The sequence below is a fragment of the Cucurbita pepo genome, chromosome 16 (genome assembly GCF_057944985.1).
Source record: "Cucurbita pepo subsp. pepo isolate OVF chromosome 16, ASM5794498v1, whole genome shotgun sequence".
NCBI classification, from domain to species: Eukaryota; Viridiplantae; Streptophyta; class Magnoliopsida; order Cucurbitales; family Cucurbitaceae; genus Cucurbita; species Cucurbita pepo.
Genome location: NC_141813.1, coordinates 2,489,798 through 2,561,886, shown reverse-complemented (window position 1 = coordinate 2,561,886; position 72,089 = coordinate 2,489,798). Strand labels below are relative to the sequence as shown.

The 72,089-nt window shown below is 37.4% G+C and overlaps 1 protein-coding gene and 10 non-coding genes across 11 annotated transcripts; 6 read left to right on the top strand and 5 right to left on the bottom strand.

Annotated features, from left to right (window-relative positions):
* The first annotated feature begins 9,828 nt into the window (after window positions 1-9,828).
* TRNAG-GCC (transfer RNA glycine (anticodon GCC)) lies at window positions 9,829-9,899 on the top strand. Its single transcript has one exon. It is a non-coding gene; the product is annotated as a tRNA-Gly (tRNA).
* A 5,080-nt stretch (window positions 9,900-14,979) lies between these two features.
* TRNAS-GCU (transfer RNA serine (anticodon GCU)) lies at window positions 14,980-15,061 on the top strand. Its single transcript has one exon. It is a non-coding gene; the product is annotated as a tRNA-Ser (tRNA).
* A 662-nt stretch (window positions 15,062-15,723) lies between these two features.
* On the top strand, window positions 15,724-15,805 carry TRNAS-GCU (transfer RNA serine (anticodon GCU)). The gene has a single exon. It is a non-coding gene; the product is annotated as a tRNA-Ser (tRNA).
* Window positions 15,806-17,183: 1,378 nt separating this feature from the next.
* On the top strand, window positions 17,184-17,265 carry TRNAS-GCU (transfer RNA serine (anticodon GCU)). Its single transcript has one exon. It is a non-coding gene; the product is annotated as a tRNA-Ser (tRNA).
* A 14,928-nt stretch (window positions 17,266-32,193) lies between these two features.
* On the bottom strand, window positions 32,194-32,275 carry TRNAS-GCU (transfer RNA serine (anticodon GCU)). Its single transcript has one exon. It is a non-coding gene; the product is annotated as a tRNA-Ser (tRNA).
* A 652-nt stretch (window positions 32,276-32,927) lies between these two features.
* Window positions 32,928-33,009, bottom strand: TRNAS-GCU (transfer RNA serine (anticodon GCU)). Its single transcript has one exon. It is a non-coding gene; the product is annotated as a tRNA-Ser (tRNA).
* Window positions 33,010-33,659: 650 nt separating this feature from the next.
* Window positions 33,660-33,741, bottom strand: TRNAS-GCU (transfer RNA serine (anticodon GCU)). Its single transcript has one exon. It is a non-coding gene; the product is annotated as a tRNA-Ser (tRNA).
* Window positions 33,742-34,403: 662 nt separating this feature from the next.
* On the bottom strand, window positions 34,404-34,485 carry TRNAS-GCU (transfer RNA serine (anticodon GCU)). The gene has a single exon. It is a non-coding gene; the product is annotated as a tRNA-Ser (tRNA).
* Window positions 34,486-34,993: 508 nt separating this feature from the next.
* On the bottom strand, window positions 34,994-35,075 carry TRNAC-ACA (transfer RNA cysteine (anticodon ACA)). The gene has a single exon. It is a non-coding gene; the product is annotated as a tRNA-Cys (tRNA).
* A 26,905-nt stretch (window positions 35,076-61,980) lies between these two features.
* On the top strand, window positions 61,981-62,496 carry LOC147787749 (uncharacterized). Its single transcript, XM_087118743.1, has one exon. It carries the CDS (start codon window positions 61,981-61,983, stop codon window positions 62,494-62,496), a length of 516 nt encoding a protein of 171 aa, XP_086974869.1.
* Window positions 62,497-70,683: 8,187 nt separating this feature from the next.
* TRNAS-GCU (transfer RNA serine (anticodon GCU)) lies at window positions 70,684-70,765 on the top strand. Its single transcript has one exon. It is a non-coding gene; the product is annotated as a tRNA-Ser (tRNA).
* Window positions 70,766-72,089: the final 1,324 nt, after the last annotated feature.

The window sequence follows — 72,089 nt, the reverse complement described above, 5'->3', positions numbered from 1 at the left end:
TAAAGTTTGGATAACAATTGAAATAGACTGGTCCATTCTCTAAATTGGATTGAACCATTCCCAATAAGGAATTTGAGAAATCTTCATGTCTCTTATCTCGTAAGGAGATAAGAACTGGGATATCTAATCCAAGTCTGAACAATGGTTTTACCGCGACTTGGACAAGACCGACATGGAGATAGTTAAACTCTTCACGATGTTGGAGTATAAGAGATCTTGAAAAAAGATTCAGAGATTCCCTATTGCTATGAATTGGGATGTTCTTCTCTGAGAATTTGATGCATGATCTTTGAGTAAAATTGAAGGTTGAAATTTGGTAGATAGTTTTAGGATCTACCTTTGGAATAGTCCAATTTTGGAGTTGATCTTCTATTCTGGCAATCTGATATTCTTGATTGACAGTGTTTGAGATAGTGAGATTTTCTCCCCTTCTATGTTCATTTGAACTTTCTTCTTCATCAGTAGAGCATTTGAGATGGTTTGATTTTCTGAATTTTCTGAGAAATTCGTTCATAAGAAGATAGATAAGATAAGAGGTAGAGTAGAATGATTTTTCTCTGAATTTTTCAATTGATATTCAAGAGAGAGCTATCGGCCGATCGATGCCCTCTTTACATTGATGAAGTCCTTTTGTAGACTTCGAATTTGAACGTAAATTTGAAAAACGCCACCTAAGAGATAAGATCGAATCTAGCAGGACAGGACCCCTGCAAGATTTGTTTTTCATAAAGTAGACTAATAATTTAAAAGACTAATAATTTACCAACTAATAATATACCGACACTGATAATTCACATGTGAGCCCTCACTGTGTGGCCGACAAGTTGTCAATCTTTGTTTTGTTTCTGATAAAGTTGTCAGAATGTAGATAAGATTTTTCTTCAGAATTTTTCATATGACTAAGCACCAAGCTTGCCAACGGACTTACTGCGCTTCCTGCGTCTTACCACCTGGAACACAAGGGCTATTCGCTCATAATTCAAATCCTTCTGATTTCGCTTATCCTTCTCCTGGTTTCTGTAATATCGATTTTAAAGATCGAGAAACTCCTCTTCCCTCACAAAAATTGAGTGGCTCTGATACCATTCACTTAACTTGCTTAATGACTTGAGCCCTTAACTTTTATATGAGCTCTATCATCCTAGCTTAATTAATACTTAAATACATAATACGTACCGAGGTACAACATGAAAGGATAGAGGATGCCGTCAACACCCTCATATATACCCTCATAGAATTCTTCGTCGGCGACCCTCTAAAATACCAGGAGAGATCTGCCGAAATACTCATGAATCTGAAATGCCCTACCTTAGGTGACTTCAGGTGGTACAAAGACATGTACTTCAGCAAAGTTCTTATTAGAACAGATAGTTCGTTGGAATTCTGGAAAGAAAATTTCGTCAATGGACTACCAAAACACTTCTCAAGAAGGATCAAAGATGGTCTTAAGACAAAGTACAATGGAACAATTCCATGGCAAACTTTGTCATACGGATCCATAGCATCCTTCATCATAGAAGAAGGGCTCAGACTTTGTAATGAGTCAAAGATTCAAAACAAGCTCAATTCTTCGATATCAAACAGAAAAGAGCTTGGTAGATTTTGCGATCAATATGGATGCAAGGGAATAGAAGCTCCCTCAACCTCCAGGCGAAAGAAGGTTAAGACGCATCCAAAACCTTATCATTCATACCGGCCTAGAGAAACATATTGGAATAAACCCGTGCAGTCTCAGAAGCCAACATATTCAAGAAGGAAGTATATTCCTACAAAAACCCATAGAGGAAAGAAAAAGCAAACTTGCTTCAAATGTCGTGAAGAATGACACTATGCTAACAAGTGTCCAATCAGAGGAAAAATCAATGAGTTGGATATAGATCAAGAGCTGAAAAATCAGCTATTGCGACTGACCCTAACCGACTCAGAGCAATCAAGCGAGGGAGAAATCCTTGAACTCCAAGAAGAATCTGATTCATATTCTTGCACTGAATACGAATCAGAACAAGAAGGAAAAAGGACGTGCGAAGGATGCATAAATGTCCTTACCAAAGATCAAGAAATTCTACTCGAAGTAGTAGAAAAGGTTCAAGACCCAGAAATTCAACAGAAGATTGCTCAACGACTTAGGGATGCCATGACAATTTCTAAGCCAACTGAAAAAGAAGAAAGAAATCCCTACAGACTCCAATCTGTTCTCCAAAGATTTGAAAAACCGAGGGAACTCACTACTCAAGATTTACAAAGAGAGATTAATAATCTCAAACAAGAAATACAGGCGCTAAGATCTGAAACCAGGTCAGAATCCTATACGCTTCGTCAAGAAATTCTCAATCTTCAGGAAAGGCTGCCAGCACAAATGGAAACGGTGCAACCGAACCTGGACGAAGAAGATTTTCAAAGTTCCTTCGTTGGAGCCATCACCACCTCTCAATTTCAAAAATGGTACGCTCTCGTTACCTTAAAAATTTATGATTTCAAAATCACACTAAAGGCTCTCATAGATACTGGAGCCGATCAAAATTGCATTCAAGAAGGCCTAATACCTACAAAGTATTTTGAAAAAACTACTGAGGGCCTTAGAGGTGCTAACAATAACAAACTCAAAATTAATTACAAACTATCAAAAGTTCATGTTTGCAATGATGGAATTTGCTTCGTAAATTCCTTCCTTCTAGTAAAAGACTTAGGACAAGAACTAATCTTAGGTACTCCTTTCATTACTCAATTATACCCTTTTAGAATAACTGAAAAAGGGTTGGAATCAAAAGCCTTAGGAAAGAAGATAAAATTTAACTTTCTTTCCCCCATAAGGATTAGCGAAATAAATAACCTTCAAAGGAATACAATTATTCAATCAATAAATGTATTAAATTACAAAGAAAAACAAATTTCCTTTTTGAAAGAAGAAATTTCATTCAAAAGAATAGAAGAGCAAATTCAAAACAAATCTGTCTAGTTTAAAATCAAAACTTTACAAACTCAATTAGAAAAAGAAGTTTGTTCAAATATCCCAAATGCCTTTTGGAAAAGGAAACAACATATAGTTGATCTTCCTTATATCAAAGCTTTCGAGGAGAAAAATATTCCTACGAAAGCCCGACCTATTCAAATGAATAAAGAATTACTAACATTCTGCAAAGCAGAAATTAATGATCTTTTGCAGAAAGGCCTTATTAGACCATCAAAGAGCCCCTGGTCATGTGCGGCTTTTTACGTCAACAACCAGGCAGAAAAGGAACGTGGAGTCCCGCGACTGGTAATTAACTACAAACCCTTAAATAAGGTTTTGGAATGGATTAGATATCCAATTCCAAATAAATCAGATTTAATGCAAAGAATTTCAAATGCAAAAATATTTTCAAAATTTGACATGAAATCAGGATTTTGGCAAATTCAGATTTCAGAAAAAGACAAGTACAAAACGGCTTTTAATGTCCCTTTTGGACAATACGAATGGAACGTTATGCCATTTGGGCTAAAAAAACGCTCCATCCGAATTTCAAAAGATTATGAATGATATTTTCAATCCTTTTCAAGACTTTTCAATTGTTTATATTGACGATGTTCTAATTTTTTCTCAAAACATCGATCAACACTTTAAGCATCTTCAAACATTTTTGACGATAGTCAAAAGAAACGGTTTAGTTGTGTCTAAACCCAAAATTAAACTTTTTCAAACAAAAATCCGTTTTCTGGGATTTGAAATTCATTTGGGTCTAATAAAACCCATTCAAAGGTCCATTGAGTTTGCCTCAAACTTTCCAGATCAAATTACAGATAAGACCCAACTACAAAGATTTTTGGGATGCCTCAATTATGTGTCTGATTTCCTTCAAAATATCAGACCCATCTGCAAGCCATTTTATCTTGCTTCGACTTTCAGATTTTGCCTATAAAAGGGATCGAAAACCCCTTGGCAGATTACCTCTCAAGAGAGTTCTTACTCTCAAAGAAAAATTCTCCCTAACCCATCTCCATCTCTCAGCAATGACCGGAAAGAAAGGGATAGAAAAGGGGAAGAAGCCCAATGCTTCTTCAAGCACACCTGCTCCAATGACATCCGATAGCTATGCAATGGATTCTGGCTTCACATTGGTGACCAGATCTAAAGCAAAGCTTTCTCAAAAACAGGCGGAGGTTATCACTCCGACGAGGCCTTCAGCCTCTTCAACACGGCCATCTGCCGTTACTCCATCGAGACCCACTGTCTCTTCCACTTCAAAGGGACCTTCTGTCCCCTCGACTTATTCGGACGCGGTTGTTCCCGTTCGTTTTTCTCCAGTTCCGGAAATCAAAACCTATTTTCAAAAATCTGTGTCTATACCAGAAGCTCTGGTAGAACCAGAATACGACGACCCGAAAATCGGCGAAGTCGTTAAAAAGGCCTATCCATCGGGATTCTTTTATATCCCAGAAGATCTTCATAAAACCAGAAGGTTTTATGAATTCATTCTAGTCGACACAAAGTCCGTCGAAATTACTCATATTCCGAGTCGCGATGATCCTTCGAAAATCGCGTATTCAAAATTAAAAATTTTTAAAGTCATGAATCCGACGTATTGGAATCAAGACCCATACACGGAAAAGACATTCTCAAAACCTTTTGTTCCTCATTCTTACTCATACAGAGACTATCAGATGGCATGGTTCAATGTCATTTGGTATCAAAATTACGAAAATTCATGGTTCATTCAATTCTGCCAAAATGCTCATAAAATTCATTACCCATTTTGGTTCATCAAATGGTGGAAAATCTTTGGATCAGCCAAAGATATATTTCCAGTTCCAATCCAAGAATCTTTCCACTATTTTGTTCAAAACATATTCAAAATCCCATTTCCATTGACCATGCGCTTTTGCGTATATTTTCAAATTCCTTGGATATTAACCTGGAATTTTCAAATAAAAGAGAACGAAGACCAAATAAAACAGGTCTTCAAAATTATCAAAATCAAATGGTGGGATAAATATACTTATACCCACGCAGACATCAAAGCGGTAAAGGTCTGGCTATCTGAGAATGGCCACCTTCAGGATTTATCTAAGAAGAAGACCTCTGAATTTCTTAATTCAAAGTCGAGGCTACTCGCCGCATTAGCCCAGACAACTTCGGAAGCTGATTTTCAAAAGCTTCTTCATGAAGCCACATCAGTCGGTTCAACATCTTCTCCTTCTATTATAGAGGAAGAAGATGAAGACACGATCTATGATCTCAATGATCCATTTTTGGATTCACAACCACCTTTGTAGATATCATCATCTCAATGACTGAATAGTCGTTAAACTAAAAAAAAAAAAAAAAAAAAAAAAAAAAATCCGTAAATGGAAAATGTTCCCTGACATATTCTATTCAATTCTTCTTTTGGCATCTTTTTTATTCTGAATTTTTCCTATTATTGTACTCTTTCTTTTCTTGTAAATACGTACCTCTATGTAAAAATATGTAAAAATATGTATTGAAAATATGTATGGTATAGTGGTAGAATAGTACCCTGCCACGATACAGACCCGAGTTCGATTCTCGACTAGTGGATCCCGAAGATTAGCTATGATGATATTAGTGCGCATAATTTGAAAACTAGGGTTTGCCACAATATCAGTTAAATTTAAACATGACACGTGTAGCACTATCGAGATTTTCTGTTTTCATATTTTTAAATCGAGAGGTGAACGAAAAGTTAAGGGCTTCGGAAGAACTGCATGACCAAAATACGAGTAAGTTATGGATATGACTAAATTTAGAAGCACAAGTGGTCTAGTGGTATTATAGTACCCTGCCACGGTACAGACCCGAGTTCGATTCTCGACTGGTGGATCCCGAAGATTAGCTATGATGATATTAGTGCGCCTAATTTGAAAACTAGGGTTTGCCACAATATCAGTTAAATTTAAACATGACACGCTTCGGAAGAACTGCATGACCAAAATACTAGTAAGTTATGGATATGACTAAATTTAGAAGCACAAGTGGTCTAGTGGTATTATAGTACCCTGCCACGGTACAGACCCGAGTTCGATTCTCGACTGCTGATCCCGAAGATTAGCTATGATGATATTAGTGCGCCTAATTTGAAAACTAGGGTTTGCCACAATATCATTTAAATTTAAACATGACACGTGTAGCACTATCGAGATTTTCTCTTTTCATTTTTTAAAATCGAGAGGTGAACGAAAAGTTAAGGGCTTCGGAAGAACTCCATGACAAAAATACGAGTAAGTTATGAATATGACTAAATTTAGAAGCACCAGTGGTCTAGTGGTAGAATAGTACCCTGCCACAGTACAGACCCGAGTTCGATTCTCGGCTGGTGCATCCCGAAGATTAGATATGATGATATTAGTGCGTATAATTTTAAAACTAGGGTTGCACTATCGAGATTTTCTGTTTTCATTTTTTTAAATCGAGAGGTGAACGAAAAGTTAAGGGCTTCGGAAGAACTGCATGACCAAAATACGAGTAAGTTATGGATTTGACTAAATTTAGAAGCACTAGTGGTCTAGTGGTAGAATAGTACCCTGCCACGGTACAGACCGGAGGTCGATTCTCAACTGGTGGATCCCGACGATTAGCTATGATGATATTAGTGCGCATAATTTTAAAACTAGGGTTTGCCACAATATCAGTTAAATTTAAACATGACACGTGTAGCACTATCGAGATTTTCTGTTTTCATTTTTTTAAATCGAGAGGTGAACGAAAAGTTAAGGGCTTCGGAAGAACTGCATGACAAAAATACGAGTAAGTTATGGATATGACTAAATTTAGAAGCACCAGTGGTCTAGTTGTAGAATAGTACCCTGCCACGGTACAGACCTGAGTTCGATTCTCGGCTGGTGCATCCCGAAGATTAGCTATGATGATATTAGTGCGCATAATTAGAAACTTAGGGTTGGACACAATATCAGTTAAATTTATAGATGACACGTGTAGCACTATCGAGATTTTCTGTTTTCATATTTTTAAATCGAGAGGTGAACGAAAAGTTAAGGGCTTCGGAAGAACTGCATGACCAAAATACGAGTAAGTTATGGATATGACTAAATTTAGAAGCACCAGTGGTCTAGTGGTAATAGTACCCTGCCACGGTACAGAGTTCGATTCTCGGCTGGTGCATCCCGAAGATTAGCTATGATGATATTAGTGCGCATAATTTGAAACTTAGGGTTTGCCACAATATCAGTTAAATTTATAGATGACACGTGTAGAACTATCGAGATTTTCTGTTTTCATTTTTTTAAATCGACAGGTGAACGAAAAGTTAAGGGATTCGGAAGAACTGCATGACCGAAATACGAGTATGTTATGGATATGCCTAAAGTTAGAAGCACTAGTGGTCTAGTTGTAGAATAGTACCCTGCCACGGTACAGACCCGAGTTCGATTCTCGGCTGGTGCATCCGGAAGATTAGCTATGATGATATTATTGCGCATAATTTCAAACTTAGGGTTTGCCACAATATCAGTTAAATTTATATGTGTACGTTATGGATATGCGTAAAGTTAGAAGCACTAGTGGTCTAGTGGTAGAATAGTACCCTGCCACGGTACAGACCCGAGTTCGATTCTCTGCTGGTGCATCCCGAAGATGAGCTATGATGATATTAGTGCGCATAATTTGAAACTTAGGGTTTGCCACAATATCAGTTAAATTTATAGATGACACATGTAGCACTATCGAGATTTTCTGTTTTCATTTTTTTAAATCGAGAGGTGAACAAAAAGTTAAGGGCTTCGGAAGAACTGCATGACCAAAATATGAGTAAGTTATGGATATGACTAAATTTAGAAGCACAAGTGGTGTAGTGGTAGAATAGTACCCTGCCACTATACAGACTATCGAGATTTTCTGTTTTCATTTTTTTAAATCGAGAGGTGAACAAAAAGTTAAGGGCTTCGGAAGAACTGCATGACCAAAATATGAGTAAGTTATGGATATGACTAAATTTAGAAGCACAAGTGGTGTAGTGGTAGAATAGTACCCTGCCACTATACAGACCCGAGTTCGATTCTCGACTAGTGGATCCCGATGATTAGCTATGATGATATTAGTGCGCATAATTTGAAAACTAGGGTTTGCCACAATATCAGTTAAATTTAAACATGACACGTGTAGCACTATCGAGATTTTCTGTTTTCATTTTTTTAAATCGAGAGGTGAACGAAAAGTTAAGGGCTTCGGAAGAACTGCATGACCAAAATACGAGTAAGTTATGGATATGACTAAATTTAGAAGCACAAGTGGCCTAGTGGTAGAATAGTACCCTGCCACGGTACAGACCGGAGGTCGATTCTCAACTGGTGGATCCCGACGATTAGCTATGATGATATTAGTGCGCATAATTTTAAAACTAGGGTTTGCCACAATATCAGTTAAATTTAAACATGACACGTGTAGCACTATCGAGATTTTCTGTTTTCATTTTTTTAAATCGTGAGGTGAACAAAAACTTAAGGGCTTCGTTAGAACTGCATGACCAAAATACGAGTAAGTTATGGATATGACTAAATTTAGAAGCACAAGTGGTCTAGTGGTAGAATAGTACCCAGCCACGGTAATGACCCGAGTTCGATTCTCGACTTGTGGATCCCGAAGATTAGCTATGATGATAGTAGTGCACTTAATTTGAAACTTAGGGTTTGCCACAATATCAGTTAAATTTATAGATGACACGTGTAGCACTATCGAGATTTTCTGTTTTTATTTTTTTAAATCGAGAGGTGAACGAAAAGTTAAGGGCTTCGGAAGAACTGCATGACCAAAATACGAGTAAGTTATGGATATGACTAAATTTAGAAGCACCAGTGGTCTAGTGGTAGAATAGTACCCTGCCACTATACAGACCCGAGTTCGATTCTCGACTAGTGGATCCCGAAGATTAGCTATGATGATATTAGTGCGCCTAATTTGAAAACTAGGGTTTGCCACAATATCAGTTAAATTTAAACATGACACGTGTAGCACTATCGAGATTTTCTGTTTTCATATTTTTAAATCGAGAGGTGAACGAAAAGTTAAGGGCTTCGGAAGAACTGCATGACCAAAATACGAGTAAGTTATGGATATGACTAAATTTAGAAGCACAAGTGGTCTAGTGGTATTATAGTACCCTGCCACGGTACAGACCCGAGTTCGATTCTCGACTGGTGGATCCCGAAGATTAGCTATGATGATATTAGTGCGCCTAATTTGAAAACTAGGGTTTGCCACAATATCATTTAAATTTAAACATGACACGTGTAGCACTATCGAGATACTACATGACAAATATACGAGTAAGTTATGAATATGACTAAATTTAGAAGCTCCAGTGGTCTAGTGGTAGAATAGTACCCTGCCACAGTACAGACCCGAGTTCGATTCTCGGCTGGTGCATCCCGAAGATTAGCTATGATGATATTAGTGCGCATAATTTTAAAACTAGGGTTGCACTATCGAGATTTTCTGTTTTCATTTTTTTAAATCGAGAGGTGAACGAAAAGTTAAGGGCTTCGGAAGAACTACATGACCAAAATACGAGTAAGTTATGGATATGACTAAATTTAGAAGCACCAGTGGTCTAGTGGTAGAATAGTACCCTGCCACGGTACAGACCCGTGATCGATTCTCGACTGGTGGATCCCGAAGATTAGCTATGATGATATTAGTGCGCATAATTTGAAAACTAGGGTTTGCCACAATATCAGTTAAATTTAAACATGACATGTGTAGCACTATCGAGATTTTCTGTTTTCATTTTTTTAAATCGAGAGGTGAACGAAAAGTTAAGGGCTACGGAAGAACTGCATGACCAAAATACTAGTAAGTTACGAATATGTCTAAATTTAGAAGCACCAGTGGTCTAGTGGTAGAATAGTACCCTGCCACGGTATAGACCCGAGTTCGATTCTCGGCTGGTGCATCCTAAATATCATAATTTGAAAACTAGGGTTTGCCACAATATTAGTTAAATTTAAACATGACATGTGTAGCACTATCGAGATTTTCTGTTTTCATTTTTTTAAATCGAGAGGTGAACGAAAAGTTAAGGGCTTCGGAAGAACTGCATGACCAAAATACGAGTAAGTTATGGATATGACTAAATTTAGAAGCAAAAGTGGTCTAGTGGTAGAATAGTACCCTGCCACCGTACGGACCCGAGTTCGATTCTCGGCTGGTGCATCCCGAAGATTAGCTCTGATGATATAAGTGCGCATAATTTAAAAACTAGGGTTTGCCACAATATCAGTGAAATTTAAACATGACACGTGTAGCACTATCGAGATTTTCTGTTTTCATTTTTTTAAATCGAGAGGTGAACAAAAAGTTAAGGGCTTCGAAAGAACTGCATGACCAAAATACGAGTAAGTTATGGATATGACTAAATTTAGAAGCACAAGTGGTCTAGTGGTAGAATAGTACCCTGCCACTATACAGACCCGAGTTCGATTCTCGACTAGTGGATCCCGATGATTAGCTATGATGATATTAGTGCGCCTAATTTGAAAACTAGGGTTTCCACAATATCAGTTAAATTTAAACATGACACGTGTAGCACTATCGAGATTTTCTGTTTTCATTTTTTTAAATCGAGAGGTGAACGAAAAGTTAAGGGCTTCGGAAGAACTGCATGACCAAAATACGAGTAAGTTATGGATATGACTAAATTTAGAAGCACAAGTGGTCTAGTGGTAGAATAGTACCCTGCCACTATACAGATCCGAGTTCAATTCTCGACTAGTGGATCCCGATGATTAGCTATGATGATATTATTGCGCATAATTTGAAACTTAGGGTTTGCCACAATATCAGTTAAATTTATAGATGACACGTGTAGCACTATCGAGATTTTCTGTTTTCATTTTTTGAAATCGAGAGGTGAACGAAAAGTTAAGGGCTTCGGAAGAACTGCTTGACCGAAATACGAGTACGTTATGGATATGCCTAAAGTTAGAAGCACTAGTGCTCTAGTGGTAGAATAGTACCCTGCCACGGTACAGACCTGAGTTCAATTCTCGACTGGTGCATCCCGAAGTTTAGCTATGATGATATTAGTGCGAATAATTTGAAACTTAGGGTTTGCCACAATATCAGTTAAATTTATACGAGTACGTTATGGATATGCGTAAAGTTAGAAGCACTAGTGGTCTAGTGGTAGAATAGTACCCTGCCACGGTACAGACCTGAGTTCGATTCTCGGCTGGTGCATCCCGAAGATGAGCTATGATGATATTAGTGCGCATAATTTGAAACTTAGGGTTTGCCACAATATCAGTTAAATTTATAGATGACACAAGTAACACTATCGAGATTTTCTGTTTTCATTTTTTTAAATCGAGAGGTGAACGAAAAGTTAAGGGCTTCGGAAGAACTGCATGACCAAAATACGAGTAAGTTATGGATATGACTAAATTTAGAAGCACCAGTGGTCTAGTGGTAGAATAGTACCCTGCCACGGTACAGACCCGAGTTTGATTCTCGGCTGGTGCGTCGCGAAGATTAGATATGATGATATTAGTGCATAATTTGAAAACTAGGGTTTGCCACAATATCAGTTAAATTTATAGATGACACGAGTAACACTATCGAGATTTTCTGTTTTTATTTTTTTAAAAAGAGAGGTGAACGAAAAGTTAAGGGCTTCGGAAGAACTGCATGACCAAAATACGAGTAAGTTATGGATATGACTAAATTTAGAAGCACCGGTGGTCTAGTGGTAGAATAGTACCCTGCCACGGTACAGACCCGAGTTTGATTCTCGGCTGGTGCATCCTGAAGATTAGCTATGATGATATTAGTGCATAATTTGAAAACTTCGGTTTGCCACAATATCAGTTATTAAATTTATAGATGACACGAGTAGTACTATCGTGCTTTTCTTTTTTCTTTTTTATTTTTAAACGTAGAGGTGAACGAAAAGTTAAGGGCTTTGAAAGAAATGCATGACCAAAATACGAATAGGTTATGGATATAACTAAATTTAGAAGCACTAGTGGTCTAGTGGTAGAATAGTACCCTGCCACGGTACAGACCCGAGTCCAATTCTCGACTAGTGCATCCCCGAAGATTAGCTCTGATGATATTAGTGCATAATTTGAAAACTAGGGTTTGCCACAATATCAGTTAAATTTATAGATGACACGAGTAGCACTATCGAGATTTTCTGTTTTTTTTATTTTTAAACTCGGAGGTGAACGAAAAGTTAAGGGCTTTGGATGAGCTGCATGACCAAAATACGAGTAAGTTATGGATATGACTAAATTTAGAAGCACCAGTGGTCTAGTGGTATAATAGTACCCTGCCACGGTACAGACCCGAGTTCAATTCTTGGCTGGTGCATCCCGAAGATTGGCTATGATGATATTAGTGCATAATTTGAAAATTTCGGTTTGCCACAATATCAGTTATTAAATTTATAGATGACACGAGGCACTATTGTGCTTTTCTTTTTTATTTTTTATTTTTAAACTGAGAGGTGAACGAAAAGTTAAGGGCTTCGAAAGATCTGCATGACCAAAATACGAGTACGTTATGGATATGCCTAAAGTTAGAAGCAACAGTGGTCTAATGGTAGAATAGTACCCTACCACGGTACAGACTCGAGTCCAATTCTCGACTAGTGCATCTCCGAAGATTAGCTCTGATGATATTAGTGCATAATTTGAAAACTAGGGTTTGCCAAAATATCAGTTAAGTTTATAGAAGACACGAGTAGCACTATCGAGATTTTCTGTTTTTTGTTTTAAATCGAGAGGTGAACGAAAAGTTAAGGGCTTCGAAAGAACTGCATGACCAAAATACGAGTAAGTTATGGATATGACTAAATTTAGAAGCACAAGTGGTCTAGTGGTAGAATAGTACCCTACCACGGTACAAACCCGAGTCCAATTCTCGACTAGTGCATCCCCGAAGATTAGCTCTGATGATATTAGTGCATAGTTTGAAAACTAGGGTTTGCTACAAGATCAGTTAAATTTATAGATGACACGTGTAGCACTATCGAGATTTTCTGTTTTCATTTTTTTAAATCGAGAGGTGAACGAAAAGTTAAGGGCTTCCGAAGAACTGCATGACCAAAATACGAGTAAGTTATGGATAGGAATAATTTAGAAGCACCAGTGGTCTAGTGGTAGAATAGTACCCTGCCACGGTACAGACCCGAGTTTGATTCTCGGCTGGTGCATCCCGAAGATTAGCTATGATGATATTAGTGCATAATTTGAAAATTTTGGTTTGCCACAATATCAGTTAAGTTTATAGAAGACACGAGTAGCACTATCGAGATTTTCTGTTTTCATTTTTTTAAATCGAGAGGTGAACGAAAAGTTAAGGGCTTCGAAAGAACTGCATGACCAAAATACGAGTAAGTTATGGATATGACTAAATTTAGAAGCACAAGTGGTCTAGTGGTAGAATAGTACCCTACCACGGTACAAACCCGAGTCCAATTCTCGACTAGTGCATCCCCGAAGATTAGCTCTGATGATATTAGTGCATAGTTTGAAAACTAGGGTTTGCCACAATATCAGTTAAATTTATAGATGACACGTGTAGCACTATCGAGATTTTCTGTTTTCATTTTTTTAAATCGAGAGGTGAACGAAAAGTTAAGGGCTTCGCTAGAACTGCATGACCAAAATACGAGTAAGTTATGGATAGGAAAAATTTAGAAGCACCAGTGGTCTAGTGGTAGAATAATACCCTGCCACGGTACAGACCCGAGTTCGATTCTCGGCTGGTGCATCCCGTAGATTAGCTATGATGATATTAGTGCATAATTTGAAAATTTTGGTTTGCCAAAATATCAGTTAAGTTTATAGAAGACACGAGTAGCACTATCCAGATTTTCTGTTTTTTGTTTTAAATCGAGAGGTGAACGAAAAGTTAAGGGCTTCGAAAGAACTGCATGACCAAAATACTAGTAAGTTATGGATATAACTAAATTTAGAAGCACAAGTGGTCTAGTGGTAGAATAGTACCCTGCCACTGTTCAGACCCGAGTCCAATTCTCGACTAGTGCATCCCCGAAGATTAGCTCTGATGATATTAGTGCATAATTTGAAAAATAGGGTTTGCCACAATATCAGTTAAATTTATTGAAGACACGAGTAGCACTAAAGAGATTTTCTGTTTTTTTTTTTTAAAATCGAGAGGTGAACGAAAAGTTAAGGGCTTCGGAAGAACTGCATGTCCAAAATACGAGTAAGTTATGGAAATGACTAAATTTAGAAGCACCAGCGGTCTAGTGGTAGAATAGTATCCTGCCACGGTACAGACCCGAGTTCGATTCTCGGCTGGTGCATCCCGAAGATTAGCTATGATTATATTAGTGCGCATAATTTGAAAACTAGGGTTTGCCATAATATCAATTAAATTTATAATAGATGACACGAGTAGCACTATCGAGATTTTCTGTGTTTTTGTTTTTAAATCGAGAGGTGAACGAAAAGTTAAGGGCTTCGGAAGAACTGCATGACCATACGAGTAAGTTATGGATATGACTAAATTTAGAAGCACCAATGGTCTAGTGGTAGAATAGTACCCTGCTATGATACAGACCCGAGTGCGATTCTCGGCTGGTGCATCCCGAAGGAAGATTAGCCATGATGATATTAGTGCATAATTTGAAAACTAGGGTTTGCCTCAATATCAGTTAAATTTATAGATGACACGAGTAGCACTATCGAGATTTTCTGTTTTTATTTTTTTAAATCGAGAGGTGAACGAAAAGTTAAGGGCTTCGGAAGAACTGCATGACCAAAATACGAGTACGTTATGGATATGCCTAATGGTAGAATAGTAACCAACCTACTTGTAGGCTGCCGTCGCTTCATTCTTCTACTGGGTTTCCACGACTTTCCTTTGGTCTATAAGAAGTTCGGGCTTACCCTTTACTGTGCTCTAACAATTGTGTAGGTCTCGAAGTTCTAACTTATTCCTTATTAAACATCTACCTTTGTTGTCCGTAGTGCCTCTTCGAGATTTGTTCCTAATATAAAAAAGTCGCTTTCGCCGAGTGGTTAAGGCGTGTGCCTGCTAAGTACATGGGGTTTCCCCGCGAGAGTTCGAATCTCTCAAGCGACGTAAGGTTCATATTTTTTTTTGTACTAGCCAAAGGCCACCGCTAAAAGACATTGTCCTCGTTGGCCCGTTACCTCACTAGGTATTCAGGCCCTTATTATAAGAAATGCTTCGTTCCCCTCTCCAACCCATGTTGGATGTGTCATGACCCAATTTTAATTTTTAGAGGTTTCGAGATATCGAACTGCGACAGCAAGATAAATTTTGCACACTTTAAAAGACATACAACACCTTCGTCATAAATTTCAAGTTCTTTACAAACGGAAAAAGGGCATGGGATACAAAAAGAATTCAAAATCAACCTAAAAAATTAAACGACTAATTGATGTCCCAATTCGAATACATCTAACATACACACCATGTCGACACCGTTTTGTGATAGTAGAGCTCCAAAGCATCACCCCACCTTGACCAGTAACTAAACAAGAAAAGGAGAAAGGTGTAAGTATAAAAATCTACTTAGTAACCAACCTACTTGTAGGCTGCCGTCGCTTCATTCTTCTACTGGGTTTCCACGACTTTCCTTTGGTCTATAAGAAGTTCGGGCTTACCCTTTACTGTGCTCTAACAATTGTGTAGGTCTCGAAGTTCTAACTGATTCCTCATTAAACGTCTACCTTTGTTGTCCGTAGTGCCTCTTCGAGATTTGTTCCTAAAATAAAAAAGTCGCTTTGGCCGAGTGGTTATGGCGTGTGCCTGCTAAATACATGGGGATTCCCCGCGAGAGTTCGAATCTCTCAGGCGACGTAAGGTTCATATTTATTTTTGTACTAGCCAAAGGCCATCGCTAAAAGACATTGTCCTTGTTGGCCCGTTACCTCACCAGGTATTCAGGCCCTTATTATAAGGAATGCTTCGTTCCCCTCTCCAACCTATGTTGGATGTGTCATGACCGATAGATATCGAACTGCGACAAAAAGATAAATTTTGCACACTTTAAAAGACATACAACACCTTCGTCACAAATTTCAAGTTCTTTACAAACGGAAAAAGGGCATGGGATACAAAAAGAATTCAAAATCAACCTATAAAATTAAAGTACTAATTGACGTCCCAGGTCGAATACATCTAACATACACACCGTGTCGACACCGTTTTGTGATAGTAGAGCTCCAGAGCATCACCCCACCTTGACCAGTAACTGAACAAGGAAAGGACAAAGTTGTAAGTATAAAAATCTACTTCGTAACAAACCTCCTTGTAGGCTGCCTCGCTTCATTCTTCTACTGGGTTTCCACGACTTTCCTTTGGTCTATAAGAAGTTCGGGCTTACCCTTTACTGTGCTCTAACAATTGTGTAGGTCTCGAAGTTCTAACTGATTCCTCATTAAACATCTACCTTTGTTGTCCGTAGTGCCTCTTCGAGATTTGTTCCCAAAATAAAAAAGTCACTTTGGCCGAGTGGTTATGCCGTGTGCCTGTTAAGTACATGGGGTTTCCCCGCGAGAGTTCGAATCTCTCAGGCGACGTTAAGGTTCATATTTTTTTTTTGTACTAGCCAAAGGCCACCGCTAAAAGACATTGTCCTCGTTGACCCGTTACCTCACCAGGTATTCAGGCCCTTATTATAAGAAATGCTTCGTTTCCCTCTCCAACCCATGTTGGATGTGTCATGACCCAATTTTAATTTTTAGAGGTTTCGAGATATCGAACTGCGACAAAAAGATAAATTTTGCACACTTTAAACGACATACAACACCTTCGTCATAAATTTCAAGTTCTTTATAAACGGAAAAAGGGCATGGGATACAAAAAGAATTCAAAATCAACCTAAAAAATTAAACGACTAATTGATGTCCCAGGTCGAATACATCTAACATACACACCGTGTCGACACCGTTTTGTGATAGTAGAGCTCCAGAGCATCACCCCACCTTGACCAGTAACTGAACATGGAAAGGAGAAAGGTGTAAGTATAAAAATCTACTTAGTAACCAACCTACTTGTAGGCTGTCGTCGCTTCATTCTTCTACTGGGTTTCCACGACTTTCCTTTGGTCTATAAGAAGTTCGGTCTTTGTGCTCTAACAATTGTGTAGGTCTCAAAGTTCTAACTGATTCCCTCAATAAACATCTACCTTTGTTGTCCGTAGTGCCTCTTCTTGATTTGTTCCCAAAACAACAAAGTTGCTTTGGCCGAGTGGTTAAGGTGTGTGCTTGCTAAGTACATGGGGTTTCCCCGCGAGAGATCGAATCTCTCAGGCGACGTAAATTTTTTTTTTTTTTGTACTAGCCAAAGGCCACCGCTAAAAGACATTGTCCTCGTTGGCTCGTTACCTCTATTCAGGTCCTTATTATAAGGAATGCTTCGTTCCCCTCTCCAACCCATGTTGAATGTGTCATGACCCAATTTTAATTTTAGAGGTTTCGAGATATCGAACTGCGACAAAAAGATAAATTTTGCACACTTTAAAAGACATACAACACATTCGTTATAAATTTCAAGTTCTTTACAAACTGAAAAAAGGCATGGGATACAAAAAGAATTCAAAATCAACCTAAAAAATTAAACGACTAATTGATGTCCCAGGTCGAATACATCTATCATACACACCGTGTCGACACCGTTTTGTGATAGTAGAGCTCCAGAGTATCACCCCACCTTGACCAGTAATTGAACAAGGAAAGAAGAAAGGTGTAAGTATAAAAATCTACTTATTTACCAACCTACTTGTAGGCTGTCGTCGCTTCATTCTTCTACTAGGTTTCCTCGACTTTCCTTTGGTCTTTAAGAAGTTCGGGCTTACCCTTTACTGTGCTCTAAATAATTGTGTAGGTCCTTTGTTGTCCGCAGTGCCTCTTCGAGATTTGTTCCTAAAACAAAAAAAGTTGTTGTAAGACCACTGGCCAAAGTGATGAGATATCCTTGTTCGTGTAATCCTCTGATAGTTCTTTTAAGAAATCAGAGCATCGATGTTTGTGTTCTTTAATGTTAAAATTACCTTTATGACGGTATCAGCCAAGTCGAGCTTCAAAACTTCGAATTTTTATTTAGTATATCCTTTTTTTTTCCGCTCTATTCAACAAGGATATTCACTTTGTTCCAATCAAATTAAATGGGATAAATTACCAATCGTGGAGTAAATCATTTAGGTATAAACCAAGAATCAACTCTTCAAGTTCTGAGATACATAAAAAGTAGTCTATTTTGGATTTTGCATCTTTCTCGGGAATTCAATAATTTATTGAAAGTCTAAACAGCAAACCAATCAAACTCCGTCTATTTCTAGGTTTTGCATTTTTTTTTTTTTGGGAAATTCAATAATTTATTGAAAGTCTAAAAAGCAAACCAATGTGTATAGATCATCTCTGTTTTGCATCTTATGGTAAATCAATAAGTCCTTGAAAGTCTAAAAAGCAAACCAATGGGTCCAAATCATTTGGGTTTTGCATCTTATCATTTGGGTTTTGCATCTTATTGGTAAGTTCAATTATTTATTGGAAGTCTAAAAAGCAAACCAATGTTTTCGAAAATTCAATTATTTTTTGGAAGTCTAAAAAAGAAAACCGATGTTTCAACTTTTGTATCTTCCTCTGAAGTTCATTTATTTATTGGAAGTCTCAAAAGCAAACCGATGTGTCTGAGCAAAAATACTGTTTAGAGTTAACTTGACACATATTTTCACTATTGGGAAGACAACAATTTAATTATCTAAAACACAAGTTGGGTGTTATTGACCTACACTCTCCAACTTGAGACACTTAACTTGGGGGAGTAAAGACAAGTTGGGTGCTATTGACCTACACCCTCCAACTTGAGGGTGAGTATTGGAACATATTTTATATAGCCATAATCAGTTAGGACTTTCAATCCCACTTATGTTTCTCATTCTTAACAAGGTATTAGAGCTTTCTCATTCTTAACATAAAGCTAGAATGAGAATTTATTTGCAATCCATTATCTGGTTAAATATTAGTAAATGATCTTCTTCTAATAAAAATTGTTAATAACCTTATGGTGCCTACAATAGAGGAGGAATTAAGATATGAAAAAATTGTTAATAATATTGAGATACCTAAAATAGAGGGGGAATTTGATGAGTAGGATATGAAAAAAAGTTCTTTTGATGGTAGTGCTATAAATTATCTTTATTCTGCACTAATTAACAATGAATTTAATAGAGTATCCATGTGTTCTTGGGCATATGAAATTTGAAAAACTCTTGAAATAACTCATGAGGGAACAAATTTGGAAAACTTTGATCCAATATAGGTGTCATGGTCATGCTTGTCCAAGGCGTGTTGTTTATGGCTGCATGTCGAATGTCCGCGTCATATTTGTTCAGGACGTGTTGTCCATGGTTGCATGCCCATTACAAACCCCTTTTACATGCTTTCATCTTAGATAGACCTTTACCACTTCATGTTCAAAAAAATCATTTCTACACTTGTCAGGGCTAAAATGCCCCAAAATGTACTATGGAGAGATATGACTAATCGTCACTTATTCTTACTCGGGTTATGAGGGCCTACAAGTAGGTTGGTTACTAAGTATATTTTTATACTTACATCTTTCTCATTTTCTAGTTCACGTACTGGTCAAGGTGGGGAGATGCTCGGGAGCTCTACTATCATAGAGGGGTGTCGACCCAAAGTGTATGTTAGTTGTATTCGACCTGGGACATCTATTAGTTGTATAATTTTTTGGGTTGATTTTGAATTCTTTTGTATCACTCATCTATTGGTTGTATAATTTTTTGGGTTGATTTTGAATTCTTTTGTATCCCAAGCCTTTTTTCGGTTTGTAAACAACTTGACTTTGTCAGAAATTTCATCTTTTCATCACAGTTCGATCCCAGATTCAAGAAACGAAGCATTCCACATATAAGGGTGTGAATACCTCTATGAGACTGTGGGGTAACGGGCCCCAAAGTTGACAATATCTTTTAGCGGTGGCCTTTGGCTAGTACAAAAAATTGAACTTTTCGTCACCTGAGAGATTTGAAATCTCGCAGGGAAACCCCATGTACTTTGCAAGCACACATCTTAAACACTCGGCCAAAGCAACTTTTTTTTCTAAGGAATGAATCGCAAAGAGGCACTAGGGATAACAAAGGTAGATGATTAATGAGGAATCAATTAGAACTTCGGAACCTATACGGTAGCTTAGAGAGCAGTAAAGGGTACGCCCGAACTTCCTATAGACCAAAGAAAAGTTGTGGAAGAAGAAGGAAACAATGAAGGCCTACAAGTAGGATGGTTACTAAGTATATTTTTATACTTACCCCTTTCAAATTTTTTAGTTTAGGTACTCGTCAAGGTGGGGAGATATTGGGGGAGATCTACTATCACAAAGGGGTGTCGACCCGGAGTGTATGTTAGTTGTATTCGACCTAGGACATCTATTAGTTGTATAATTTTTTGGTTGATTTTGAATTTTTTTGTATCCGAAACCCTTTTTTCCGTTTGTAAATAACTCGAAATTTCTGACATAGGTGTTCTATGTCGTTTAAAGTGTAAAAAATTTTATCTTTTCATCGCAGTTCGATCCCAGATCAAAGATCGATTTGAGAGGGGAACGAAGCATTCCATATATAAGGGTGTGAATACCACTACGAGATCGTGAGGTAACGGGCCAAAGCTAACATTATCTTTAGCGGTGGCCTGTGGCTAGTACAAAAAAATGAACTTTTCGTCGCCTGAAAAATTCGAACTCTCGCGGAGAAATCCCATGTACTTAACAGGCACACATGTAAACCACTCCGCCATAGCAACTTTTTTTTTTTTTAAGGAATGAATCTTGAAGAGACACTAGGGACAACAAAGGTAAATGATTAATGAGGAATAAATTAGAAATTCGGGACCTACATGGTAGCTTTAGGGCGCAATAAAGGGTAAGCCCGAACATCCTATAGACCAAAGGAAAGTCGTGGAAACCTAGTAGAAGAAAGAAGCGATGAGAGCCTACAAGGAGGTTGGTTACTAAGTATATTTTTATACTTCCACCTTTCTCCTCTTTTAGTTCAAGTACTGGTCAAGGTGTCGACCTGGAGTGTATTTTAGTTTTATTCGACATGGGACATCTATTGGTTGTATAATTTTTTTGGTTGATTTTGAATTCTTTTGTATCCCAAGCCCTTTTTCGTGTTTGTAAATAACTTGAAATTTCGAAAAAAGGTGTTATATATCTTTTAAAGTGTGAAAATTTTATCTTTTCATTGCAGTTGGATCCAAGATTCAACATCAGTTTGAGAGAGGAACGAAGCATTCCAAATATATAAAGGTGTGAATACCCATATGAGACCTCCAACATAGGTTTGAGAGGGGAACGAAGCATTCCAAATATGTAAAGGTGTGAATACCTCTATGAGACCGTGAGGTAACGAGCCCCAAATTGGACAATATCTTTTAGCGGTGGCCTTTGGCTAGTACAAAAATAGAACGTTATGTCGCCTAAGAATTTTGAACTCTCGGAGGGAATCCATATGTACTTAGCAGGCACATGCCTTAATCACTCGACCAAAGTGACTTTTTTTTAAGGAATGAATATCAAAGAGGCACTAGGGACAACAAAGGTAGATATTTAATGAGGAATCAATTAGAACTTCGGGACCTACACAGTAGCTCAGAGCGCAGTAAAGGGTAATCCCAAACTTCCTATAGACCAAAGAAAAGTTGTGGAGACCTAGTAGAAGAAGGAAGCGATGAGGGCCTACAAGTAGGATGGTTACCAAGTATATTTTTATATTTACACCTTTCAAATTTTTTTAGTTCAGGTACTGGTCAAGGTGGGGAGATGCTGGGGAGCTCTACAATCACAAAGGGGTGTCGACCCGGAGTGTATGTTAGTTGTATTCGACCTAGGACATATATTAGTTGTATAATTTTTTGGGTTGATTTTTGAATTCTTTTATATCCCAAGCCCTTTTTCCCGTTTGTAAATAACTTGAAATTTCTAACACAGGTGTTTTATGTCTTTTTAAGTGTAAAAAAATTTATCTTTTCATCGCAGTTCGATCCCAGATCCAACATCGGTTTGAGAGGGGAACGAAGCATCCCATATATAAGGGTGTGAACACCTCTATGAGACCGTAAGGTAACGGGCCAAAGTGGACATTATCTTTTAGGGGTGGCTTGTTCCTAGTAAAAAAAAAAAATACAAAAAAATGAACTTTTCATCGCCTAAGAGATTCAAACTCTCACGAAAAATCTCATTTACTTAGCAAGCACACGCATTAACCACTCAACCAAAGCAACCTTTTTGTTTTTTAAGGAATGAATCTTGAAGAGACACTAGGGACAACAAAGGTGAATGATTACTGAGGAATAAATTAGAAATTTGGGACCTACATGGTAGCTTAGAGCGCAATAAGGGGTAAGCCCGAACTTTCTATAGACCAAAGGAAAGTCGTGGAAACCTAGTAGAAGAAGGAAGCGATGAGGGCCTACTTACACGCATAGACCAAAGGAAAGTCGTGGAAACCTAGTAGAAGAAGGAAGCGGTGGAAACCTAGTAGATGCTTGGGATAATTGTAGATGCTTGGGATAATTTTTTGAGTTGATTTTGAATTCTTTTGTATCCCAAGCCCTTTTTAGTACAAAAAATTGAACTTTTCGTTGCTCAAGATATTTGAACTCTCACGGGGAGACCCCATGTACTAAGCTAGCAAACACCTTAACCACTCAACCAAAGCAACTTTTTTATTTTAGGAATGAACCTCGAAGAGACACTAGGGACAACAAAGGTAGATGATTAATGAGGAATCAATTAGAACTTCTAGACCTAAACGGTAGCTTAGAGCGCAATAAAGACTAAGCCCGAACTTCCAAGATAACAAAAGGAAAGTCGTGGAAACCTAGTAGAAGAAGGAAGCGATGACGGCTTACAAGTAGGATGGTTACTAAGTATATTTTTATACTTACACCTTTCTTCTTTTCTAGTTCAGGTACTGGTCAAGGTGGGGAGATGCTCCAGAGCTCTATTATCATAGAGGGGTGTCGAATCGGAGTGTATGTTAGTTGAATTCGACGTGGGACATCAATAAGTTGTATAATTTTTTGGGTTGATTTTGTTTCCGGTTTGTAAATAACTTGAAATTTTTGACATAGGTGTTGTATGTCTTTTAAAGTGTTAAAATTTATCTTTTCCAATATTTTTTAACGATGACCTTTGGCTAGTACAAAAAAATGAACTTTTCGTCGCCGAAGAGATTCAAACTCTCGCGGGAAAATCCTATGTACTTAGTAGGCACACGCCTTAACCACTTGACTAAAGCGACTTTTTTGTTTTTTGGAACGAATCTTGAAGAGACACTAGGGACAACAAAGGTAGATGATTAATGAGGAATCAATTAGAACTTCAGGACCTACAAGGTAGCCTAGAGCGCAGTAAAGGGTAAGCCCGAACTTCCTATAGATCAAAGGAAAGTGGTGGAAACCTAGTTGAAGAAGCAAGCGATGAGGGCCTACATGTAGGGTTGTTACTAAGTATATTTTTATACTTACACCTTTCTCCTTTTCTAGTTCATGTACTGGTCAAGGTGGGGAGATGCACGGAAGCTCTACTATCACATAGGGTTGTCGACCCAGAGTGTATGTTAGTTGTATTCGACCTGGGACATCAATTAGTTATATAATTTTTTTGGTTGATTTTGTATTCTTTTCTATCCCAAGCCCTTTTTTCCATTTGTAAATATCTTGGAATTTCTGACATAGGTGTTGTATGTCTTTTAAAGTGTGCAAAATGTTTTTCTTTATCCATGGGCAATGAGTTTTGATGTATTAGGGGTATCCGTCTTTTAGAAGCTTTAATTTTCGTGTTTATCCTAATTGTCGGTTTAGTTTATGCATGGCGAAAAGGAGCATTGGAATGGTCTTAGTTATGGAGGGAATTCTTAGAGGGTTTAAATTAATTTTTTCCGAAGAATTAGATGGTCTTCCCGAACAAGGCTTTTATTTGGTAGGTAGCTTCATCTTATTTGGTAGGTAACATCGATGAAGCTACTACGAAGGCTACGAACTTAGAAATGGAGAGCAAAGTTAAGAAATGACCTTAAATCTTAGTGTCCTAACTCCTAACTCCGAATCGAATTATTGGGCTTAGAAGTGAAAGAAATTATTTTAGTTCAATTAGTTGTATAATTTTTTTGGTTGATTGGTGCTGTATGTCTTTTAAAGTGTGCAAAATTTATCTTGTAAGTCTTTTAAAGTGTGCAAAATTTATAAGGTGAACGAAGAAGTCCTTATAACAAGGTGTGAATACTTGGGCACAAGTGGGCAACATCTTTTATTGGTGGCCTTTGGCTAGTACAAAAATATGAACTTTTAGTGGCCTGGCAGATTCGAACTCTCATGAGGAAATCCCATGTACTTACCTTAACCACTCGGCCAAAGCAACTTTTTTTTTTAAGAATGAATCTCGAAGAGGTACTAAGGACAACAAGAGTAGATGATTAGTGAGGAATCAATTTGAACTTCGGGACCTACACGGTAGCTTAGAGCGTAGTAAAGGGTAATCCCAAACTTCCTACAGACCAAAGGAATGTCGTGGAAACCTAGTGGAAGGAAGAAGCAATGAGGGCCTACAAGTAGGTTGGTTACTAAGTATATTTTTATACTTACACCTTTCTCCTTTTCTAGTTCAAGTACTGGTCAAGGTGAGGAGATTCTCGAAAGCTCTACTATCATAGAGGGGTGTCGATTTTTATACTTACACCTTTCTCCTTTTCTAGTTCAGTACTGGTCAAGGTGGGGAGATGCTCGAAAGCTCTACTATCACAGAGGGGTGTCGACCTGGAGTTTCTGTCTGTAAATAACTTGAAATTTGCGACACAGGTTTTCTATGTCTTTTAAAGTGGCTAGTACAGAAAAAATGAACTTTTCGTTGACTAGGAGATTCAAACTCTTGCGAGGAAATTCCATGTACTTAGCATGGCACAAGCCTTAACCACTCATCCAAAGCAACTTTTTTGTTTTACGAACCAATCTCGAAGACGCACGAAGGACAACAAAGGTAGATGATTAATGAGGATTCAATTAGAACTTCGAGACCTACACGGTAGCTTAAAGCGCAGTAAAGGATAAGCCCAAACTTCCTATAGCCCAAAGGAAAGTCATGGAAACCTAGTAGAAGAAGGAAGCAAGGATGGCCTACAAGTAGGTTGTTTACTATTTCAAATACTGGTTAAGGTGAGAAAATTCTCGGGAGCACTACTATCACAAAGGGGTGCGACCTGGAGTGTATGTTAGTTGTATTCGACTTGGGACATCAGTTAGTTGTGTAATTTTTTTCGTTGATTTTAAATTCTTTTGTATGCGAGGCCCACACAGGTGTTGTAAGTCTTTTAAAGTGTGCAAAATTGATCTTTTCGACCGATCCAACATTTGTTGGGAAGGGAAACCAAGCATTCCTTATAATAAGGGTGTGAATCATGAGGTAACCGGCAAAAGCGGTCAATATCTTTTAGCGGTGGCCTTTGGCTACTACAAAAAAAAAAAAAAAAAAAAAGGGACCTTTTCGTGGCCTAAAAGAGTTCAACTCTCGCAATAAAACTCCATATACTTAGCAAGCACACGCCTTAACCACTTAGCCGAAGTCACTTTTTTGTTTTAGGAATGAATCTCGAAGAATCACTAGGTACACCAAAGGTAGATGATTAATGAGGATTCAATTAGAACTTCAAGACCTACACGGTAGCTTAGAGTGCAATAAAGGGTAAGCCCGAACTTCCTATAGGTCAAAGGAAAGTCGTTGAAACCTATTAGAAGAAGGAAGCGATGAGGGCCTACAAGTTATGCTTTTCTAGTTCAAAGACTGGTCAACGTGGGGAGATGCTCGGGAGCTCTACTATCACAGAGGGGTGTCGACCCGGAGTGTATGTTAGTTGTATTCGACGTGGGACATCAATTAGTTGTATAATTTTTTGGTTGATTTTGAATTCTTTTGTATCCGATGCCCTTTTTTCCGTTTGTAAAGAACTTGAAATTTTCAACACAGGTGTTGTATGTCTTTTAAAGCGTGCAAAATTTATCTTTCTGTCGCAGTTCGATTGCTCGAAACCTCTAAAATTGGATCATGACAGATCCAACATCGGTTTGAGAGGGGATCGAAGCATTCCTTATATATAGTGTGAATACCTCTATGAGATCGTGAGGTATTGGGCTAAAGCGGACAATGTCTTTTAGCAGTGGTCTTTGGCTAGTACAAGAAAATTGAACTTTTTGTCACATGAGAGATTCGAATTCTCGAGGGAAACCTCATGTACTTAGCAAGCACATGTCGTAACCACTCGCCCAAAGTGACATTTTTGTGTTAGGAATGAATCTCGAAGAGGCGCTAGGGAAAACAAAAGTAGATGATTAATGAGGAATCAATTAGAACTTCGAGACCTACACGGTAGCTTAGAGCCCAGTAAATGGTAAGGCCAAACTTCCTATAGACAAAAGAAAAGTCGTGAAAACCTAGCAGAAGAAGGAAGTGATAAAGGACTACAAGTAGGTTGGTTACTAAGTACATTTTTATACCTAGCCCTTTCTCCTTTTCTAATTCAGGTACTGGTCAAGGTGGGGAGATGCTCGGGAGCTCTACTATCACAGAGGGGTGTCGACTCGGAGTGTATGTTAGTTGTATTCGACCTGAGACATCAATTAGTTGTATAATTTTTTTGGTTGATTTTGAATTCTTTTGTATCCCATGCCCTTTTTTCCGTTTGTAAATAACTTGAAATTTGCAACACAGGTGTTGTATGTCTTTTAAAGTGTGCTATCCATTCGTCTCTGTTTTATTTCTCAAAACCTCAAGAATTTTATTGTGACAGATCCCTATGTATTATATGTCTTTAAACTGCGCAAAAATTTATGCTTTCGTCGTTGTTTGATTTCTCGAAAACTCAAAAATTTGGTTGTGACAGATCCCTCATCAGTTGTTGAAAGGAATGAAGCATTCCTTATAAAAGTGTGTAAACCTCTACGAGATAGTGAGGTAACGAGCAAAAGTGAGATTCAAACACTCGTGGGGAAACCGCATGTTCATAACAAGCACATACCTTAACCACTCGGTCAAAGCAAATTTTTTTGTTTTAGCAACTAGTCTTAAAGAGGCACTAGGGACTACAAAGGTAGATTATTAGTGAGAAATCAATTAGAACTTTAAGACCTACATGGTAGCTTACAGCGCACTAAAGTGTAAGCCCGAACTTCATATAAATCAAAGAAAATCATGGAAACCTATTAGAAGAAGGAAGCGATAAAAACCTACACATAGGTTGGTTACTAAGTATATTTTTATACTTACCCCTTTCTCCTTTTCCATTTCAGGTACTGGTCAAGGTGGGGAGATGCCCAGGAGCTCTACTATCACAGAGGTGTGTCGACTCGAAGTGTCTGTTAGTTGTATTCGACCTCGGACATCAATTAGTTGTATAATTTTTTGGGTTGATTTTGAATTATTTTTTATCCCATGCCCTTTTTTGTGTTTGTAAATAACTTGAAATTTATTGCACAAGTGATGTATGTCCTTTAAGGTGTGAAAAATTTATCTTCTCGGTTCGATTTCTTGAAACCTTTAAAATTGGGCCATGACATATCCAACATCGTTTGGAGAGGGAACGAAGACTTCCTTATAATAAGGGTGTGGATACCTCTATGAGATCGTGAGGTAATGGGCCAAAGTGGACAATATCTTTTAGCTATGGTCTTTGGCTAGTATAAATAGAGGAACATTTCTTCGTCTGAGAGATTCAAACTCTCGCACGAAAACCCATGTACTTAGCAGGCACATGGCTTAACCACTCGTCCAAGTAACTCTTATTTTATTAGGAACGAGTCTCTAAAAGACACTGTAGCTTAGAGCTCGGTAAGGGTAAGTCGAAACTTCCTATAGACCAAAGGAAAGTCGTGTAGACCTAGTAGAAGAAGGATGCATGAGAGCCTACAAGTAGGTTGGCTACTAAGTATAATTTTATAGTTACCCCTTTATCCCTTTCCTTTTCAAGTACCAGTGAAGTTGGGGAGGTGCTCGGGAGATCTACTATCAAAGAGAGGTGTTGACCTAGAGTGTTTGTTAGTTGTATACGACCTGGGATATCAATTAGTTGTATTTTTTTTAGGTTGATTCTGAATTCTTTTGTATCATGTGCCTTTTTTTTTTTTTTTTTTTTTGTTTCTAAATAACTTGGAATTTTTAACACACTTGTTTTATGTCTTTTAAATTGCGCAAAGTTTATCCTTTCGTCGCGGTTCGATTTCTCGAAACCTCAAAAATTGTGTTGTGCAGATCCAACATCAGTTGGAGAGGGGAACGAAGCATTTCTTATAATAAGTGTGTGGAAACCTTTATGAGATCGTGAGGTAACAAGCCAAAGCTGATAATATCTTTTAGCAGTGGTTTTTGGCTATTACAAAAAAAAAAAAAATCATCTCATGAGAGAATCGGACTCTCACAGGAAAACCCCATGCACTTAGCAGCAACACGTTTTAATCGCTCGCCCAAAGCATCTTTTTTATTTTATGAATACCTCTCAAAGAGACACTAAGGATTAAAAAAGTAGATGGTTAATGAGAATCAATTAGAACTTTAAGACCTACCCAGCAACTTAGAGCACATTAAATTTTTCATTTATAAATAACTTTAAATTTCTTACCATAGGAGTTAGTATGCATTTTAAACTTTGGCAAAATTTATCCTTTTCAGTAGTGGGTGGTCTTTACTTATTTATAGCTTATACATAAAAAGCTATATAGGATAAAACTATATACGGTAAATAGTTATGTAAAGTAAATGATTATATCTGTTAAAATTATATATGATACATAACAAATTATTGTTTAGAACTTGCATGCTAAAGTCATTCAAATGATAGATCAAATCTCTTGTGGAGTGATTCAAAACACGAGTTTAGAAATGAGTTTTCTTTACTCTTGATCTTGATCATCAAGGTAATTTGTTTCAAAACTTTTCCTTGGGTTGATTCCATATCAATACCCAAAGATCGAATTAGCCTAGAGGAGTTAACTTTGAGCATCATGGAAAAGAGAGAGAGATTTAAACTACCTTAATGCCCCTAAGAACCTAGCAGACCTCCACGACACCCAAGTATGACCAAGTTAGCTCTATAGGCTATAAGTAGTGTGAACCGTGTCTTCAGACCCTCCTCTACCTTTTCTACTCCCGTAACAATACTGTTGAGCTATGCTGAGGTCAATTAAGGTAGTTGATGGTGTTAATATAACACATGCGGAAGCAATTTTGATCTTAGGCACTTTTAGAACATCAATTATAGTAAATAGCTAGCATGTTCATAAGTATTAAAACGTAATGAGTTTAGATACTAACCTTTTGTAGTTCAAACTCCTTTTTCCTCACAAACCGGTTTCGAACCACCACTAGTGTCTTCTCCACTATCCTCCAGCCTTAGAACGGGATTGTGACTAAACTTGGGAGGGATTTTGTATATGTGAAGAGAGTGTTTGTGAGAGGTTTTTCACCAAGAAGAAGAAGACCTTCCATGTACCATGATCACAATATTTAAAGAGTCATGTTTGCATGTTCATGTAAATTTGAGATCACCAAATTTTGACACTTAAAATTTTACTAAAATGTTTGGGATTATGTGGCAAGCATGCATGTTTGAGTTAACCAAATTTTGACACTCAAAATTCTACTCGAACTTGTGGGGTTTATTTGGCAAGCATGCAAGTTTGGTTAAACTAAATTTTGACACCTCAAAAATCCATTAACATGGATTTTTCCATTAAATGAAGTCAACATTTTGACTTTCTTCATTTTAATTCAACAATTAATTTGAATAATGAATTTCAAATTAAAGTAACATTAAATGATTAATTAAACTATTTAATTAATATTTAATATTAATTCAAATGCAATCTCAATCAATTCCGACACATAATTGATTAAGATATTTAAATCTTATTTAAATATCTCAGATTCTCTCTTTTTGTTTAATTCGTAAATAAAACAAAAATGCGGTTAAATATATCGTATATATGTAGCGCATATTCCCTAATTTGAATTCGAACACTTCGAACTCACTCGTCACACTGTTCTATGGTTTAGTCCGATATGAGCTAGCAGAGGGACCTAATGGACCTATAGATCATGGGCTCCAACGATCTAAGATTAACCGGTTAAACTCATTAACCTTGTTAACCAACATTCGTTAACTACTAGGACACTCCACTATAGCCTAGTAGTTGCACTCCCCTCACTATAGATATATTTCTGTCCATTTGATATAACCATGATTAGTAAGTCGATCCTTCACAGTTTGTTCGTAACTAGAGCTGGGTCAATTTACAGTTTTACCCCTAAAGTTACTTCTTGTTCCTTATGTCTCACTGATCCTCTAATGAAGAAATTGGTTTGTGGTCCAACCAGTAAACCGAATCCCTCTCAGGCCAATGAGAGGGTGGGGCCCCTTGTTCAAGACTTGGAGTCAGTGCTTAAGGGAACTACCTCTCTTCTATCCCTAAAAGTGGGTAGGAGTGAATTCCATCTTGCACCCCACGTCCCCAGCCATTCACCCAGTCTTACCCCTGAAATGGGAGGCCTATTGAGTCGGCGAACTAGAGTCACTCTCACCCATGCAAATCTAAGGATAATTCCGAATAAACAGGAGTTCATGGTTAGCTCAGGATTAAAACCGAGTTACCTAGGTTATCGAATGAAAAGAAAATCAGTCTCAACAGTAAACGACATTATAAAGTGAGAGTGGTTTTCTTCATGGTCCGATCTTATGCAATACTCATTGCATAGGACGCCCCCACTCACATGTCTCCACATGTACAATTTAGTGATCACATTGTTTATATCATATACAAAAGTGGGCCGCATCCATAGTGTCCCCAGAATAAGGTACCCAGCCTTATCCTTATACTATAGATCATGTTGACTATATACTTGAACTTGATCCACTCTTATGTCTCTACATATAGTTCAAGTAATCATACTATAGCTAGAGTGTTCTTAGTTTATTGGATTTAGATTAATGATCGTAAAGTTCACTTTATTCAATAACAATCTTTACTGAATAAACAACAATAATAACTTTATTGAAAATAGAATATGTTTTTGTTTACAAACTATGAGTTTTAGGACATAAAACCCAACAGTAGTGTGAGTTTTCAACTATGTGGAATATTTAGTGATCTCATGAATAGGGTCATTGTGCTATAAACCCATTCTTAAGACGGAAGGTGGGACCACGTCGGATAGCCTAATAGTTGGTCGGGACACAGGGATCACATCCTCCAAGCTTACGTGTCTCTATGGTACTGATGGATGCACCAACAACCTCCCTTCGATCATGTTCAAACTAGAAATCATCATATTATCTCATCATAATTTTATGAGGTCGCGCCACGACCTAGGTCACCGGTCATTCACTACGGACCGGTGACCTAGATACTTAGCAGGCAAACGCCTTAACCACTCGGCCAAAGCGACTTTTTTATTTTAGGAACAAATCTCGAAGAGGCACTACGGACAACAAAGGTAGATGTTTAATGAGGAATCAGTTAGAACTTTGAGACCTACACAATTGTTAGAGCATAGTAAAGGGTAAGCCCGAACTTCTTATAGACCAAAGGAAAGTCGTGGAAACCCAGTAGAAGAATGAAGCGACGGAAGCCTACAAGTAGGTTGGTTACTAAGTAGATTTTTATACTTACACCTTTCTCCTTTCCTTGTTCAGTTACTGGTCAAGGTGGGGTGATTCTCTGGAGCTCTACTATCACAAAACGGTGTCGACACGGTGTGTATGTTAGATGTATTCGACCTGGGACATCAATTAGTCGTTTAATTTTTTAGGTTGATTTTGAATTCTTTTTGTATCCCATGCCCTTTTTCCGTTTGTAAAGAACTTGAAATTTATGACGAAGGTGTTGTATGTCTTTTAAAGTGTGCAAAATTTATCTTTTTGTCGCAGTTCGATATCTCGAAACCTATGACGAAGGTGTTGTATGTCTTTTAAAGTGTGCAAAATTTATCTTTTTGTCGCAGTTCAATATCTCGAAACCTCTATATTAAAATTGGGTCATGACACATCCAACATGGGTTGGAGAGGGGAACGAAGCATTCCTTATAATAAGGGCCTGAATACCTGGTGAGGTAACGGGCCAACAAGGACAATGTCTTTTAGCGGTGGCCTTTCGCTAGTACAAAAAAAAATATGAACTTTACGTCGCCTGAGAGATACGAACACTCGCGGGGAAACCCCATGTACTTAGCAGGCACACGCCTTAACCACTCGGCCAAAGCGACTTTTTTATTTTAGGATCAAATCTCGAAGAGGCACTACGGACAACAAAGGTAGATGTTTAATGAGGAATCAGTTAGAACTTCGAGACCTACACAATTGTTAGAGCACAGTAAAGGGTAAGCCCGAACTTCTTATAGACCAAAGGAAAGTCGTGGAAACCCAGTAGAAAAATGAAGCGACGGCAGCCTACAAGTAGGTTGGTTATTTTTATACTTACACCTTTCTCCTTTCCTTGTTCAGTTACTGGTCAAGGTGGGGTGATGCTCTGGAGCTCTACTATCACAAAACGGTGTCGACACGGTGTGTATGTTAGATGTATTCGACCTGGGACATCAACAAGTCATTTAATTTTTAGGTTGATTTTGAATTCTTTTTGTATCCCATGCCTTTTTTCCATTTGTAAAGAACTTGAAATTTATGACGAAGGTGATGTATGTCTTTTAAAGTGTGCAAAATTTATCTTTTTATCGCAGTTCGATATCTCGAAACCTCTAAAAATTAAAATTGGGTCATGACACATCCAACATGGGTTGGAGAGGGGAACGAAGCATTTCTTATAATAAGGGCCTGAATACCTGGTGAGGTAACGGGCCAACGAGGACAATGTCTTTTAGCGGTTGCCTTTGGCTAGTACAGAAAAATAAATGAACTTTACATCGCCTGAGAGATTCGAACTCTCGCGGGGAAACCCCATGTACTTAGCAGGCACACGCCTTAACCACTCGGCCAAAGCGACTTTTTTTATTTTAGGAACAAATCTCGAAGAGGCACTACGGACAACAAAGGTAGATTTTTAATGAGGAATCAGTTAGAACTTCGAGACCTACACAATTGTTAGAGCACAGTAAAGGGTAAGCCCGAACTTCTTATAGACAAAAGGAAAGTCGAGGAAACCCAGTAGAAGAATGAAGCGACGGCAGCCTACAAGTAGGTTGGTTACTAAGTAGATTTTTATACTTACACCTTTCTACTTTCCTTGTTCAGTTACTGGTCAAGGTGGGGTGATGCTTTGGAGCTCTACTATCACAAAACGGTGTCGACACGGTGTGTATGTTAGATGTATTCGACCTGGGTCATCAATTAGTCGTTTAATTTTTTAGGTTGATTTTGAATTCTTTTTGTATCCCATGCCCTTTTTCCGTTTGTAAAGAACTTTAATTTATGACGAAGGTGTTGTATGTCTTTTAAAGTGTGCAAAATTTATCTTTTTGTCGCAGTTCGATATCTCGAAACCTCTAAAATTAAAATTGGGTCATGACACATCCAAGCGTTGGAGAGGGAAACGAAGCATTCCTTATAATAAGGGCCTGAATACCTGGTAGACCAACGAGGACAATGTCTTTTAGCGGTGGCCTTTGGCTAGTACAAAAAAATATATGAACTTTACGTCGCCTAAGAGATTCGAACTCTCGCGGGGAAACCCCATGTACTTAGCAGGCACACGCCTTAACCACTCGGCCAAAGCGACTTTTTTATTTTAGGAACAAATCTCGTAGACACACTACGGACAACAAATGTAGATGTTTAATGAGGAATCAGTTAGAACTTTGAGACCTACACAATTGTTAGAGCACAGTAAAGGGTAAGCCCGAACTTCTTATAGACCAAAGGAAAGTCGTGGAAACCCAGTAGAAGAATGAAGCGACGGCAGCCTATAAGTAGGTTGGTTACTAAGTAGATTTTTATACTTACACCTTTCTCCTTTCCTTGTTCAGTTACTGGGCAAGGTGGGGTGATGCTCTAGAGCTCTACTATCACAAAACGGTGTCGACACGGTGTGTATTTTAGATGTATTCGACCTGGGACATCAATTAGTCGTTTAATTTTTTAGGTTGATTTTGAATTCTTTTTGTAAACAATGCCCTTTTTCCGTTTGTAAAGAACTTGAAATTTATGACGAAGGTGTTGTATGTCTTTTAAAGTGTGCAAAATTTATCTTTTTGTCGCAGTTCGATATCTCGAAACCTCTAAAAATTAAAATTGGGTCATGACACATCCAACATGGGTTGGAGAGGGGAACGAAGCATTTCTTATAATAAGGGCCTGAATACCTGGTGAGGTAACGGGCCAACGAGGACATTGTCTTTTAGCGGTGGCCTTTGGCTAGTACAAAAAAAAATATGAACTTTACGTCGCATGAGAGATTCGAACTCTCGCGGGGAAACCCCATGTACTTAGCAGGCACACGCTTTAACCACTCAACCAAAGCTACTTTTTTATTTTAGGAACAAATCTCGAAGAGGCACTACGGACAAAAAAGGTAGATGTTTAATGAGGAATCAGTTAGAACTTCGAGACCTACACAATTGTTAGAGGCACTATGTACGTTAGTTGTATTCGACCTAGGACATCAATTAGTTTTATAATTTTTTGGGTTGATTTTGAATTCTTTTGTATTTCATGCCCTTTTTTCTATTTGTCAAATTTTTTCTTTTCATTTCTCTAAAGTTGGGTCATGACAGATCCAAGATGGGTTGGAGAGGGGAACGAAACATTCCTTATATTTAAAGGTGTGAATACCTCGTGAGGTAACGGGCCAAAGAGGACAATATCCAAAGTCATGACAAATCAAAATGGGTTGTAGAGGGGAACGTAGCATTCCTTATAATTAAGGGTGTGAATACCTCGTGAGGTAACGGGCCAAGGAGGACAATATCCAAAGCAGACAATATCTTTTAGCTGTTGCGTTTGGATAGTAAAAAAAAAAAAAATGAACTTTTCATCACCTAAGAGATTTGAACTCTTGCCGGGAAACCCCATGTACTTTGTAGGCACACACCTTAACCACTCAGCCAAAGCAACTTTGTTGTTTTAGGAACAAATCTCAAAGAGGCACTACGGACAACGAAGGTAGATGTTTAATGAGGAATGAGTTAGAACTTCGAGACCTACACGATAGTTTAGAGTACAATAAAGGGTAAGTCCGAACTTCCTATAGAGCAAAGGAAAATCTCGAAACCTAATAGAAGATGGTTTAAAAAGTTTGAAAGGTACCCACGAAACTATTTAAAGTTTAGAAGTGTTTTTGAAAGTTTTTAAAAAATTAAAAGATATCATTGAAACTTTTATTCTTGAAATAAAGTACAAAAGTTATGGATATTTTTATTAATAAAAAAAATTAATTTGGAAAAAATGGATAAAATAATTATTTCATCTTTTAATATAATAAAATTCTACCGTCAAATGGAGTATGGATTCAAAACATGTGACCTAAGTTTAAATTAATAAAATTCTACCCGTCTTTTAGTTTTAAATTTAGAATGCTCGGTATGAATTTAAGTTTAAATTAATATTAAACAAACACAATAACATATGAAAAGTTTGTTGTAGCGGAAGTAAGATCGATCGCACTCACATACCTACAAATAAAAATAAACAAAGAGACAAAGATGTACGTAAGTTGCAGAGAATAAATTTTCCTACACCTACGAACGACAATCACTATGACCAAAGTTTCTACAAGTTTATGTCTCACACTATCTATAACGGCTTACCATGCTTAGATAAGGTTGGGTGCACACTATAGCATACATCAAAGCACCAACAACAATCGCATAAGGAACATCCTCCATGTGCCCACCTTGCACACGTATTGAGATTGAGCCAAACAAATTATACCTCTGGGTCGATCTCGCTCTATCACCATTCCAAGTATCTTTGCTTCGACTAAATCTTTTATTTCAAATATTATAGAAAACTGATATTTGAGCTGGTCAATCTCCACAGTCAACATGTAATCATTATACAAGAGCAAAATATATAAACGAGCCATCATCAAGACACTGGAAATACACACAATGATCAAATTGGCTATGAGTATACTTATACTCTACATTGAAGTGGTCATACTTCTTATACGGTTGGCAAGGAGATTGTGCCCATACAAAAATTTCTTCAATTTGAATACCAAATGTTGTCATCGAGCTATACAAAAACCATTTATATGTGCCACGTATATTTTTTCATCTAGATCATTAAAAAACAAAAAAAAACAAAAAAACAAAAAAAAGACTATTTTGCAAGCTCAAGATTACATTGGGCAATCAAAGCCAACAAAATTTGAATGGAAGTCTTACGTGAGAAAATCTCATAGTAATTAATCTCTTCCCTCGTAGCCTTTAGCCACAAGTCGAGCCTTATAACAAATGTCAGAAGAGTCTTCCTTACTTTTTTGAAGTTGAACTAACTCCCAAGTTTGATTTATTTCCATGGACTCCATCTCGTTATTGATAGCCTCTTGTCAGTGTAAGCTATCTAAGCTTTGAATAGAAGCTTTGTAATCCGTTGTAAACTCTATCAACTATAGCATATACTATCGTAACATGAAACTTTGCAGGTTTTCGTATTTTTCTTCGTGGTTTATTTCTTGTGATGGACAAAGATTCCTCTACTATTTCATTTTTTAGGCTTTGTTCCTCCTGCTCCAAGTCTTCAAGACTATCCGCTACCTACTTAGTATGTTTTCCAATAGGAGTGTTAAGTATGAGAAGCTCGATCTCACCTATGTTTCTCGGACTTTTGTTTCTCATTCTTAATGTGGTATCAGAGCTTCTCATTCTTAACATGGTATCGAGCCATTATTCTTATCATAGTATCATAGCTTCTCATTCTTAACATGGTATCAGAGTCATTATTCTTAATAAGGAACAACTACTTTGGGAGAGAACACCGCCTTCTCTATAGGTTTCGATGCCTCATCATTATTTTTAATCATCTTCGAAGATATTCTCGACTCATTGAATGTCACATCCCGAATATTGACAATCTTCTTTGACTCTAGGCACTAAAACTTTTGTTTCTCATTCTTAATATTGGGTTTTTTTTTTTTTTTTTCTCTAACTTTGAATCTGTCACATGATAAAAGATAGGACAACCAAATACATGCAAATTATCATAAATTTTTTTTTCCAGAAGCTCGTGACCATACTCAAGCAGAGCTTTTGCTCTTTTTCCTATAACAGGTAAACAATGCACAAGTGAATTATATGCATCAAACTTCTTAAGACAACAAGCATCAAACTTTCTATATGAATGTCTTGGTTCATCCTCTCAGTATCTCCATTTTGTTGTGGCTCATCAGGGACCATAAAGTGTCGAACTACTCATTCATCTCGACATAATTTAAGGAATGGGTCATAAGTGTATTCTTCATCGTTTTTTGATCTGAGCTTTTCAAATTTATTCTCTATTCGATTCTCCACCATTTTTTCCACTCCACAAAGTTCTGGAGAACCTCGTTCTTGTGCCTCATGGGGTGCATCAGAACAATCCTTGAGAAGTCATCTCACATCCTCCAAGCTTACGTGTCTCTATGGTACTGATGGATGCACCAACAACCTCCCTTCGATCATGTTCAAACTAGAATTCACCATATTATCTCATCAGAATTTTATGAGGTCGCACCACAACCTAGGTCACCGGTCATTCACTACATATAGCAAGCTATCAGGGTCAAAAAATAGAAAGGTTTTAGGACCTTTACAGACTCCAATGGGGTAAGACTTAGAAAAGAAACATGCTCGAAACGTCGAGGAACCCCAGATACTCTGATAGCACAAGAGACCATACCCGGACTTCCTAGAGCCAAGAGAAAAGCTCGTGGATACCTACTATGTTAAGGAAGCGATGAAAACCTACAAGTAGGTTGCTTACTGAGTATATTTTTATACTCGCCCCTTTTTCCTTTCTTTTTAAAGTGTTTTTAAGTTGTCGATTGTGGTGGAGCGTTAATTTGTCTTTGTTTTGTAGTATTTTATGATTTGTAATTGTATTGCAAACCTATTTCCCCTTTTATAATAAACTTCTTGAACAAGCCTTGGATTTTATTTTGTATTTAGCTTGAGTGTCGTCTTTATTTCAATTTAAGTTTTATCGGATTTAATCTTTTATTTTTATTTGCTTTTGCTTTTGCTTTTGTTTTTGTTTTCATCTTTTCAATCACAGTCCTAAGTTATGAATCTTTGAAAATTGGTTAATGACAAACCCTCAACATCCATGACCCAAACTGCATGTGCACTTAGTCTAATGTCTTGAGCAGCCATAATCCACGGCACGCATTTGGCCCACCAATCACAATACCTTTAGCCCACAAGGCCCTCCGAAAGCGTACGACTCATTAATGTGCTTCACTTGCAACTTGACTCTAACAACCGTTAAAATAAAAAGTAAAAAAAGAAAGGAAAAGAAAAGAAACCGAAATAAAAGAGTTTTAAGTTTACATAGATTTAATTCCACAAAAAGGAGGAGAGATTTCATTTCGAGAGGTCATTAGACATATGTTACATTTTCCAAATGACATTAATTTAGTTGCAGTTAGTTAGGTTGGATAGGTTGGAGTTAGAAATTAAATGATAACAATTTTCTATTTGTTTTAGAAAATTAGGTCATGATCGGTAGCCATTTTTAGAAAAAAGTACGAATGGATTAAAACGGATCAAAAATATAACTTCAAACAAAATTAAAAAAAATGAAACAATCAAAGATGGAAGATAAGGAAACAATTAAACTGTTAGTCACATATAACAAACATATATAAAGATTCCAACGTTCCAAAACTCAGCTCATGCAAATTCTCTAATGTCAGCATGAAATCTAATACAAGGGTAATTCTAAAATGCAGAGGTAGAAGTTTGAACTTGAAATTGAGGTAATGACTCACATAGGTTCAGTTGGATTTCAAAGGACAAAATCGAACTTTCATGAAGGATTTCGAAGGACCCTACATGCATCATATTATTTATACTATTTGAATGTGTTCTATGTAATGACATATGATGTTAGCCTCTGTATGCATGTGATATCCATTACGCCATATTGTGAATGAAATGAAATACTATGTATGTCATGTTATATCTTGCCAAGTAAAGATATTTGATGTATTATGTGACTACTGCCATGCATACTTGATGTATGTATGTACTATGTCATGGATGAAAGGAGAAATGAAATGATGTTAATGTTATAAGTGTAAATCACGGGTACCTCATGCATGTATGTATGTGAGGTGCATTGGGATACTTCCCCATTATGCTATATTAGTACGGATGCATACCTTCGATATTTATGTTTGCCATGATATCATGCGAGACTTTCTTTTTTGTGGTGTCTGGTGACGCATTAGCATTGTGCCCGACCAAGAAAAGCCCAAGGGGTGCATATACGAGCCCGCCTAGTGGGTCTATGTGTGTGGGAAAATACCACACATCAAACCCTACTCTAAATCAAACCCTACTCTAAATTGGAAAGAGCTCAAGACCATGTGATAGGTTTAAAGGATAAGTCACATCATTATAGGGGTGTAATTGCATTACTAACCCTAACGATGACTTACTGAGTATTTCTTAAAATACTCAAGCACGTGATGCCCTTGTTTTTCAGGTAAAGGTAAAACTTCTCTGCATGGATGACGATGGATGCTGAAATGACCATGGAAGTCAAGATAGGGCAATAGTATGCATTGACTTTTCATTTAGTAGTTGATAGGTGGCTTTTCATTTTCGTATTCAAATATTAAGTTATTTTTATTCTATATTTTTAAATTAAAGTGTAACTGCATGGCTTTGTTTAAAAATATTTTATTTTAAATTTTCGCATATGTTATTAAAGACATGTATGTGGTGACGTCTCTAATTAGACAAGAAAATTAGGGTAGAAATTTAAAGTTATTTATAAATGAAAATTTTAATGTGCTCTGAGTTATTGCGTAGGTCTAAAAGTTCTAATTGATTCTCATTAACCATCTACTTTTTTAATCCCGAGTGTCTCTTTGAGAGATGTTCATAAAATAAAAAAGATGCTTTGGCCGAGCGGTTAAAACGTGTTGCTGCTAAGTGCATGGAGTTTTCTTGTGAGATCCGATTCTCTCGTGAGATGAATTTTTTTTTTTTTTTTTTTTTTTTTTTTTTTTTTTTTTTTTTTTTTTTTTTGTAATAGCCAAAGACCACTGCTAAAAGATATTATCAGCTTTGGCTCGTTACCTCACGATCTCATAAAGGTTTCCACACACTTATTATAAGAAATGCTTCGTTTCCCTCTCCAACTGATGTTGGATCTGTCACAACACAATTTTATAGGTTTCGAGAAATCGAACCGCGACGAAAGGATAAACTTTGCACAATTTAAAAGACATACCACACGTGTGTTAGAAACTCCATGTTATTTAGAAACAAAAAAAAGGCACATGATACAAAAGAATTCAAAATCAACCTAAAAAAAATACAACTAATTGATATCCTAGGTCGTATACAACTAACAGACACTCTGGGTCAACACCCCTCTTTGATAGTAGAGCTCCCGAGCACCTCCCCACCTTCACTGGTACCTGAAAAGGAAAGGGATAAAGGGGTAACTATAAAAATATACTTAGTAACCAACCTACTTGTAGGCTTTCATGCATCCTTCTTCTACTAGGTCTACACGACTTTCCTTTTGTCTATAGGAAGTTTTGACTTACCCTTACCAAGCTCTAAGCTATCATGTAGGGCTCAAAGTTCTAATTGATTCCTCATTAATCATCTACCTTTGTAGTCATTAGTGCCTTTTAGAGACTCGTTCCTAATAAAATAAGAGTTACTTTGGACGAGTGGTTAAGCCATGTGCCTGCTAAGTACATGGGTTTTCGTGCGAGAGTTTAATCTCTCAGATGAAGAAATGTTCCTCTTTTTGTACTAGCCAAAGACCATCGCTAAAAGATATTGTCCACTTTGGCCCATTACCTCACGATCTCATAGAGGTATCCACACCCTTATTATAAGGAAGTCTTGGTTCCCTCTCCAAATGATGTTGGATATGTCGTGACCCAATTTTAAAGGTTTCAAGAAATCGAACCGAGAAGATAAAATTTTTCACACCTTAAAGGACATACATCACTTGTGTAATAAATTTCAAGTTATTTACAAACGCAAAAAAAAGGGCATGGGATAAAAAAGAATTCAAAATCAACCCAAAAAATTATACAACTAATTAATGTCCGAGGTCGAATACAACTAACAGACACTCCGAGTCGACACACCTCTGTGATAATAGAGCTCCCGGGCATCTCCCCACCTTGACCCGTACCTAAAATGGAAAACGAGAAAGGGGTAAGTATAAAAATATACTTAGTAACCAACCTACGTGTAGGTTTTTATCGTTTCCTTCTTCTAATAGGTTTCCACGATTTTCTTTGATTTATATGATTCGGGCTTACACTTTAGTGCGCTGTAAGCTACCGTGTAGGTCTTAAAGTTCTAATTGATTTGTCACTAATAATCTACCTTTGTAGTCCCTAGTGCCTCTTCGAGACTAGTTGCTAAATCAAAAAGTCGCTTTGACCAAGAGGTTAAGGTGTGTGATTGTTATGTACATGGGGTTTCCCCACGAGCGTTTGAATCTCTCAGGCGATGAAAAGTTTATTTTATTTTTTTTGTAATAGCCAAACACAATCGCTAAAAGATATTGTCTACTTTTGCTCGTTACCTCACTATCTCGTAGAGGTTTACACACTTTTATAAGGAATGCTTCATTCCTTTCTCCAACTGATGAGGGATCTATCACAACCAAATTTTTGAGTTTTCAAGAAATCAAACCACGACGAAAGCATAAATTTTTGTGCAGTTTAAAGACATATAACACATAGGAATCTGTCACAATAAAATTTTTTAGGTTTCGAGAAATAAAACAGAGACGAATGGAAAAATTTTGCACACTTTAAAAGACATACAACACATACAACACCTGTGTTGCAAATTTCAAGTTATTTACAAACGGAAAAAAGGGCATGAGATACGAAAGAATTCAAAATCAACCAAAAGAAATTATACAACTAATTGATGTCCCAGGTCGAATACAACTAACATACACTCCGAGTCGACACCCCTCTGTGATAGTAGAGCTCCCGAGCATCTCCCCACCTTGACCAGTACCTGAACTAGAAAAGGAGAAAGGGCTAGGTATAAAAATGTACTTAGTAACCAACCTACTTGTAGTCCTTTATCACTTCCTTCTTCTGCTAGGTTTTCACGACTTTTCTTTTGTCTATAGGAAGTTCGGCCTTACCATTTACTGGGCTCTAAGCTACTGTGTAGGTCTCGAAGTTCTAATTGATTCCTCATTAATCATCTACTTTTGTTTTCCCTAATGCCTCTTCGAGATTCATTCCTAACACAAAGATGTCACTTTGGGCGAGTGGTTACGACATGTGCTTGCTAAGTACATGAGGTTTCCCCTCGAGAATTCGAATCTCTCATGTGACTAAAAGTTCAATTTTCTTGTACTAGCCAAAGACCACTGCTAAAAGATATTGTCCGCTTTCGCCCATTACCTCACGATCTCATAGAGGTATTCACACCCTATATAAGGAATGCTTCGTTCCCCTCTCAAACCGATGTTGGATCTGTCATGACCCAGAGGTTTCGAGCAATCGAACTGCGACAGAAAGATAAATTTTGCACGCTTTAAAAGACATACAACACCTATGTTACAAATTTCAAGTTATTTACAAATGGAAAAAAGGGCATGGGATACAAAAGAATTCAAAATCAACCAAAAAATTATACAACTAATTGATGTCCCACGTCGAATATAACTAACATATACTCCGGGTCGACACCCCTCTGTGATAGTAGAGCTCCTGAGCATCTCCCCACATTGACCAGTCTTTGAACTAGAAAAGGAGAACTTGTAGGCCCTCATCGCTTCCTTTTTCTAATAGGTTTCAATGACTTTCCTTTGGCCTATAGGAAGTTCGGGCTTACCCTTTATTGCACTCTAAGCTACCATGTACTCTGAGCTACCATGTAGGTCTTGAAGTTCTAATTGAATCCTCATTAATCATCTACCTTTGTTGTACCTAGTGATTCTTCGAGATTCATTCCTAAAACAAAAAAGTCACTTTGGTTAAGTGGTTAAGGCGTGTGTTTGTTAATTATATGGGGTTTTATTGCGAGAGTTCAACTCTTTTAGGTGACGAAAAGGTCTTTTTTTTTTACTAGCCAAAGGCCATCGCTAAAAGATATTGACCGCTTTTGCCCGTTACCTCATGATTCACACCCTTATTATAAAGAATGCTTGGTTTCCCTCTACCTCATACCTCATGATTCACACCCTTATTATAAGGAATGCTTGGTTTCCCTCTACTTCATACCTCATGATTCACACCCTTATTATAAGGAATGCTAGGTGTGGGCCGCTTGGTTTCCCTCTACTTCATACCTCATGATTCACACCCTTATTATAAGGAATGCTAGGTGTGGGCCTCGCATACAAAAGAATTTAAAATCAACAAAAAAAAATTATACAACTAATTGATGTCCAAAGTCGAATACAACTAACATACACTCCAGGTCGACACCCCTTTGTGATAGTAGTGCTCCCGAGAATTTTCTCACCTTAACCAGTATCTGAAATAGTAACCAACCTACTTGTAGGCCATCATTGCTTCCTTCTTCTACTAGGTTTCCATGACTTTCCTTTGGTCTATAGGAAGTTTAGGCTTATCCTTTATTGCGCTTTAAGCTACCGTGTAGGTCTCGAAGTTCTAATTGAACCCTCATTAATCATCTACCTTTGTTGTCCTTCGTGCCCCTTCGAGATTGGTTCATAAAACAAAAAAGTTGATTTGGATGAGTGGTTAAGGATTGTGCCATGCTAAGTACATGGAATTTCCTCGCAAGAGTTTGAATCTCCTAGGCAACGAAAAGTTCATTTTTTTTGTACTAGCCACTTTAAAAGACTTACTGTGTCGCAAATTTCAAGTTATTTACATACGGAAACTCCGGGTCGACACCCCTCGGTGATTGTAGAGCTTCCGAGCATCTCCCCAGACCAGTACCTGAACTAGAAAAAGAGAAAGGTGTAAGTATAAAAATATACTTAGTAACCAACCTACTTGTAGGCCCTCATTGCTTCCTCCTTCCACTAGGTTTCCACGACATTCCTTTGGTCTGTAGGAAGTTTGGGATTACCATTTACTGCGCTCTAAGCTACCGTGTGGGTCTCGAAGTTCTAATTGATTCCTCACTAATCATCTACCCTTGTTGTCCTTAGTACCTCTTCGAGATTCGTTCTTAAAAAAAAAGTTGCTTTGGCCGAGTGGTTAAGGCAAGTACATGGGGTTTCCCATGAGAGTTTGAATCTACCAGCTACTAAAAGTTCATTTTTTTGTACTAGTCAACCAATAAAAGATGTTGCCCACTTGGGCCCAGGTATTCACACCTTGTTACAAGGACTGCTTCGTTCACCTCTCAAACCGATGTTGGATCTGTCATGACCCAATTTTAGAGGTTTCGAGAAATCGAACTACGATGAAAAGATAAATTTTGCACACTTTAAAAGACATACAACACCTGTGTCAGAAATTTCAAGATATTTACAAACCGAAAAAAAGGGGCTTGGGATACGAAAGAATTCAAAATCAACCAAAAACATTATACAACTACCTTGTTATAAGGACTGCTTCGTTCACCTCTCAAACCGATGTTGGATCTGTCATGACCCCATTTTAGAGGTTTCGAGAAATCGAACTGCGATGAAAAGATAAATTTTGCACACTTTAAAAGACATACAACACCTGTGTCAAAAATTTCAAGATATTTGCAAGCAGAAAAAAGGGGCTTGGGATACGAAAGAATTCAAAATCAACCAAAAAAATTATACAAACTAATTGAACTAAAATAATTTCTTTCACTTCTGAAGCCCAAATAATTCGATTCGGAGTCAAGACACTGAGATTTAAGGTCATTTCCTCACTTTTCTCTCCATTTCTAAGTTCGTAGCCTTCGCAGTAGCTTCATCGATGTTACTTACCAAATAAAAGGCTTGTTCGGGAAGACCATCTAATTCTCCTAAAAAGATTAATTTAAACCCTCTAAGAATTCCCTCCAACTATTATTGAAAAATAACTAATAAAATTTCGTGGAGTTGAAGGGAAATATCCCAATACATATCTTATTTTTAAATAAGACATATTTGCAGCAAAAACTAAGACCATTCCAATGCTCCTTTTCACCATGCATAAACTAAACCGACAATTAGGATAAGCACGAAAATTAAAGCTTCTATAAAGACGGATACCCCTAATACATCAAAACTCATTGCCCATGGATAAAGAAAAACATTTTGTACACTTTAAAAGACATACAATACCTGTGTCAGAAATTCCAAGATATTTACAAACGGAAAAAAGGGCTTGGGATAGGAAAGAATTCAAAATAAACCAAAAAAATTATACAACTAATTGATGTCCCATGTCCAATACAACTAACATACACTCCGGGTCGATAACCCTATGTGATAGTAGAGCTTCCGTGCATCTCCCCACCTTGACCAGTACATGAACTAGAAAAGGAGAAAGGTGTAAGTATAAAAATATACTTAGTAACAACCCTACATGTAGGCCCTCATCGCTTGCTTCTTCGACTAGGTTTCCACGACTTTCATTTGATCTATAGGAAGTTCGGGCTTACCCTTTACTGCGCTCTAGGCTGCCTTGTAGGTCCTGAAGTTCTAATTGATTCCTCATTAATCATCTACCTTTGTTGTCCCTAGTGTCTTTCGAGATTCGGTCCAAGAAAACAAAAAAGCCGCTTTGGTCAAGTGGTTAAGGCGTGTCCCTACTAAGTACATGGAATTTTCAAGTGAGAGTTTGAATCTCTTAGGCGACAAAAAGTTCATTTTTTTGTACTAGCCAAAGGTCATCGCTAAAAGATATGGAAAAGATAAATTTTAACGCTTTAAAAGACATACAACACCTGTGTTAGAAATTTCAAGTTATATACAAACTGGAAACAAAATCAACCCAAAATATTATACACTTATTGATGTCCCACGTCGAATTCAATTAACATACACTCTGATTCGACATCCCTCTATGATAGTAGAGCTCTCGAGCATCTCCCCACCTTGACCAGTACCTAAACTAGAAAAGAAGAAAGGTGTAAGTATAAAAATATACTTAGTAACCATCCTACTTGTAGGCCGTCATCGCTTCCTTCTTCTACTAGGTTTCCACGACTTTCCTTTTGTTACCTTGGAAGTTCGGGCATAGTCTTTACTGCGCTCTAAGCTACTGTTTAGGTCCAGAAGTTCTAATTGATTCCTCATTAATCATCTACCTTTGTTGTCCCTAGTGTCTCTTCGAGGTTCATTCCTAAAACAAAAAAGTCGCTTTAGTTAAGTTGTTAAGGTGTTTGCTTGCTTAGTACATAGGGTTTCCCTGTAAATGGGAAGTGAGGAGATGGTGTACAAACTCCAAAAGGCTCTCTGTGGATTAAAACAATCACCTAGAACATACGTTTAGTCGAAAAGAATCATACTTTATCAAGAAAGGATTCAAAAGCAGTTCCAATGAGCAGACACTCTTCATCAAGAGGAAGGGAGGTAAAATTCTTATCTTAAGCATTTATGTTGTGATCTTTTATTTTGAAAAATTGGAGTTTAAATGTTCCATGAAGAAAGAGTTTGATATGACTGACTTAGGTCAGATGAGATTTTTCCTTGGAATAGAGGTAATACAAAGATTAGATGATATTTTTATATGTGAAAGAAAGTATGGTGCTGAAGTTTTAAATCGATTTGACATAGAAAATTACAATTCTATTTGTAATCCCATTGTTCCAGGACAGTAAATTGGCAAAGATATAAATGGTGCAAAAGTAGATGTAACTTTGTATAAACAAATAGTGGGAAGTCTGGTGTATCTCACAGTTACTCGTCCTAATCTCATGTTTGTTGTAAGTTTGATTAGTCGTCTTTTTTGCAGTAGCTAAAAGGGTTTTAAGTTACTTGAAAGGTACGGTAGATTATGCTGTATTTTATAGAAAGGGAGGAGTTAGTGATTTAATTGGATTTACTGATAGTGACTATGCCGGAGACACGGAAGATAACAAGAGTACTTTAGGCTATGCGTTTATGATGAGTCTGCAGTAGCTTAGTCTTCACGTAAGTATCCTATAGTCCCCTTATCAATCATAGACACTAAGTTTGTTGCTGCTAGTGCCTGTGCATGTCAAACTGTTTGGATGAGGAGGATACTCAAAGAGATTGGTCACTCTCAAATAGAAGGAACAAAGCTAATGTGCGATAGATAATACTTCAACTATTAAGCTATCCAAAAATTCAGTTCTACGTGGAAGTTCCAAACACATAAGAGTAAGATTTCACTTTCTTGGAGATCTTACAAAAGAAGGAATCGTTAATTTATTATTTTTTGGTCCTCGAAATCAACTTGATGATTAGTTGACAAAACCTCTCAAGTTAGAAGCATCTCAGTGTGAAGAACTTGGTGTGTAGAGTTGACTTGAACTAATTCTTGACCGAGAAGAATAAATTCAAGGAAGAGATTATTAGAAGAATTTGATTATGTCAAATACGTTCAAATAAAGATAGAATATTAGACAAAGATCTATGTCAGGAAGGCTCCAGCAGCGATAGTCAGAGGGTCTAGACTCTAATACTCCTAGACTAAGAACGACTCGAGGAGTCAAAATAGAGCCGCCAGAAGCATGAAGTCTATGATAAGTAACCTAGTTGCCTTAGGAATCTAGTAGACCTCCTCAGCTCTCAGATATGACTAAGTGAAATTAAAAATTATGGGTTATGTGCTTAGGTGATCGATATGAATATCTCCCTAGCAGCGCCTGCATGAGAGTAAAGATTCGGGTGCTACAATTAGTATGGTTTATATGTTGGCCTTGGTTAGTACATTTTCAGTAGTCCTTGCACCCCAGGACCGTGAGCGATCTGAGGTTTAGATTTGTATAAACCTACAGTTTGGTTTAGCTAGAGAAGCTAACCCCAAACGTCCTAGAAACAATAGAAGGGATTCAACTGCCTAGATGCCACAAAATACGATTAAGTTATATTAAAGAACTTCAAAGCCACTTGGGTTACTATTGAGTGTACAGTTAGGACAAGCCTGGCGCCGTGATCCCGTTAAACTAGTCTCAGAGAGTGACTAGGGACCACACGAGTAGTTAATCAAGACACAACTCCTATTGAATGTAGAAACGAGTCAAGTAAGTTTTTTTGTTCTTAATCTCAAATTAATTAATTTTAATTAATTAATTAATGTTTTTATGATAACAAACCTACACTTAATTATTAACAATTATCAATATTTTGAATTGTGTACCGTGTAAAGTTAGGAATAACGATTTCAACCCATTTTTCAATCACTCAAATTAGAGCTAAAACGAAGAAGTTACAGTCGAAACAAAATGCCTGACCAATTAAAGTAGGACACGTAGAACTTTGGAAGAGTGACAGATGGGGGAGTTTTTAATTACTTTAGAAGCCATGTTTTATACCAACATCATATATCATTTGAATTATAAAAATAAAAAAATAGTTACTCACATTATTTTTATATTATATTATTATTATTATATTTAAAATATATATATATATATATATATATATATATATATATATATATAATTTGGAAAAAAACTTTGGTCCACCTTCCATTTCTAGCATGGATGCTCGGCCTTTAATGGTACCATTTTAAGATATGTTTTTTATTCTATTGTGAGGAAATAGTTGTGAGTGATCAAATTGTAAATCTACTCTTTTAGATGGTTATGGTGTTCCTACAAAATCCAGATACTTGTAACAGTTTGATCTTGAGCCATAGAAAGAATTTAGTTTGCTTTAAACTCGTAAAAAGAGAGGAGTGTAGCGGTTGGGCTCTGATCTGAGAAAAGAGACGAGAAAGGTTTATTCAAATTCTCAAGAGGCGCTTGGGGAGTGGAGTAGGTCGAGTTTAATCAAACTACTATAAAACTACGGTGTTATATTTTCTAACTCTTTCCGGTTTAATCTCGAAATTGTTATTGTGATTTATTGCATGTTCTAAGTTTTTCATAATTGCTTATTGTTATTTCTTGAACTATTTTATTGTATTAATTATCATTCCTACTTTTTTTTTTAAATCCTAATAAAAAAATTAATCACCTTAACTACTTTTATTGTTAAAAGTCTATTCACCCCTCTAGGGTTGTTATACCCATCCAACAATTGGTATAAGAGCTGCTCTTATAGATTTTTTATGTAAACTTTATTGTTAGAGCTTATGGTAGAACTACGTGTTAATAATGGTTTTTGTGGAAAACAATTAACCTCTAGGCCTCCAATTAATCTATTCTGGCCACAGGTGCATACACTTACGTATAATCTCTTCATTACTCTTGTGTGAGCCTTTTATCGTCAATCTTGCTTTGTATTTATGAAATTCTCTAGACTCATTTAGCTTGCTCTTATAAATCCATTTCTCTCTTATTTTCTTTGCTCTAGCCGATAGAACCTCCAAGTTTTGTGTCTGATTTTTTTCAATGGATTTGATTTCTTTCGTCATAGCCCATCTCCATTTTGGGTTTTTGACAACTTCCTCCAAATACACAGGATCTAAAATCATTAAGAATGTCTTTTCTTCATCCTCTTCAGATAAGCCTTCACCGAAATTATAATCTGCATACCATACAGGTGAATGTCGATTTCTCCCGTCCCTTATTGACAAATTTTGTGCAATAACTACTGTAAAAGTGTTTTCAGCAACTAGTTCAACTATTTCAGCAACTATTTTGTAACTTCTTACCGAGACCTCGAATCAATTTGATTCCATCACCAAATATGTAGAGTTTTAACACATCTACATATATGTATTTTTCTCTGAATTTCCCAGTCTCCCATAGCAAGAAATAATCAAGTTCAAATTTTTTCAAGAATTCAAAACTTAAAAAACATACCATTACTTGACGTTAATCAGAACATCGTCTTTCGGTCTGAATCAACAACGACATCCTTCATAAAACTTTTGTGACATCGCTCCAATATCAACATACTAAAAGTTCGAAACTTATTCTAAGAAAAGCTCTCCAATTTTAAGAAAAGCTGAAATCAAGAACTTGAAACACTTACCTTCTGTTCTTTCTCGATTCTTATCGGATTTGAACAAATCGAAAGCTAAGAATGGTTTTTCAAACTTACTTGAGCAATTGTTGTAAAGGAAATCCAACAAAATTCCTAATCCAAACAACCATTTGGAGCTGATTTCAACATTCTCTCTAACTCGTTCTCAAGAACACGAAATCCTCATCTTCTTTTCCCTCCCTTTTCCTTTTCTTTCTTTTCTTTTTCTTTTTCTTCATTCTTAGCGGTCTGATTAGGGCTAATCAAGACCTCTAATTATGAATGGGAGGTCAAAATGACAAATTTACCTATCGGAGTGACTTTGACCAGTTTATAGCACCAAAGGTCTTGCTTGGGAGATCCCAAGCCATTTCCACACATGATTGTAGCACTCGGATACCCTCGTCGTGCTACACTATTTGACGTAGACCTAACTCGATAGTAGCTGTACCACTACCCACTACGAAGGGTGCGAACTAAAGATGTACTAGAGAGGATATGAGGCTAAGACTCCAGTGATACCGTCACACTGCTAGTAGGTATGTTAAGCTTTCTAAGTCATCTTTCTCCTCGAAATCTACTAGGTTCTTAAGGGCATCTAGGTATTTTAAATCTCACCTAACCTTTTTAGGACTTTTTGGGGTTAGCTTTTTGGAGCTAATCCAAATTTTTTGAGTGCACACAGATCTAGACCTTTGATTGTTGTTCATGATCTTGAGGTGCACAGCCTACAGGAAACATACTAACCGAGGTTAACTTGTAAATATTTCTGGTTGTAGTGCCCTAATCTTAACTTGGTTCACTCATGCATGCTTGTTAGAGAGATAGAACACATATTCTAAACATCCCCTTGGTCATCTTTGGGCATTGTTGAGGTCCACTAGGTTCATAGGACGACTAGGTAGCTTCATGCGAACATTCACTTTGAGGGTACTTGACTCCTCAAGTTTTCTTAGTTTTGGTTGACCTCCGATCACAATCATAAGGTGCTTAGTCTACTAGAGGCATCCTGACCTAGGTTATCGTCTAATCAACCTAACTCTAGCGCCCTAATCTTATCTCTGAGCAGAAAAGCATGCTCTATAAAGAGAACACACAATCAATCACATGGAGCTAAACATACTATATCATGCACTCATGCAAGCTCAACGGAGAGGTAAAATCCATCAATGGCCCGAAGCACAGGTTACAATAACCCATTCTCCATTCTAGCATAACGAAAAATATTAAAATCGACATGCATCATAAATTCTTATCCGAGGGGTATTTTGGCAATTTTATATAACATACTTGCATTTTCATTTAGAAACGTAAGTCTAAAACATGCATATTCTAACTACCTAAGGTAAGATATGCTTGCATGCTTGCGATCCAGACAAATATTACTTGAGAAAATTATGATGGCTATGCATGTCTTCTTAGACTAGTTTTTTTTTTTGTATGTTAGAAGCTCTAAAATTTCCGAGATTTCTCCAGTAGGTCACAATTCAATTTATAATAGGGTTAGTATCAAAATTAGAGTGAAAAATAATCGAATGGAGGTCAAACACGACAAAAAAAAATTCATGCATTGCTCACTTGCACAGAAGGTCGCACGAGTACATGTGCGCCTCTAGAGAAAACATGCATTGCACTCTTGGCAGGTGGTGCGTTCTCATTGGCATGTAGGGATCAATTCGGGTTGGGGTTGTTGGATCAGGTACATGGTTTCCAGGTATTATTCGAGTTTAATTCAAACGATCAAGTTGTGGTCTCGGGTTCTCCTCATAGTTGTAGAATGTCACAATCCTACATTTTTAATCGTACGACATCATGATCTCCACACACTCATGACAAGTATTTAGGTTTGCCTATGCATATTGAACACAATTTGTGCAGAATCTAAGCTTATTCGAACACACACGCCGCCCGTGTGTGCATGCTCAATCATCTGCGACCTTAACTAACTTGCTTCTATACTAGGCCAAGTCATGCAACACAACCTTGTCTCTACTCAGAGTAAAAGTCATTCATATGTGTTGTTGCATCTTGATTTTGCATCTTGGTTCCTTGCATGAGCTTCATGTCATAATGCCATCCTAAGTCCCATGATGTCATCGACATCGTAGCTAACTCGGACATGTCAATCGTAGCGACCTTAACTAACTTGCTTTATATGTGTTGTTGCATCTTGATTTTGCTCATATTGTCTAGACCACTCAAATATAAATTCATCCAAGCTCTATTGAGGCATTGCACCCTCCCATATCTATGTCATATCATTTATTGACTTCATACCAAATAGCTTGTGCATATACAAACCTCCGACACATGGTGAGGGCGCAATGTCGGTACACTCATGTTGTCCAGCACTGTCCTTGAAAGATGTATTTTAAAGCAAGTCACCCAAGACACTAGTCTTGCAACGCTCCCTCTCACTGTGACACAAGTATATGCTACATGGTAGCTTGCGTAGGCCATATGCTTAGGGGTGGTAAAGAGCTGACACCATACCTCCCTCTAAAGTGCATTTTGAGGCCTTTTTTTCTAGTAGCAGTAAGCATGATTTTGGCGAATAGTCATATGGTCTCATGGAGAGCATGTCTGGTATCCGATTTACACCAAAATTTGGTGACATTTCATATTTGATATGGAAGGATTTCATTCTAGACCCACATGCCCAAACTTCTTTTTGAACCCTCCCAGGGCCCTACCCGACCCTTTATCAAACCTATCATTATTTCTCATGTTGACATCATTGCCTCGGTTTTTCTTATGCCTCAATTTAGCTTTAATGAAGATCTCTTTGGTGTGTTAGATGATGCACCATCCTCCTCGGTCACATCATGACACTCATCTGTCTTGGCACTCTTGTGTCTTGATGGGCACCATTTGAGGGTCACTACTTCGTCTATCATTATATGAGGGTCACAACCTATTCTTTTCGTAGTATTGTTTTGAAATTCTCCTCTACTTAAACTAGTCATCATCCTTGATGATTTTCTCAGAGACACAATCAGTCCATGGATTGTGTCTCTCTCTCTCTCTCGCTTAATCTCAACATCCTTGATGACGATCCAAACTTCGGATTGCATGCGAACGAACCCGTTGGAAATAACATGCTTCAGAATGAATACGGAAACTACGCACTACCTATGAACTATCCCACTTATGGATCTATTCTTGGTCTTCACATCTTGCAACATAAGCACGACAAAACAATTGTCTAATGGTTGTGGACTATCCCACCATTGCCTCCCTCGCCCTTCTCTCGAACTCTAACAGAGACTCACAAGAAAAACCATGATCAAACTAGCTAGTGTTGGCATATCCTTACCTACGCTAGGAGCGCACCCTAGATATGGTCACCTTTGCCTCAACACTCATATTCTTTTAGTCACACAACGGTGCACCCTTGGGGTGAGGCTTACAAGCCAACCATGGCATGAACCCATATGGTAGCAAAGTCTAGACCAATGTGTTACATTCCCATGTTGGCACTACACTTCAACCAACTTCCCACTAACCATCTTTATATGGCAATCTCTTCCTTGTCATTTCTTTGGTCTTCGTGCAACTTCATTTATTGTAGAGTTTTTCAGAGACATTACATTTAACCCATTCATGCTTGCTAATTTCGTTATGCTTAACTTCAAAATAGGTCCCAACCTTATGTGAAACCTTCCTTTTTTTTCTCAAGGAAAATGAAGGAATAATGAACAAGTAATAATTTTACACTGTTAAGTAAAATTCTCTTCTCATAAAAAAATATTTCCTTAGAGAAAGAGAAGTAGCAAAGTCACTTTACCATGAAAGAAGGAAAAGTCGAGCAGCTTCGTCCCAAACATTCTTGAACTCTCACTGGTCTCATAAAATTTTTCAAAGACCCAAAGGTCCCTATAGTCATTACTCCAATAAAGTCATTTCGACACAAACTCACGAAATCAATATTTAACACCTTTTGTAGCATTTGAGAAGGGAGGTTTCTCAGGGTCACCATGGATCCCACTCCTAAGCATAAGGGATATGAGGAAGTTGACCGGGCCTAGGAAATTAGGAAACTAAACTATACAGGAAGAGATAGTAGTGGCTCGCTACTCACTTTGCTTTTGCTTTTAACTCTAGCTTGTACTTTATAAGTATGGAAAGAAAATCGATTAGCTTTGCTTAGAGGCTACTACTTTGTTTCTAGTAGCAGCTATTGACTTTTGGTGATTGAGAGGAAAACGTCGATAGAGAAAAATCCGCCGAAGGAAAACTTATGAGAAGAAAATAACTGAAAACAAAGGAGAGAGAATATTTGATTGAAGACTGATTTCATTTCTCATTGAGCTGGGATATTTAAATAACAAATTATCCTAAATAGGAAAGTAAATGGCAACTTAACTAACGCTATCCACTCGTGTACTTGGGTTTAACGTAAAAATAGTTACCTAACAAAAAATGGTAACCAAAATTTAGGGATCACTCAGTAGGGTTGGCATAGGTGTGCCCGGTGCAGCTGCTGGCGGCAGGGACGATTCGAGAGGTGAAACTAAAAGTTAAGGGCTTCGGAAGAACTGCACGACCAAAATACGAGTACTTTATGGATATGCCTTAAGGTAGAAGCTCTAGTGGTCTAGTAGTAGAATAGTACCCTGTCATGATATAGACTCGAGTTCTATTCTCGGTTGGTGCATCCTGAAGATTAGCTATGATGATAGTAGTGCATAATGTAAAAACTTGGGTTTACACGAGTAGCACTATTGAGTTTTTTTTTTTTTTTTTTTTTTTAATCAAGAGGTGAAACTAAAAGTTAAGGGCTTCGGAAGAACTTCCTGACAAAAATACAAGTACGTTATGGATATGCATAATGGTAGATGCATTAGTAGTCTAGTGGTAGAATACTAACTTGCCACGGTACAGGCCCGAGTTTGATTCTCGGATGGTGCATTCTGAAGGGCTTTAGATGTGAAACTAAAAGTTAAGGGCTTCGTAAGAACTGCATTTCAAAAATACGAGTACGTTATGGATCTGCCTAAAGAAGAAGCACCTGTGGTCTAGTGGTAGAATAGTACCCTGCCACGGTATAGAACTCGAATTTGATTCTCGGCTGATGCATCCTGAAGATTAGCTATGATGATAGTAGTGCATAATGTAAAAACTTGTTTTTGTCACAATATCATTTAAATTTATAGATGACATGAGTAGCACTATCGAGCTTTTTTTTTTTATTCGAGAGGTGAAACTAAAAGTTGAGGGCTTCGAAAGAACTGCATGACAAAAATACAAGTACGTTATGGATATGCCTTAAGGTAGAAGCACTAGTGGTGAGTGATAGAATAGTACCCTGCCATGTTATAGACATGAGTTCGGTTCTCGGCTGGTGCATCCTGAAGATTAGCTATGATGATAGTAGTGCATAATGTAAAAACTTGTTTTTGTCACAATATCATTTAAATTTATAGATGACATGAGTAGCACTATCGAGCTTTTTTTTTTAATTCGAGAGGTGAAACTAAAAGTTGAGGGCTTCGAAAGAACTGCATGACAAAAATACAAGTACGTTATGGATATGCCTTAAGGTAGAAGCACTAGTGGTGAGTGGTAGAATAGTACCCTGCCATGTTATAGACATGAGTTCGGTTCTCGGCTGGTGCATCCTGAAGATTAGCTATGATGATAATAGTGCATAATGTAAAAACTTTTAGATGACACGAGTAGAACTATTGAAACTAAAAGTTAAGGGCTTCGGAAGAACTGCATGACCAAAATACGAGTACATTATGGATATGTTTAAAGGTAGAAGCACCAGTAGTCTAGTGGTCCCTGCAACGGTACAGACCTGAGTTTAATTCTCGATAGGTGCATCCTGAAGATTTGCTATGATGATGATAGTAGTGCATAATGTAAAAACTTATTTTTGTCACAATATCATTTAAATTTCTAGATGACACGAGTAGCACTATCGAGCTTCTTTTTTTTTTTTTTTTTTTATTCCAGAGGTGAAACTAAAAGTGGCTTCGGAAGAACTTCATGACCAAAATACGAGTACGTTATGGATATGCCTAAAGGTAGAAGCACCAGTGGTTAAGTGGTAGAATAGTACCCAGCCACAGTATAGACCAGAGTTTGATTCTCGGCTCGTGCATCCTGAAGATTTGCTTTGTTGATAGTAGTGCATATGTAAAAACTTGGGTTTACATGAGTAGCACTATCTAGCTTTTTTTTTTTTTTTTTAGATCGAGAGGTGAAACTAAAAGTTAAGGGCTTCGGAAGAACTGCGTGACAAAAATACAAGTACGTAATGGATATGATAAATGGTAAAAGCACTTGTGGTCTAGTGGTAGAATAGTACCTTGCCATGGTATAGACCCTAGTTTGATTCTCGGATAGTGCATTTTGAAGAGTTATTATTTTTTTTTAAATCGAGATGTGAAACTAAAAGTTAAGGGCTTCGTAAGAACTGCATTTCTAAAATATGAGTCCGTTGTGGATCTGTCTAAAGAAGAAGCACCAGTGGTCTAGTGGTAGAATAGTACCCTGCCGTGATATAAAACCCGAATTCGATTCTTGGTTGGTGCATCTTCAAGAACATATAGAAAATAAACATGTAACTAAAGAATGCCACACATTTCTTGAAAATGTGTTAAAAAATATATATAATATAAAAGAAAAAAAACAAATATATATATAATATAAAAGAAACAAAAAACATGTATTTGCATGTATATAATTTATGAACATATAATTCTTTGTTAGTAAGGTATTTTTAAAAATATATATATATAAAAGAAAAAAAACGTGTATTTGCCCGGATTCAAACTCAAGCGTGAGTCTTCGTCGAGTAACACTATCGAGTTTTTTTTTTTTTCTTTTTAAATAGAGAGGTGAAACTAAAAGGTAAAGACTTCGGAAGAACTAAGAACTGCATGACCAAAATACGAGTATGTTATGGATATGCCTAAAGGTAGAATCATAAGTGGTTAAGTGGTAGAATAGTACCTAGCCACAGTATAGACCAGAGTTTGATTCTCGGCTCCTGCATCCTGAATATTAGCTATGATGATAGTAGTGCATAATGTAAAAACTTGGGGGTTTGTCAACACACAGTAAGCTAACTTCAACAGTACGGTCACTTGCCTCGATGGCCTTGGCCAACGTTAATTACGTCCTATAATAACTGAAGGGAATGAACTCTTCATCCACGTAGTGTAAGCATTGAGAACCGTTTTGATTTTTATTATGAATTAAAACAAAAGCAATAAACTCGAAGAGTAAGAACTCTACCTTTGTACAAACCCTACAAACCCTAGCTTGTAATACTTGTTGAAGTATTTCAACCATGCAAACGTTCTTCATATTCCACAAGTTCTTCCTTGTTATGACTCGAACAAAAAGCCAAGGCTTGTGGGAGCCTCTTGAAAGAAAATCCCAAAGGGATTGGAGAAGAAGAGTTTCGAGAATTCTATGGAGATGTAATTTCCTTCTCCAGAGAAAGTGAGAGAGATCGTGTGTCTTTGGGTCAACCCGAGAGTCATATTTATAGGAATTCTTGGAGAATATTTGCCAAATAATATATTTGCATATTTAATATATTAGGATATAATATCTTATACAAATCATATTTAGATATAATAAGATATCATAATATATATTTAACTAATTTGAATTCAAATTTCAAATATATTTTCACTTAATATATTAAAATACTTTAATTGATTTAATATTTAATGGTATCAAATACCATAAATATTTTTTTCTTTTAATATATTTAATATATTAAATATTAATTTGAACCCTTCAAATTAATATATTTTTCTCCAGTTATATTTAACCTATCTAATAGGTTAAATATTCCTTTCAACTCTTCAAATTAAATATACTTTTTCTATTTATTTAATATATCTAATATATTAAATATCAATTTGAACCTTTCAAATTTTCTTTCAAATATATTAAACCTTCTAGCGTTGTTGTAGGTAAGAGGACCTTATGGACCTACAGATTATAAGCTCAAATGATATAAAATTAATTAATTAAAGTCTTTAATTAATCAATTTTCAATCATTAACTATAGGTCACTCCACTATAGACTAGAGTTGCACTCTTATGCACTGTAGGACAAGTTATGTCCATTGATATAACTATTACAAGCAAGTCGATGTTTCACGAGTTGTTCATAATTACAGCTGGGTCAAAAGTCCATTTTACCCCTGTAATTACATCTTTCACCTTAAGTATAACTGATTCTCTAGTGAACAATTTGTTTATGATCCAATCATAAATCAAGTCCCTCTCCGACCAATGAGAGGGTGGGGCCCATTGTTCAAGTCCCGAAATCAGTACTTGAGAATAACTAACCTACTTTCATTATATGGAAAGGAGTGAGTTCCATCTCATGATATTATGTTCCCAAACTCCCTATTTGGTTAAGTCCCCAAATGGTAGACATAATGACTCGGCTAAAAGAGCCATTCTTACCCATGAAAATTAAAGGACAAGCCCTCACAGGCAGGAGTTCATAACTCACTCAGGATTAAGATCGAGTCGCATATGATCATCATGTGAAATATTAATCTTCTCAATTAACGGATTTACAAAGAGAGATTATATATTTATTGGACCAGTCTTATACAAACTCATTGTATAGGATACCCCCATTTACATGTCCCCACATGAACGATTTGGATAAAATCATCTGTAACGATTACAAATTGGATCGTATCAATGGTGTTACAAGGATAAGGCACCCAACCTTATCCATATACTATAGACTGCTTAGGTTTATGTCAACCACATACGGTTCAAGATTACATTAATAACCAAGGATTTTCATACATGGATAACAATTAAATTACAAATAAAATAATAAAAGTTACTGTTAAAAAACTAAATAATTAATTAGGAAGATTTAGGGCGCAAATCCCAACATCTGTTAGTTATATTCGAACTGAAACATCAACACTTGTGTGAGAAATTATAAATTATTTACAAACGGGAAAGAGGGCTTGGGATACAAAAGAATTCAAAATCAACCCAAAAAATTATACAACTAATTCATGGCCCAGGACGAATACGACTAATAACACTCCGAGTCGACACCCCTCTGTAATAGTAGAGCTCCCAAGCATCTCCCCACCTTGACCAGTACACTAGAAAAGGAGAAAGGTGTAAGTATAAAAATATATTTAGTAACCAACCTACTTGTAGGCCTTCATCGCTTCCTTCTTCTACTAGGTTTCCACGACTTTCTTTTGGTCTATAGGAAGTTTGAGCTTACCCTTTACTGCGCTCTAAGCTACCGTGTAGGTCCCCAAGTTGTAATCGATTCTTCATTAATCATCTACCTTTGTTGTCCCTAGTGTTAAAATGTCATCACTAGCCCAATAGGGTCAAGCCCAACAATTATTGTAGGAATAATTATATTTATGATTTAGAATTTTAGAAATAAATTTAAGAAAATGATTTAGGGATTTTAGGAATAAATTTATGAAAATGATTTAGGTATTTTAGGGAAAAGGTTAGAAATTTTAGGAATAGATTGACTACTTAGTATAAATACCCCTCCATCCTATTTAGTTCATCATCCCAAGAAATCACAAGCAATACAAGGTAGTAGTTTCTACCGAGTGTTTTGTAAATCTCTTCTCGATTGGTCTTAATAAAGTGTGCGAGTGTTTCCCACAGAGAGTTGTGTTCAACAAGCTGGTACCATTGCGAGGTTAATGTAGGTTATCTGATCTCTTGGAATTCTTAGTATGCTCTGTGGTTGCAGCTCTGTCTAATCTTCCACATCAGAAACGATTTCGTGAGATTAGTAGTGAGTGAGTTTCTTTTGTGTCGTGAGTAGTCTGTGACTCTGCAAGTATGGTGTCGAAAGAGCTTGTTTGGTATTACTGATGCATAACCTGATGGTGTTAATATAACACATGCGGAAGCAATTTGGATCTTAGGCGCTTTTAGAACATCAATTATTGTAAATAACTAGCATGTTCATAAGTATTAAAACTTAATGAGTTTAAATACTAACCTTTTGTAGTTCAAACTCCTTTTGCCTCACGAACCGGTTTCGAACCACCACTAGTGTCTTCTCCACTATCCTCCGACCTTAGAACGGGATTGTGGAATCCGGTGAGTGACTAAACTTGGGAGGGATTTTGTATATGTGAAAGAGAGTGTTTGTGAGAGGTTTTTCTCAAGGTTTTTCATCAAGATCAAGAATCCCTTCCAAGTATCATGATCACTCTATTTAAAGAGTCAAGTTTGCATATTCATGCAAACTTGAGATCACCAAATTTTGACACTTAAAATTCCACTCAAATGTTTGGGATTATGTGGCAAGCATGCATGTTTGAGTTAACCAAATTTTGACACTCAAAATTCCACTCAAACTTGTGGGGTTTATTTGGCAAACATAAGTTTGGTTAAACAAAATTTTGACACCTCAAAATTCCACTAACATGGATTTTTCCATTAGATGAAAGTCAACATTTTGACTTTATTCATTTTAATTCAAACAATTAATTTGAATAATGAATTTCAAATTAAAGTAACATTAAATGATTAATTAAACTATTTAATTAATATTTAATATTAATTCAAATGTCAATCCCAATCAATTCCGACACATAATTGATTAAGATATTTAAATCTTATTTAAATATCTCAGATTCTCTCTTTTCGTTTAATTCATAAATAAAACAAAATTGCGGTTAAATATATCGTATATATGTAACGCATATTCCCTAATTTGAATTCGAACACTTCGAACTCACTCGTCACACTGTTCTATTGTTTAGTCCGATATGAGCTAGCAGAGGGACCTAATGGACCTATAGATCATGGGCTCCAACGATCCAAGATTAACCGATTAAACTCATTAACCTGGTTAACCAACATTCGTTAACTACTAGGACACTCCACTATAGCCTAGTAGTTGCACTCCCCTCACTATAGATATATTTCTGTCCATCTGATATAACCATGATTAGTAAGTCGATCCTTCACAGGTTGTTCGTAACTAGAGCTGGGTCAATTTACCGTTTTACCCCTGAAGTTACTTCGTGTTCCTTATGTCTCACTGATCCTCTAATGAACAATTGGTTTGTGGTCCAACCAGTAAACCGAATCCCTCTCAGGCCAATGAGAGGGTGGGGCCCCTTGTTCAAGACCTGGAGTCAGTGCTTAAGGGAACTACCTTTCTTCTATCCCTAAAAGTGGGTAGGAGTGAATTCCGTCTTGCACCCCACGTCCCCAGCCATTCACCCAGTCTTACCCCTGAAATGGGAGGCCTGTTGAGTCGGCGAACTAGAGCCACTCTCACCCATGCAAATCTAAGGATAATTTTGAATAAATAGGAGTTCATGGTTAGCTTAGGATTAAAACTGAGTTACCTAGGTTATCGAATGAAAAGAAAATCAGTCTCAACAGTAAACGACTTTATAAAGTGAGAGTGGTTTTCTTCATGGTCCGATCTTATGCAATACTCATTGCATAGGACGCCCCCACTCACATGTCTCCACATGCACAATTTAGTGATCACATTGTTTATATCATATACAAAAGTGGGCCGCATCCATAGTGTCCCCAGAATAAGGTACTCAGCCTTATCCTTATACTATATATCATTTTGACTATATACTTGAACTTGATCCACTCTTATGTCTCTACATATAGTTCAAGTAGTCATACTATAGCCATAGTGTTCTTAGTTTATTGGATTTAGATTAATGATCGTAAAGTTCACTTTATTCAATAACAATTTTTACTGAATAAACATCAATAATAACTTTATTGAAAATAGAATATATCTTTGTTTACAAACTATGAGTTTTAGGACATAAAACCCAACATAACCAACACGATGGGTGATTTTCAAATCGTTGGAGAAATCAAGAAACTCAACAACAACAACTACAATACGTGGGCAACATGCATGATGTCCTATTTACAAGGACATGATCTTTGGGAGATCGTTGGCGGGTGCGAAACTACACCGCTAGAGGATGATTCTAACGGCGCCTTGCGCAAATGGAGAATCAAAGCAGGCAAAGCAATGTTTGCCCTGAAGACCACAATCGAAAAAGGGATGTTAGAGCATATTTGGGATGACAAGACACCGAAAGAAGCATGGGACACGTTCGTGATGTTGTTCTCAAAGAAGAACGATACAAGACTACAACTTCTGGAGAACGAGTTGTTGTCAATTTCACAACGTGACATGATGATTGCTCAGTACTTCCACAAGGTCAAGCCGATTTGTCGGGAGATTATTGAACTAGACCCGAAGTCTGCCATTGTAGAATCTCAAATGAAGAGGATCATAATCCACGGATTGCGACCAGACTATCGAAGCTTCATTATTGCTATACAAGGATGACCAACTCAACCATCACTTGTAGAGTTCGAAAATTTGCTAGCCAACCAAGAAGTCATGGCTAAACAAATGGGAGGCATCACATTGAAGGGTGAAGAAGAAGCACTCTACACAAGTGAAAGCCAGAGCAATAATAGGTCATCTACAAAATGCGGATACAATGGTGACAAAAGAAGAAGTCACCAAGAAATTGTACAACCAATGAGAGCTCAGAAGAACGACAACCAAAGTTCTCAAGGAAAAAGATTTGAGGGTATTTGCTACAATTGTGGGAGGAAGGGCCACATGTCCAGAGATTGTTGGTCCAAGAAAAAATCTATCGAGAGCAATGTGGCATCCTCCAACATGGAGATGGAGGAGGAATGGGATGCAGAGGTATTGTATGCCTTAGAAGAAGATGAACAAGCACTCACGGCGATGATGGGAGACCATATCGATTATGAGAATGATTGGATCGTTGATTCATGATGCTCAAATCACATGACTGGCGATTAGAGGAAATTGCAAGACAAGAAAGAGTACAAAGGAAGTCGTATGTTATGCACAGAAAATAACACACAGTTGTCAATTGCTCAGATCGGCAATACGACAATCATGCCTGGCAATAAATCTGATGTAGTGTCACTACATAATGTCTATCATGTAGCAGGAATAAAGAAGAATTTGTTGTCAGTTTCACAACTAACAACATCAGGAAACTATGTCTTGTTTAGGCCAAAAGATGTGAAAGTCTATGAAGATATTAAGATAACAGGAAAGCCGACAATAGAAGAACGAAGAGTGGATTCCATTTACGTTCTATCTGCAGAGTCTGCCTATCTTGACAAGACACGGAAGAATGAGACAACAGATCTATGGCATGCAAGACTGGGACATGTTGGCTACCACAAGTTAAAGCTGATTATGGAAAAATCCATGCTGAAAGGTCTCCCTCAACTTGAAGTCAAAACAGACGTTGTGTGTGTTGGATTCCAATATGGTAAAGCTCATCAATTACCATACAAAGAATCAAGTTTCAAAGCGAAGAAACCATTAGAGTTAATTCACTCTGATTTGTTTGGTCCAGTCAAACAAGCATCGATCAGCGGAATGCGGTATATGGTGACATTCATTGACGATTACTCAAGATATGTGTGGATTTTCTTTATGAAAGAAAAGTCTGACACATTTTCGAAATTTCAAGAATTCAAGATGATGATCAAAGGAGAAATAGGAGAGAAGATCTGTTGTCTACGTTCAGACAATGGTGGAGAATACACGTCAAATGAATTTGATCAATATTTACACGAGTGTGGGATAGGACGTCAGTCTACATGTGCCAACACACCACAACAAAATGGTGTAGCAGAAAGAAAAAATCAACATCTTGCAGAAATCTGTCGAAGCATGTTACATGCAAAGAATGTTCCAGGAAGATTTTGAGTTGAAGCTATGCGAACGGGCTGCCCATGTGATCGACAAACTTCCCCAACCAAGGCTAGGGTTTGTCTCACCATTTGAGATACTATGGGACATGAAACCTACAGTTAGCTACTTCTGAGTATTTGGTTGTGTTTGCTATGTATTTGTGCCTGACCATCTACGTAGCAAGTTTGACAAGAAAGCAGTCAAGTGCATATTTGTTGGATATGACAATCAAAGGAAAGGGTGGAAGTGTTGTGATCCAACAAGTGAAAAATACTATACATCAAGAGATGTAGTTTTCGATGAAGCATCTTCATGGTGGTCCTTAGAGAAGAAAGACTTACTCGATTCAAACAAAATCGAAAAAAATTTACAACAGAAGATGGGGGAGCTAACTACGCACATTTATTTAAATGTTGATGTGCCTAAAGATCCAAGTGACATTGATATTGACGAACAAAAAGTGATTCAATCAAGAGAATCTGATAGAAATGAGACGACACATCAACAACTTAGGCGATCAAATAGAATCCAAAGGTCAAATCCTAAGTATACCAACACAACTATTGTAGAAGACGAAGATAATAAGTCAGAGACATATGAAGAGGCTTGGTAGAAAGCGATGAAGGAAGAATACAGATAACCAAGTAGCAAATGTGTTTACGAAAGAGCTAACATGAGAGTTTTCGTTGTCAGCTCAACATGGTGCAACGAATGAGGACTAGTGCTGAGGGGGAGTATTAAAATGTCATCACTAGCCCAATAAAGTCAAGCCAACCATTATTGTATGAATAATTATATTTATGATTTAGGATTTTAGAAATAAATTTAGGAAAATGATTTAGATATATTAGGAAAAAGGTTGAGAAATTTTAGGAATAGATTGACTACCCTCCACTATAAATACCCCTCCATCCTATTTAGTTCATCATCCCAAAAAATCACAAGCAATACAAGGTAGTAGTTTCTACCGAGTGTTTTGTAAATCTCTTCTCGATTGGTCTTAATAAAGTGTGCGAGTGTTTTCCACTGAGAGTTGTGTTCAACCCTAGTGCCTCTTCGAGATTCCTTCCTAAAACAAAAAAGACGCTCTGGCTGAGTGGTTAAGGTGTGTGCCTGCTAAGTACATGGGGTTTCCCTGCGAGAGTTTAAAAGACATACAACACCATTCCCCTCTCAAACCGATGTTGGATATGGGATGGAAGACATACAACACCATTCCCCTCTCAAACCGATGTTAGATATGGGATGGAAGCGAAGAAAAGATAAATTTTTTACACAACACCTGTGTCAGAAATTTGAAGTTATTTACAAATGGGAAAAAGGGCTTGGGATACAAAAGAATTCCAAATCAACCCAAAAAATTATACAACTAATTCATGGCCCATGTCGAATACAACTAACAACACTCCGGGTCGACACCCCTGTGTGATAGTAGAGCTCTTGAGCATCTCCACACCTTGACCAGTACACTAGAAAAGGAGAAAGGTGTAAGTATAAAAATATACTTAGTAACCAACCTACTTGTAGGCTGTTAAGAATGAGATAGAAAATATAATTGGGAAGGTGTGTATTATCATTGATATTGATATCCTTTAAATATGAATATAATTGGGAAGGTGTGTATTATCATTGATATTGATATCCTTTAAATAGGATACAAGCTAGTACAAATGAGGAAAATATAAAATAATTAAATACTAAATAAAATAAAATATACTCTAAATCAAATCATAAATGGAAGAATATTAAGATATAATATCTAAGATATATTCCATAAATAATATATCTCAACACTCCCCTTCAAGTTGGAGAGTGTATGTTAATCACGTCCAACTTGTCTTTAACTTGTCTTTACGGTAGGTCAATAACATCCAAGTTGTCTTTCACTCTTGTCTCCTCAGTAATGAAAATATCCGTAAAAAAATAGACCGCCTTTGATTGGTTTGCATTTTTAGACTTTCAAGAAATTATTGAATTTTCAAGAAAGATGCAAGACTCAGAAATAGGCCGCAATGATTGACTCGAGGATTGGTAACTTGTCCCATTTAATTTGATTTGGAACAAATGAATATCCTCCCTGATCACTTCTTTGTCCAAATCAAAATTATATAACAAATCCATGGCCCATGTCAAATACAACTAACAACACTCCGGGTCGACACCCCTCTATGATAGTAGAGCTCCCGAGCATTTCCCCACCTTGACATGTAAACTAGAAAAGGAGAAAGGTGAAAGTATAAAAATATACTTAGTAACCAACTTATTTGTAGACCCTCATTGCTTCCTTCTTCTACTAGGTTTCCACGACTTTCCTTTGGTCTATAGGACGTTGGGCTTACCCTTTACTGCACTCTAAGCTACCGTGTATGTCCCGAAATTGTAATTGATTCCTCATTAATCATCTACCTTTGTTGTCCCTATTGCCTCTTCGAGATTTGTTCCTAAAACAAAAAAGTTTCTTTGGCTGAGTTGTTAAGGCATGTGCCTGCTAAGTACATAGGGTTTCTCCGTGAGAGTTTGAATCTCTTAGGCGACGAAAAATTCATTTTTTTTTACTAGCCAAAGGCCACTGCAAAAACATGTTGTCCATTTTGGCCCGTTACCTCACGATCTCATAGAGGTATTCACATGCTTGGAATGTTTTGTTCCCCACTCAAACCTTTGTTTCCCTCTCAAACCGATGTTGGAACTGGGATGGAAGCGATAAAAAGATAAATTTTTACACTTTAAAAGACATACAACACGTGCGTCAGAAATTTCAAGTTATATACAAACGGGGAAAAGGGCTTGGGATACAAAAGAATTCAAAATTAACCCAAAAAATTATACAACTAAATCATGGCCGAGGTCGAATAAAACTAACCACACTCCGGGTCGACACCCCTCTGTGATGGTAGTGCTCCCGAGCATCTCCCCACCTTGACCAATACACTAGAAAAGGAAGAAGGTGTAAGTATAAAAATATACTTAGGAACCAACCTACTTGTAGGCGCTAATCGCTTCCTTCTTCTACTAGGTTTCCACGACTTTCCTTTGGTCTATAGGACGTTGGGCTTACCCTTTACTGCGCTCTAAGCTACCGTATAGGTCCCGAAGTTGTAATTGATTCCTCATTAATCATCTATCTTTCTTGTCCCTAGTGCCTCTTCGAGATTCATTCCTAAAACAAAAAAGTCGCTTTGGCCAAGTGGTTAAGGCGTGTGCCTGCTAAGTACATGGGGTTTCCCAGTGAGAGTTTGAATCTCTCAGGCAACGAAAAGTCCATTGTTTTTTTACTAGCCCAAAGTAACCACTAAAACATGTTGTCCACTTTGGCCCGTTATCTCACGATCTAATAGAGGAATTCACACCCTTATATATGGAATGTTTTGTTCCCCTGGTTTAGGGCTTGGGATACAAAAGAATTCAAAATCAACCCAAAAAATTATACAACTAATTCATGGCCCAGGTCGAATACGACTAACAACACTCCAGGTCGACACCCTTCTGTGATGGTAGAGCTCTCGAGCATATCCCCACGTTGACCAGTACACTAGATAAGGGGAAAGGTGTAAGTATAAAAATATACTTAGTAACCAACCTACTTGTAGGCCCTCATCGCTTCCTTCTTCTACTAGGTTTCCACGACTTTCCTTTGGTCTATAGGACGTTGGGCTTACCCTTTACTGCGCTCTAAGCTACCGTATAGGTCCCGAAGTTGTAATTGATTCCTCATTAATCATCTATCTTTCTTGTCCCTGGAGCCTCTTCAAGATTCATTCCTAAAACAAAAAAGTCGCTTTGGCCAAGTGGTTAAGGCGTGTGCCCGCTAAGTACATGGGGTTTCCCAGTGAGAGTTTGAATCTCTCAGGCGACGAAAAGTTCATTTTTTTTTTTACTAGCCAAAAGTCACCGCTAAAACATGTTGTCCACTTTGGCCCGTTATCTCACGATCTAATAGAGGAATTCACACCCTTATATATGGAATGTTTTGTTCCCCTGGTTTAGGGCTTGGGATACAAAAGAATTCAAAATCAACCCAAAAAATTATACAACTAATTCATGGCCCAGGTCGAATACGACTAACAACACTCTAGGTCGACACCCTTCTGTGATGGTAGAGCTCCCGAGCATATCCCCACGTTGACCAGTACACTAGATAAGGGGAAAGGTGTAAGTATAAAAATATACTTAGTAACCAACCTACTTGTAGGCCCTCATCGCTTCCTTCTTCTACTAGGTTTCCACAACTTTCCTTTGGTCTATAGGACGTTGGGCTTACCCTTTACTGCGCTCTAAGCTACCGTATAGGTCCCGAAGTTGTAATTGATTCCTCATTAATCATCTATCTTTCTTGTCCCTGGAGCCTCTTCAAGATTCATTCCTAAAACAAAAAAGTCACTTTGGCCAAGTGGTTAAGGCGTGTGCCCGCTAAGTACATGGGGTTTCCCAGTGAGAGTTTGAATCTCTCAGGTGACGAAAAGTTCATTTTTTTTTTACTAGCCAAAAGTCACCGCTAAAACATGTTGTCCACTTTGGCCTGTTATCTCACGATCTAATAGAGGAATTCACACCCTTATATATGGAATGTTTTGTTCCCCTGGTTTAGGGCTTGGGATACAAAAGAATTCAAAATCAACCCAAAAAATTATACAACTAATTCATGGCCCAGGTCGAATACGACTAACAACACTCTAGGTCGACACCCTTCTGTGATGGTAGAGCTCCCGAGCATATCCCCACGTTGACCAGTACACTAGATAAGGGGAAAGGTGTAAGTATAAAAATATACTTAGTAACCAACCTACTTGTAGGCCCTCATCGCTTCCTTCTTCTACTAGGTTTCCACGACTTTCCTTTGGTCTATAGGACGTTGGGCTTACCCTTTACTGCGCTCTAAGCTACCGTATAGGTCCCGAAGTTGTAATTGATTCCTCATTAATCATCTATCTTTCTTGTCCCTGGAGCCTCTTCAAGATTCATTCCTAAAACAAAAAAGTCGCTTTGGCCAAGTGGTTAAGGCGTGTGCCCGCTAAGTACATGGGGTTTCCCAGTGAGAGTTTGAATCTCTCAGGCGACGAAAAGTTCATTTTTTTTTTACTAGCCAAAAGTCACCGCTAAAACATGTTGTCCACTTTGGCCCGTTATCTCACGATCTAATAGAGGAATTCACACCCTTATATATGGAATGTTTTGTTCCCCTGGTTTAGGGCTTGGGATACAAAAGAATTCAAAATCAACCCAAAAAATTATACAACTAATTCATGGCCCAGGTCGAATACGACTAACAACACTCCAGGTCGACACCCTTCTGTGATGGTAGAGCTCCCGAGCATATCCCCACGTTGACCAGTACACTAGATAAGGGGAAAGGTGTAAGTATAAAAATATACTTAGTAACCAACCTACTTGTAGGCCCTCATCGCTTCCTTCTTCTACTAGGTTTCCACGACTTTCCTTTGGTCAATAGGACGTTGGGCTTACCCTTTACTGCTCTCTAAGCTACCGTATAGGTCCCGAAGTTGTAATTGATTCCTCATTAATCATCTATCTTTCTTGTCCCTGGAGCCTCTTCAAGATTCATTCCTAAAACAAAAAAAGTCGCTTTGGCCAAGTGGTTAAGGCGTGTGCCCGCTAAGTACATGGGGTTTCCCAGTGAGAGTTTGAATCTCTCAGGCGACGAAAAGTTCATTTTTTTTTTACTAGCCAAAAGTCACCGCTAAAACATGTTGTCCACTTTGGCCCGTTATCTCACGATCTAATAGAGGAATTCACACCCTTATATATGGATTGTTTTGTTCCCCTGGTTTAGGGCTTGGGATACAAAAGAATTCAAAATCAACCCAAAAAATTATACAATTAATTCATGGCCCAGGTCGAATACGACTAACAACACTCTAGGTCAACACCCCTCTGTGATGGTAGAGCTCCCGAGCATATCCCCACGTTGACCAGTACACTAGATAAGGGGAAAGGTGTAAGTATAAAAATATACTTAGTAACCAACCTACTTGTAGGCCCTCATCGCTTCCTTCTTCTACTAGGTTTCCACGACTTTCCTTTGGTCTATAGGACGTTGGGCTTACCCTTTACTGCGCTCTAAGCTACCGTATAGGTCCCGAAGTTGTAATTGATTCCTCATTAATCATCTATCTTTCTTGTCCCTGGAGCCTCTTCAAGATTCATTCCTAAAACAAAAAAGTCGCTTTGGCCAAGTGGTTAAGGCGTGTGCCCGCTAAGTACATGGGGTTTCCCAATGAGAGTTTGAATCTCTCAGGCGACGAAAAGTTCATTTTTTTTTTTTACTAGCCAAAAGTCACCGCTAAAACATGTTGTCCACTTTGGCCCGTTATCTCACGATCTAATAGAGGAATTCACACCCTTATATATGGAATGTTTTGTTCCCCTGGTTTAGGGCTTGGGATACAAAAGAATTCAAAATCAACCCAAAAAATTATACAACTAATTCATGGCCCAGGTCGAATACGACTAACAACACTCCAGGTCGACACCCTTCTATGATGGTAGAGCTCCCGAGCATATCCCCACGTTGACCAGTACACTAGATAAGGGGAAAGGTGTAAGTATAAAAATATACTTAGTAACCAACCTACTTGTAGGCCCTCATCGCTTCCTTCTTCTACTAGGTTTGCACGACTTTCCTTTGGTCTATAGGACGTTGGGCTTACCCTTTACTGCGCTCTAAGCTACCGTATAGGTCCCGAAGTTGTAATTGATTCCTCATTCATCATCTATCTTTCTTGTCCCTAGAGCCTCTTCAAGATTCATTCCTAAAACAAAAAAGTCGCTTTGGCCAAGTGGTTAAGGCGTGTGCCTGCTAAGTACATGGGGTTTCCCAGTGAGAGTTTGAATCTCTCAAGCGACGAAAAGTTCATTTTTTTTTTTACTAGCCAAAACGCAATACAATCATCCTCTCAATATGACGTCATCCCACTTTCCCCATATCTTCATTTTTTTCTTCCCCCTTGGGATTTTATAATTCTTTCAACGTTTTTACAATCCACTTTCAAATTTACCCAATTTGTTCATTAGGTTCATTGAACAAAATGCTTATGCATCCGTGCATTTGGCGGCATGATGTGCATTTGTATTGAAACGCATCTCGGCTCCTTGTACTCTTAGATGGTGCATTTGGCGACATGATGTTCTTGAGAAACTCCTCGAACTTGTTGTCTATATATTACTAAATGAAAGATGAATGAATGACGCTTGCTCCCACGTTATCTCTCTCACACTCTCTGGAGTGGAGAAGCGACAAATTGTGAGGGCAAGTGGGCAGCAACGTCGTGTTGGAGTGCTACCTGGTTGATCCTGCCAGTAATCATATGCTTGTCTTAAAGATTAAGTCATGCTTGTTTGATGGGATTTGCTACTTAGATGACTATAATAATTCTAGAGTTAATACGTGTAATAAACCCCGATTTCTAGAAGGGATGCATTTATTAGGTAAAAGGTTGATGCAGACTCTATCCATTACTCTAATAATTCATGATAACTCGACCTTGTGCATTGATTCGATAGAGAAATATTCACGATTTAAGATGTTAGATCATCTAAGATCAAAATCAGTTCAAAACAAAAAACACTATGCAAATAAAGGTTAAATTGGTTAGTTGTAAAATAAGTCTTAGGTTCGTGTTCATGAGGCTTAAACATACCTCTTCACTCAACCTTTTTAGGAAAAATTATTTTTTTGGGTCTCTAAGTTTATAGGAATAGGTTCGTTCGATCAATGATGTTTAAGTCCTTTAGTTTTGAAAAATAGGTTAAAAAATGTATGCTAATTTTTTTTGTTTTAATTTATGCCTAAAACATCTCAATATATCATTTATTATTTAATAATAGTTTTGGTTATATTTATTTGCAATGTTAAGTTATCTACGTAATAAAAATTGAAGGTTATTATTAGTATAATCTTCTACAATATGTGAGATACAAAATAATATTGTTCTAATATATCAATAACCTAAATAGCCTATGCTATATATATATATATGATTGAGTATCTTATCTTGATAACACTATTGATACGGTTTAATTTATAAAAATTATCAATATTTTGGTTTAAATTGTTCACGTAGAGACATATATGAGTGGGAGTATCGTATACAATAAGTTTGAATAAGACTTGATCACAAAAAATTTAATCCTTGTTTATAAATCATTTAATTAAGAAAATTAATATTGCA

What these genes read in the sequence shown, in the direction of transcription:
- LOC147787749 (XM_087118743.1), top strand. Translation starts at nt 61,981, where the DNA reads ATGGGTGATTTTCAAATCGTTGGAGAAATCAAGAAACTCAACAACAAC.